Raw genomic sequence first — 72,089 nt, forward strand, 5'->3', positions numbered from 1 at the left:
GGGCCTCCTGCCTTGGCCCTCAAGTCCCCCGATCTTCTTCTGTTCTGGAAAAAATTATTTCGGGGATTTTATTCCGTTTGGACTCCGTTCCAAAATCAGATCTGAAAAGAGTCAAAAACAGAGAAAAACGGGAACTGGCACTTGGCACTCAATTAATAAGTTAGTCCCAAAAAAGATAAAAAAGGTATATAAAACATCCAAAATTGTCAAGATAACAACATGAAACCATCAAAATTATAGATACGATTGAGACGTTTTAAGCATCCCCAAGCTTAACTCCTGCTCGTCCTCGAGTAGGGAAGTGATAAAGAATGAATTTTTGATGCTTTCATGCTACCTAGCATAGATGTCCTTTGTAACTCCTCTCATGTGACGTGAATGTTCAGATCCATTAGATTCAAAACAATAGTTTGCTATTGACGTGGAGACAATAATACTTCAAGCAAACTAGCAAGGTAATCATGAACTTTCAAAATAACAAGGCCAAAAGAAAGTTATCCCTACAAAATCATATAGTCTGGCTATGCTCTATCATCCTTGCACAACGAATTTAAATCATGCACAACCTCGGTATTGGCCAAGTAATTGTTTTCACACCTTTACTTTCTCAAACCTTTTCAACTCTCACGCAATACATGAGCGTGAGCCATGGTTTTAGCACTATAAGTGGAATGGAGTGTGGTGGAGGTTGCAAGGCAAACAAGGAGAAGGTGGTCACATTGACTAGGCATATCAACGAGCTATGGAGATGCTCATCAATAGATATCAACGTGAATGAGTAGGGATTGCCATACAAATGATGCACTAGAGCTAAGAGTATGTGAAAGCTCTTTCAAGAAAACTAGTGGGTGTGCATCCAACTTGCTTGCTCACGAAGACCTAAGGCAATTTTGAGGAAGCCTATCATTGGAATATACAAGCCAAGTTACATAATGAAAATTTCCCACTAGCTATATGGTGGTGACAAAACGAGAGACTCTCAATCATGAAGATCATGGTGCTTTAATAAGCACAAGTGTGGAAAGATAGTAGCACTGTCCCTTCTCTCTTTTTCTCTCATTTTTTTGGTGGGCTCTTTGGCCTCTTTTTTATATACATACATACATATATATATATATATATATATATATATATATATTGTGGGCATCTTTGGCCTCTTTTATTTCCTCACATGGGACAATGCTCCATCAATGATGATCATCACACTTACAACTCAAAACTTAGAGCAATGATGACTCTATAAGGAATGCCTTCGGTAGTGTACCGTTACAATGATCTAGCATGGCATAGACATCAATGGAAACATCATGCTAGCTATCTTATGATCATGCAATGGCAATGTAGAAGTTGTGGCACATGTCATGGCGGTAGTTGCATGGCAATATATCTCGGAATGGCTTTGAAAAAGCCATAGTAGGTAGGTATGGTGGCTGTTTTGAGGGAGGCTAATGGTGGGTTTTATACACCGGCGAAAGTTGCACGACACTAAAGAAGATAGTGATGGTGGAAGGTGAAAGTGCATCTGAACCATGCACTCAACATTAGTCATGAAGAACTCATATACTTGTTGCAAAAGTTTTAGTAGTAATCAAAACAAAGCATTCAACGCATACTCCTAGGGGAAGGGTTGGTAGGTATAAACCATCGCGCGATCCCGACCGCTACACAAAGGATGACAATCAATAGACTAATCATGCTCAGACTTCATCACATAGCGGTTCACCATACGTGCAAGCTACGAGAATCACTAACTTCAACACAAGTATTTCTAGATCCACAACACCTTACTTGTATAACTTCAATATTACCACAACCACAACTCAAAATTAATTGAGATGAATCAAAGTTCTCTAACTACTCAATGCACATGAAGGTGGAAGTTTTCATATCCCTTTGGATAACTACCCCTTTTGAGACTAATTTCAAAGCATAGATCAACTACCATGCCACGCGCTTCTGTGCTCTAAAAGATAGAAGTGAAACACATAGAGCAAAATCAACTAGCTCAAAAGATATAAGTGAAACACATGTGAGCTGAATTGTCTAACCAAAGGATATAAGTGAAGCTCGACAAAATCACGGTGAGTGCATGTCTCTATCTCTAGGTGTGCAGCAAGCAAGATTGTGACACAACAAAAATAAAAGACTCCTATGATACAAGACGCTCCAAGCAAAACACATAACATGTGGTGAATAAAAATATAGCCCCAAGTAACGTTACCGATGGATTGAAGACGAAAGAGGGGATGCCTTCCCGGGGCATCCCCAAGCTTAGGCTTTTTAGGAATCCTTGAATCAACTTGGGGTGCCTTGGGCATCCCCAAGCTTGAGCTCTTGACACTCTTTAACTCTTTATCCATAAGAACTTCACCCAAAACTTGAAAACTTCACAACACGAAACTTAAACAGAAACTCGTGATATCATTAGTATAAGAAAGCAAACCACCACTTCCTTAGGTACTGTAGCAAACTTAAATTCTACTTATATTGATGTTGGGTTACTGTATTTTCAATCTTCCAAGGCTAATACCCCCCGATACTATCCATAGTTTCATCAAAATAAGCAACCAACTCAACAAAAACAGAATTTGTTAACAGCAAACCAGTCTGTAGCAATCTCTATACTTCGTATACTTCTAGTACTTGAAATATTCTGAACAATTATGACAGTCTGCAGAATTTGCGTAGAAAGCAGGAGCAAAAAGAATCAACTCAAAAGCTCTTACAGAAAAAAAATGAAAATTCTTTTCATGAGCAGAAAGTTTCTGTCTTTTCCAGCATGACCAAACGATCATCCCCAAGACTAATCATAACGGTTTTGCTTGGCACAAACGCAAAATAAACACAAAAACACAATCATAACAGAATTATGAAAGTGTGAAAAACACAAAACATAAAGAAAAAGGATAGATTCGTTGGGTTGCCTCCCAACAAGCGCTATTTTTTAACGCCCTTAGCTAGGCATAAGGTGATGGAATCACGTATAGTCATCTTTGGTGCTCAAACCATAAGTAGCCCTCATCATAGATTCATAAGGAAATCTTATTTTCTTTCTAGGAAAATGCTCCATGCCCTTCTTTAAAGGAAATTGAAATCTAATATTCCCTTCCTTCATATCGATGATAGCACCAATAGTCCTTAGGAAAGGTCTACCAAGAATAATGGGACATGAAGGATTGCAATCTTTGTCAAGTACAATGAAATCCACGGGTACATAGTTCTTATTTGCAACAATAAGAACATCATTGATCCTTCCCATGGGTTTCTTGATAGTAGAATCCGCAAGATGCAAATTAAGAGAACACTCTTCAATCTCATGAAAACCAAGAATATCACATAAAGACTTTGGAATCGCGGAAACACTAGCACCCTAATCACACAAAGCATTGCATTCATAGTTTTTTATTTTGATTTTGATAGTAGGTTACCACTCATCATGAAGTTTTCTAGGTATAGAGACTTCTAATTCGAGTTTCTCTTCAAGAGATTTCATCATAGCATCTACGATATGTGCGGTAAAGGCTTTCCTTTGGCTATAAGCATGTGGAGAGTTTGCACGGATTTCGTCAAGGAAATGCATTCGAACAAGGAGCAACTATCATAATTGAATTCCTTGAAATCCAAAGTGGGAGTTTCATTACTACCCAATATTTTGATTTCTTCTACTCCACTCTCCACACCTTTATCATCAAGATAGGTGAACTCCGAATCATTGGGGAGTTTTTCAACCAAAGTGGATTCATATCCAGCCCCTTCATCAATAGGTTTGACACGCGATAACAAAGATTCAAGAGGAGTCACACCAAGCACTTTAAGATCTTCATGATTTGCATCACTAGAACGCACCCTTTTAAACCATTCATGCTTAGCGCGAATTTGGGCGGTTCTTTCTTTGCTCTCATTCATGGAGACACGCATAGCTTTTAAAGTTTCATCCAAGTTAACCTTAGGAGGAGCACATCCAACTTTCTAAGCATCAATATCACAAGACATCCTATCAACGCTCTTACCCAAATCGTCTATTTTGAGTAGTTTTTCCTCTATGGACGCATTGAAAATCTTTTGAGAGTTGATGAACTCTTTGATATTACTCTCTAAATCAGAGGGTAATTTGTTGTGATTTCCATAAGTGTTGTTGTAGGAATTGCCATAATTGTTAGAGGAGTTACTAGGAAAAGGCCTAGGAACATAGTTTCCTCTAAAAGCATTGTTGTTGCCAAAATTGTTCCTACCAACAAAATTAGCGTCCAAACTAGCGTTGCTACTCTCAATCAAGGAAGATAGTGGCATGTCATTAGGATCTAAAGGAGAATTTCTACTAGCAACCAAATTCATCAACTCGTCCATCTTAGCACTAAGCGAGTTAATTTCTTCTATAGCGTGTATCTTTTTGCTAGCAGGCGAACTTTCAGTGTGCCAATGAGAGTAGTTGGTCATGATATTGTCTAGGAGTTTTGTAGCTTCTCCTAACGTGATTTCCATGAACGTTCCACCTGAGGCGGAGTCCAAGATATTGCGAGAAGCAAAATTCAAACCAGCGTAAAAGATTTGTATAATCATCCACAAACTCAAGCCATGAGCGGGACAATTTCTAATCATTAACTTCATCCTCTCCCAAGATTGTGCAACGTGTTCATGATCAAGTTGCTTGAAATTCATGATATCGTTACAGAGAGAGATGATCTTAGCCGGCGGAAAATACTTGGATATGTAAGCATCTTTGCACTTATTCCAAGAATCGATACTATTTTTAGTCAAGAAGAAAACCAAGTTTTCGCACGATCTTGCAAAGAGAACGGAAAAAGCTTCAATTTAACAACATCATTATCCACATCTTTCTTCTTTTGCATATCGCAAAGTTCAATGAAAGTATTGAGATGGGATGCGGCATCTTCACTAGGAAGGCCAGAAAATTGCTCTTTCATAACAAGATTCAGCAAGGCAGCGTTGATTTCATATGATTCCACACTAGTGGCGGGAGCAATCGGAGTACTATAAAATCATTATTATTAGTATTCGAGAAGTCGCAAACTTTGGTGTTTTCAGCCATGATGACTTCAACAAACACACAAGAACACAAGCAAGCAAGAAAACCGGCAAAGGAAAACGGCAAAAGGCAAATGAAAACGGCAAAGGAGAAAGGCAAATGAAAACGGCAAATGTCAAGTGGGGGAGAGGAAAATGAGAGGCAACTGGCAAAAAAGGTAAATGCAAGAGATGAGTTTGTGACACTTACTTGGATAGATCTTGACTTGATCTCTCCCCGGCAACGGCGCCAGAAATACTTCTGCTACGGCAACAAAAGACCTTACCTGGCAACGGTGCCAGGAATCCTTCTGCTACGGGCTACGCCTATAGGGACTTCCTTGGCAAATATGTGAAGGATTCCCCCGCGGCCTTGGAGGCTTGCGTTGGTGTTCCCTTGAAGAGGAAAGGGTGATGTAGCACAGCGGCGGTAAGTATTTCCCTCAGTTTGAGAACCAAGGTATCAATCCAGTAGGAGGATCGCGTCAAGTCACAAGTACCTGCACAAACACAAAGAGCTTGCACCCAACGCTATGAAGGGGTTGTCAATCCCTTATAGATTGTTTGCAAAGTGAGAACTAAAAGCAAAAAGGAAACAAAGCAAAGTAAAAGTAAAAGTGGAGACGATAGTTGTGAATAGACCCGGGGGCCGTAGTGTTCACTAGTGGCTTCTCTCATGAAAGCAAGTAGACGGTGGGTGAACGAATTACTGTCGAGCAATTTATAGAACCGCGCAAAGTCATGACGTTATCTATGGCAATGATCATATCTACAGGCATCACGTCCAAAACAAGTAGACCGATACTTTCTGCATCTACTACTATTACTCCACACGTCGACCGCTATCCAGCATGCATCTAGTGTATTGAGTTCATAAGAACAGAGTAACGCCTTAAGCAAGATAACATGATGTAGATGGACAATCTCAAATCTGTGATGAAAGCCCATCTTGTTACCCTTGATGGCAACAACACAATGTGTGTCTTGCTGCCCCTTCTGTCACTGGGAAAGGTCACCGCATGGTATGAACCCAAAACCAAGCACTTCTCCCATTGCAAGAATCATAGATCTAGTTGGCCAAACAAAACCCAAGACTCGGAGAAACTTACAAGGATATCTAATCATGCATATAAGAAATCAGCAAAGACTCAAATATAATTCATAGATAATCTGATCACAAATCCACAATTCATCGGATCTCGACAAACACACCGCCAAAGAGGATTACATCGGATAGATCTCCATGAAGATCATGGAGAACTTTGTATTGAAGATCCAAGAGAGAGAAGAAGCCATCTAGCTACTAACTACGGACCCGTAGGTCTGAAGTGGACTACTCACGAGTCATTGGAGAGGCAATGATGTTGATGTAGAAGCCCTCCAACTCCAAAGTCCCCTCCGACAGGGCACTAGGAAGGGTCTCCAGATGAGATCTCGCGGAAACGGAAGCTTGCGGCGGCGGAAAAGTGGTTTCGTGGACGCCCTGATTTTTCTATGATTTTAGAGAATTTATAGGCCAAAGAGCTAGGGCAGGGGAGCGCCAGGGAAGCCACAAGCCTGGTCACCGCGGGCCCCCCTGGCCGCGGCTTTAGGGCTTGTGGGCTCCCTATGGGCCTCCTGCCTTGGCCCTCAAGTCCCCCAATCTTCTTCTGTTCTGGAAAAATTTATTTCGGGGATTTTATTCCGTTTGGACTCCGTTCCAAAATCAGATCTGAAAAGAGTCAAAAACACAGAAAAAACAGGAACTAGCACTTGGCACTGAATTAATAAGTTAGTCCCAAAAAATATAAAAAGGTATATAAAACATCCAAAGTTGACAAGATAACAGCATGAAACCATCAAAAATTATAGATACGTTTGAGACGTATCAACGGTGCACGCTCGTTGTCTCCGAGTTGCAGAAACCCTAGATATTGGACATATGGTTCCGTTTCCTTGTCACTTCGCGAGGATTCGTGATTGGTTGCCGGCGGCAAGCCTTGCTCCGGCGAGGAAACCGGCCGAGAGAACGAGACGGTGGTGCACGAGGGGCGCGCTAAGGGTCGAGAGGGAGAACCGCGGTGGACCGAGGCAGGACCCACCACCATGATTCGGGTAGCAATGACGGATGTGTGACACGTGGGGGAACATCTGATCCTCCATCCCCACGGTGGCGCCGGTATAAAATTCCCCCCTCCCCTGAGGCTTAACCTAGAGGAGTCATTCTCCCATTTCTGGGCGGCGGAAAAAACCCTTGATCTAAAATTCCTGAGTCCTTTGGCTGGTGGAAGGGGAAGGTTGGTGGTGACCAGAGATCCTTCGCGATGGTGATAGCTTCCCCTCCCACGATGGGGGACGTGGGGAGCGGCTTCCGGGGGGACCGGCGGGAGGAACCTGGTCGTGGTGCTCGCGGACCTGCTTGCATGCTAGGATGAGGCGGAGGCTGCGGAGGAGACCGAAGCAAGTTCTCTTGGAAGAGAGATGACGACAACCGCAACAATTCATCCACGTCCAACGTCGCCTATGGATCTGATGATACCTCCCACTGGGATAGGGCGACGACGGGGAAACAGACTTCGGAGGGTGGGGTCTGGATCCCAAAGAACCAGGGTTCGTCTTATTCTGCTGGTGGGGTCGGGCGTCAGATATCCCCTCCTCCCCTACGCACCCTGGGGAAACAAAACATCAACCAGGTGATTCCTTCCAATAAACTCGAGTCCTGTCCTATTTGCAAATCCCATGATCATGCTCCTATCTGTTGTCTGCAAGCGTACTATGATAGATGTAGTAAGCTTGGTCATCTTGCTTCTGTTTACCATGAATTTCTTCCTTGGGAGTGTATTGCATCTATGTGTGCATTCCAATATAAGGGGAAGGGATTCTACTTTATTCATGATTCATGTACTGCAAATCAAATGAAGGAGATGTCTAATAATATTGTAGTTACCATCGTTGAGGGGGAGACATCCACGTGGCAAATGGAACTTGATCTGAATGATTACCTAGCCACTGGGTTGCGTTGCTCGGCACATGCTATTGGCCCTGGGGTCTTTGTGGTGAGATTTCCCAACCCCCGTGCAGTAGCAAAGATCTGTTATGTGGGAATAATTGTACTTAAAACAAGTGGGGTTGTGATTCATGTGTCCAAGTGGTCTTCGGCTGTTGGCTCCAAGGGGGTTATGGAGGTTGCTTGGGTGAAAATTAGTAATATTCCTCTTGACAAAAGAAGTGAAAGAAACCTTGCATTTGTTGCCTCCTTGGTTGGGGTTGCTCTAGAAATTGATGCGGCCACCTTGCATCGACCGACCTCTGCTCGGGTGAAGATTGGGTGTAGAAGCATTGATGCGATTCTTTCGGTTGCTGAATCTTTTTTGGGTGGCCACTTTTATGATTTTTACTATGAGGTGGATCAGGTGCTGGTGAGGGATCCTAACAGAGAGAAAAACAATGCTAATGTTGTGCTGAACACTGATAAGAAAATGCGTGAGGGTGGTGATAATGATATGAACATGAATCCTAAGCTAGATGGATCATCTAGTGGCCTTGGGGGGAGGATTCCTTCAACCAATCGGATTGGGGATAAATGATGACACACAAGTATAGGGGATCAATCGTAGTCCTTCCGATAAGTAAGAGTGTCGAACCCAATGAGGAGCAGAAGGATCTGACAAGTGGTTTTCAGCAAGGAAATATCTGCAAGCATTGAAATTGTCGGTAACAAGTGATTGTGTGGTGAGACGATTCGTAGGAAGCAACAAGTAACAAAAGTAGCAATGGTGCAGCAAAGTGGCCCAATCCCTTTTGTAGAAAGGGACAATCCTGGACAAAGTCTTATAGGAGGAAAAACGCTCCCGAGGACACACGGGAATTTCTGTCATGCTAGTTTCATCATGTTCATATGATTCACGTTCGTTACTTTGATAGTTTGATATGTGGGTGGACCGGCGCTTGGGTACTGCCATTACTTGGACAAGCATCCCACTTATGATTAACCCCTCTCGCAAGCATCTGCAACTACGAAAGAAGAATTAAGACAAAGTCTAACCATAGCATTAAACTAGTGGATCCAAATTAGCCCCTTACGAAGTAACGCATAAACTAGGGTTTAAGCTTTTGTCACTCTAGCAACCCATCATCTACTTACTACTTCCCAATGCCTTCCTCTAGGCCCAAATAATGGTGAAGTGTTATGTAGTCGACGTTCACATAACACCACTAGAGGAAAAACAACATACAACATATCAAATTACTGAACGAATACCAAATTCACATGACTATTATTAGCATGACTTATCCCATGTCCTTAGGAACAAAAGTAACTACTCACAAAGCATAATCATATTCATGACCAGAGAGGTAATGAGTACCATCAAGGATTTGAACATAAACTCTTCCACCAAATAATCCAACTAGCATCAACTACAAAGAGTAATCAACACTACTAGCAACCTTACAAGTACCAATCGGAGTCGCGAGACGGAGATTGGTTACAAGTGATGAACTAGGGTTTGAAGCTGAGATGGTGCTGATGAAGATGTTGATGGTGACGAGTCCCCTCCGATGAGAGGAGTGTTGGTGATGACGATGGCGACGATTTCCCCCTCCGGGAGGGAAGTTTCCCCGGCAGGATCGTCCTGTCGGAGCTCTAGATTGGCTCTGCTCAAGTTCCGCCTCGTGGCGGCAGCGAAACCACGAAAAATCTCCTCCTTGATTTTTTTCTGGACGAAACCCTTCATATAGCAAAAGAGGGGGCAAGTGGGCCTGCAGGGTGCCCACAAGCCCTCATGGCGCAGCCTGGGGGTGGTCGCGCCGTGCAGACTTGTGGCCACCTGCACGCGCCCCTCTGGCACTTCTTCGGCCCAGTATTTTTGATAAATCGGAAAAAAATCCTCGTTGATTTTTACGGCGTTTGGAGTTGCGCAGAATTGGTATCTCAACTTTGCTCCACTTTGAGGCGAGAATTCAAGTTGCCCGCATTCTCCCTCTTCATGTAAACCTTGCAAAATAAGAGAGAAAAGGCATAAGAATTGTACCATGAAGTGAAATAACAGCCAAAGAAGCGATAAATATCAACATGAAAACATGATGCAAAATGGAAGTATCAACTCCCCCAAGCTTAGGCCTCGCTTGTCCTCAAGCGAAAGCCGAGCTCAATAAATATGTCCACATGTTTAGGGAGAGAGGTGTCGACAAAACAAGATACGAACATGCATGCATCATGATCAAAATCAGAAGAGCAATACCAACATATAATATCTCATGCTAAAGTGATAATTCCTTCACAAAGTAAAGCATGGATCAAGAATCTTACCGAGAAGTAACAACCGATAGCCTTTAGTCATTGAAGCAATTGCAATTTATCACAACATCAGAAGGAGTCAAATAAGAGCTTGTAAAGCAAATCCACATACTCAATCATTCTTTCGTTCTCTACAATTGCTACAACTCATGTGGTACTCATGAGATCAAAGTTTCAGCTGGACACAGAGAAAGATAGGAGCTTATAGTTTTGCCTCCCAACTGCTTACCTCAAGGGTAATGTCAACAATAATAATTCAAGAATACTTACCTCCAAGTTGACATATGAATATAGATCTTTCCCAAGCATATGACGTTAGCCAAGATAAAGGCGAAATAGGGAATTGGTGAAGATCACCATGACTCTTTCAAGGGCAAAAAGTAAAGGTACAAGATAGGCCCTTCGCAGAGGGAAGCAGAGGTTGTCATGCACTTTTGAGGTTTGGATGCGTGTCCTCTTAGTGCGGAGGAACGTCACTTTATATTGCCTCCTGTGATAAAGAACTTTATTATGCAGTCTGTCGCTTTTATGTCTTCCTCATCACAGGTTCGTATAAAGCTTATTTTCCACACACTAATAGATCATACATATTAGAGAGAAATTTTTATTGCTTGCACCGATGACAACTTACTTGAGGGATCTTATTCAATCTATAGGTGGGTATGGTGGACTCACATGGCAAAACTGGGTTGATGGTTATGGATGCACAAGTAGTATCTCTACTTGGTGCGGGAGGTTTGGCTAATATGGGGTGGAAGCAATCGTCACATGCTAAGGGATCTATAAACATATAACATTGTTCGGAACCAAGCAAACACAATTCATTATGTTGTCTTCCTTGTCCAACATCTACTTCTAGGCATGCAATAGTTTAGTGAGTGTTCACAATCATAGATGGTGTCAGAGATGATATATTTATATGTGAACCTCTCCTTCCTTATCACTTCCTATTCATTGCAACAATGACCAAGGTCTACGTTTGCCTACCCTCAACAAGTTTCAATCCTCATTCTTTTTATATGTGAAGCCATCACTTCCCATAAGATCATTACATGATCTTTCATGCTTTTGTTCTATTCTCACTCTTTTGATCATGGCAAGAGGCAGAGCCCTTCAACTAAGACACTCTTTATTATATGGCTCACGAGCAATAATACATCGGGGGCGACACAAAGCAAAACTCAAAACTAAAACACTAAGACTTTTAAACTACTAGAGAAAAAGAAAACTGAAAAGGAAAACTAGAACGAAGGTAAAGGCAAAAGATGTGATGGTGATACGATACCGGGGCAACTCCCCCAAGCTTGGCAAAAGCCAAGGGGATTGCCCATACCAATGCTCAGTTGTCTTCCTTTGGTGATTGTGGAGGAGTTGTTGAAGAGGTCTTGAGTTTGTTTAATTTCCACTTGAGCATAAAATTCTGCTCCCTCAGATCATAATTTTCCTCTTCAAGCTTCAACACCCTTTTGCATAATTCCTGCTTACTCTCCTGCAAGAAACGAGAAGGGATAAACAAGGTCTTAGGCTTCTTCCTTGAGTCAGGGAGGCTCGACTTCTTGAGCTCCACATGAGTGTGTCCAGGTTGAGGTAGAGGAGCCTCCTCTTCATCGGAACTTGTTTGTTCCTTCCCCTTCGGATCATAATATTCTTCCTCATCAGTTGTCCAGCCATGAGGATCCAAGTCCCCATAGACCTGTGGGTTAGCGAGGTAATCAGCCACATAGCTCTCCCACCCTGAATCCCGAGAAGACATCTTGACCTAGATCCGCGGCAGAAAACAGGCTCGAAATGAAAAACAGAGGAAATCTGCATGATGCAAGGGTCAGACCAAATGGAAGTATATATAATGATTTTTTCCAGACCAGAAGGAGTACCCTGGACGAAAACGGAGTCCGGGAGGCGCACGAGGTGTCCACAAGCCCTCACGGTGCGGCCAGGGGGTGGGCCCGCGCCTTGCAGGCTTGTCGCCTCCTCGCGCACTTTCCGGACTACTTCCATTTTTTGTATTTTTTCAAATATTCCAAAACGGAGAAAATTTCCTACTGGAAAAGTTTTGGACTCTGTTTTCTTACTGAATCACATACACCTTCGTTTACGGAGTGTGAAACGGGCTGATAAATATCCCTTAGGTATTCTTCCGAAGTTACGGTATTGATAATATTGCTTTCAACATTTATGGGAGTACCTGAGATATAATGCTTGATTCTCTGCCCATTTACCACTCTCGGACAATTACCTTCCGTGTTGTTGAGCTTGATAGCACCGGAACGATATACTTCCTCAATAACATAGGGACCTTCCCATTTAGAGAGAAGCTTGCCTGCAAAGAATCTTAAACGAGAGTTATATAGCAAGACATAATCACCTACATTGAACTCACGCTTTTGTATCCTCTTATCATGCCACCTCTTAACCTTCTCTTTGAACAGCTTGGCATTCTCATATGCCTGAGCTCTCCACTCATAAAGCGAGCTAATATCAAATAACCTCTTCTCGTCGGCAAGTTTGAAATCAAAGTTGAGCTCTTTGATTGCCCAATAAGCTTTATGCTCTAGCTCAAGAGGTAAGTGACATGCTTTCCCATACACCATTTTGTACGGAGACATGCCCATGGGATTCTTATAGGCAGTTCTATAGGCCCACAGTGCATCATCGAGCTTCTTAGACCAATTCTTTCTAGGCCTGTTGACAGTCTTTTGCAGAATCAGTTTAATCTCTCTATTGTTTAGCTCTACTTGACCACTGGACTGAGGGTGATAGGGAGACGCAATTCTATGGTTGACATCGTACTTAGCAAGCGTTTTACGGAAAGCACCATGAATGAAGTGTGAACCACCGTCGGTCATTAGATATCTAGGGACTCCAAATCTTGGGAAGATAACTTCTTTCAGCATCTTGATAGAGGTATTGTGATCAGCACAACTAGTGGGGATAGCTTCTACCCACTTAGTGACGTAATCAACAACAACTAGGATATGAGTATACCCGTTGGATTTTGGAAAAGGTCCCATATAATGAAAGCCCCAAACATCAAATGGTTCAATGACAAGTGAATAGTTCATAGGCATTTCCTGACGTTTGCTAATATTACCTATTCTTTGACATTTGTCACAAGACAAGACAAACTTACGGGCATCCTTGAAGAGAATGGGCCAATAGAAACCTGATTGCAATATCTTGTGTGCAGTTCTATCTCCCGCATGGTGTCCTCCGTAGGCCTCGGGTGACACTTCTGTAGGATCTATCCCTGTTCATGTTCACGTACACAAGGTCTAATAAAACCATCTACTCCTTCCTTATAAAGGTGAGGATCATCCCAAAAGTAATGTCTCAAGTCAAAGAAGAATTTCTTCTTTTGCTGGTATGTCAAACTAGGTGGTATATATTTGGCAACGATATAGTTTGCATAATCAGCATATCACGATGCACTACGTGAAGCATTGATGACATTCAGTTGCTCATTGGGAAAGTTATCATCAATAGGTTGTGGGTCATCAAGAACGTTCTCCAACCTAGACAAGTTATCTGCTACGGGGTTATCAACACCCTTTCTGCCGACAACGTGCAAATCAAATTCTTGTAGCAAGAGAACCCATCTGATAAGTCTAGGTTTAGCGTCCTTCTTCTCCATGAGTTACTTAATAGCAGCATGATCAGTGTGAATAGTGACTTTGGAGTCAACTATGTAAGACCTGAACTTTTCACATGCAAACACGACTGCTAAAAATTCCTTCTCCGTAGTGGCATAGTTTCTGTGGGACTGTCTAGAGTTTTACTAGCGTAGTGAATAACATTCAACTTCTTATCAACTCGTTGCCCTAGAACAGCATCAACAACATAATCACTAGCACCACACATGATTTCAAAAGGTAAGTTCCAATCAGGTGGTTGAACAATAGGTGCAGTTATCAAAGCCCTCTTACGTATTTCGAAGGCTTCCTCACAATCATCGTCAAAGACAAAAGGAATATCCTTTTGCAAGAGATTGGTAAGAGGCCTAGAAATCTTAGAGAAGTCTTTAATGAACCTTCTATAGAAACCAGCATGACCAAGGAAACTTCTTATCCCTTTGATATCTGTGGGGTATGACATTTTCTCGATTGCATCAACCTTAGCCTTATCGACTTCAATACCTCTTTCAGAAATTTTATGTCCTAAGACGATGCCTTCATTCACCATAAAGTGGCACTTCTCCCAATTCAAGACAAGATTGGTGTCTTTACATCTCTGCAAGACTCGATCAAGGTTGTTGAGGCAATCATCAAAGGAAGACCCGTAAACGGAGAAGTCATCCATGAAAACCTCAACAATCTTTTTCACAAAAGTCAGAGAATATAGCCATCATACATCTTTGAAAGGTGGCAGGTGCATTACATAAGCCAAAAGGCATATGTCTATAAGCAAAGGTACCGAAAGGGCAGGTGAAAGTGGTTTTCTCCTGATCAGATTGTGCAACTGGTATTTGGGAAAACCAGAATATCCGTCTAGAAAGCAGAAGTGTGTGTGTTTGGACTGCCTTTCTAGCATTTGGTCGATAAAAGGCAAAGGGTAATGATCTTCCCTAGTGGATTTATTCAATTTCCTAAAATTGATCACCATCCTATAGCCAGTAATAATCCTCGGTGGGATCAATTCCTCCTTATCATTAGGGACAACGGTAATGCCTCCCTTCTTAGGAACGCAATGCACCGGACTCACCCAATCGCTTTGAGCTACAGGATAAATGATACATGTTTCCAGGAGCTTTAGTATTTCTTTTCTCACTACTTCCTTCATCTTAGGATTTAATCTCCTTTGATGATCAGCAACTGATTTGAAGTCAGGATGAGTTTTAATCTTGTGCTGGCATAGGGTAGGACTAATGCCCTTAAGATCATCAAGAGTATATCCAATAGCAGCACGGTGCTTCCTCAGAGTTTTTAGCAACTTCTTTTCTTCATGCTTTGAGAGGCTAGCACTAATAATGACAGGATATATCTCCTTTTCATCAAGATAGGCATACTTAAGAGTATCAGGCAACTGTTTAAGCTCGAATACAGGATCACCCTTTGGTGGGGGTGGATCCCCAAGCAGTTCAACAGGCAAGTTATTCTTAAGGATAGGATATTGTTCTAAGACAACTCTATCTATCTCATCCCTTTCATCCATATGCATATCAATTTCATGCTCAAGCAAGTATTTCTCTAAGGGATCAGTAGGAGGCACGGCAATAGAGGCTAAGGCAATAGTTTCATCCTTACTAGGAAACTCCTTTTCATGAGGTTGTCTACCAAACTTAGAGAAATTGAACTCATGTGACACACCTTCAAAGCCAACAGTGACAGTTTGCTTCCCACAATCAATATGAGCATTGACGGTATTGAGAAAAGGTCGCCAAATGTGAGGGGACAAAAGCTATCTTGTGCAGTAGCAAGAACGAGGAAATCAGCAGGATACTTCATTTTACCACACAAGACTTCAACATTCCTAACAATTCCCACAGGGCAGATAGTATCTCTATTGGCAAGTTGGATAGTGACATCAATAGGTTCTATCTCAACAGGTGCAATCTCATCTTTGATTTCATCGTATAAGAATTGAGGTATTGCACTAACACTAGCACCCACGTCACATAAGCCATGATAACAATGATATCTTATATTAACAGAAACCACAAGCATGCCAACAATAGGCCTATGTTTGTCTCTAACGTGAGGTTTAGCAATTCTAGCAGCATCTTCACACAAGTGAATATTATGTCCCTCAACATGGTCGGACAGAAGATCTTTGATAATAGCAATGCTAGGTTCAACTCTAATTTGCTGAGGGGGTGTAGGTGTTCTAATATAGCCTTTACGTATCACAGTTGAAGATTTAGAATGATCCTTTATCCTAACAGGGAAAGGTGGTTTCTCAATGTAAGCACTGGGAACAACAGGATCATTATAGGCAATGACTTTCTCTTCAACTGGATTGGGTTTAACTACAATGACTTCTAAAGGAGGATGATATTTAAACCACTTCTCTTTGGGGAGATCAATATGAGCAGTAAAAGATTCACACAATGAAGCTACTATCTCAGAGTCAAGTCCATACTTAGCGCTAAAATCACTAAAGGTATTTGTTTCAACAAAGGATTTAACGCAATCAAACATGAAATTCATACCTGACTCCTTACCTTCTTCAAGCTCCCAATCTTCAGAGTTGCATTTAATTCTCTCAAATAAATTCCATTTGAAGTCAATATCTCTCTTCATAAAAGAACCGGTACAAGAAGTGTCAAGCATGGTGCGATCATCATGAGAAAGCCGAGCATAGAAGTTCTGAATGATAATATCTCTCGATAGATCATGATTTGGGCATGAATATAGCATTGATTTAAGCCTCCCCCAAGCTTGATCGATGCTTTCTCTGTCACGAGGCAAAAAATTGTAAATATAATTCCGATCACGATGTACTAAATGCATAGGATAAAACTTTTGATGAAATTCCAATTTCAACCGATTGTAGTCCCATGATCCAGTATCATCACATAGCCTATACTATGTCAACGCCTTATCCTTCAAATATAAAGGAAAGACCTTCTTCTTGACCTCATCCTCGGGCACACATGCAAGATTAAATAAACCACAAACTTCATCTACATAGATTAGATGCAAGTCTGGATGTGATGTTCCATCTCCTGTAAAAGGATTAGCCAGCAGTTTCCCAAGCATACCCGAAGGACATTCAAAGAAAATATTTTCAGTAGGTGCAGCAGGTTGAGGAGCAACCATTCGTGCTTCCGTTCGAGGTGAAGATACCCCGAACAAGCCCCTCAAAGGATTAGTATCCATAGTGACAAGTGACAATAAATTTCAGCACACTATATGAATGTTTCCTTACCAAGTTCCACTTACCAAAGGTGCTTCACTCCCCGGCAACGCCGCCAGAAAAGAGTCTTGATGACCCACAAATATAGGGGATCAATCGTAGTCCTTTCGATAAGTAAGAGTGTCGAACCCAACGAGGAGCAGAAGGATCTGACAAGTGGTTTTCAGCAAGGAAATATCTGCAAGCACTGAAATTGTCGGTAACAAGTGATTGTGTGGTGAGACGATTCTAAGCAAGCAACAAGTAACAAAATTAGGAAAGGTGCAACAAAGTGTCCCAAACCCTTTTGTAGCAAGGGACAAGCCTGGACGAAGTCTTATAGGAGGAAAACGCTCCCGAGGACACACGGGAATTTCTGTCATGCTAGTTTCATCATGTTCATATGATTCACGTTCGTTACTTTGATAGTTTGATATGTGGGTGGACCTGCGCTTGGGTACTGCCCTTACTTGGACAAGCATCCCACTTATGATTAAGCCCTCTCGCAAGCAACCGCAACTACGAAAGAAGAATTCAGACAAAGTCTAACCATAGCATTAAACTAGTGGATCCAAATCAGCCCCTTACGAAGTAACGCATAAACTAGGGTTTAAGCTTCTATCACTCTAGCAACCCATCATCTACTTACTACTTCCCAATGCCTTCCTCTAGGCCCAAATAATGGTGAAGTGTTATGTAGTCGACGTTCACATAACACCACTAGAGGAAAAACAACATACAACATATCAAATTACTGAACGAATACCAAATTCACATGACTACTATTAGCATGACTTATCCCATGTCCTCAGGAACAAAAGTAACTACTCACAAAGCATAATCATATTCATGACCAGAGAGGTAATGAGTAGCATCAAGGATCTGAACATAAACTCTTCCACCAAATAATCCAACTAGCATCAACTACAAAGAGTAATCAACACTACTAGCAACCTTACAAGTACCAATCGGAGTCGCGAGACGGAGATTGGTTACAAGTGATGAACTATGGTTTGGAGATGAGATGCTGCTGATGAAGATGTTGATGGTGACGAGTCCCCTTCGATGAGAGGAGTGTTGGTAATGACGATGGCGATGATTTCCCCCTCCGGGAGGGAAGTTTCCCCGGCAGGATCGTCCTGCCGGAGCTCTAGATTGGTTATGCTCAAGTTCCGCCTCGTGGCGGCGGCGAAACCACGAAAAAGCTCCTCCTTGATTTTTTTTCTGGACGAAACCCTTCATATAGCAAAAGAGGGGGGCAAGTGGGCCTGCAGGGTGCCCACAAGCCCTCATGGCGCGGCCTGGGGGTGGTCGCGTCGTGCAGGCTTGTGGCCACCTGCACGCCCCCCCTCTGGCACTTCTTCATCCCAGTATTTTTGATAAATCGGGATAAAAATCCTCGTTGATTTTTACGGCGTTTGGAGTTGCACAGCATAGGTATCTCAACTTTGCTCCACTTTCAGGCCAGAATTCCAGTTGCCGGCATTCTCCCTCTTCATGTAAACCTTGCAAAATTAGAGAGAAAAGGCATAAGAATTGTACCATGAAGCGAAATAACAGCCAAAGAAGCGATAAATATCAACATGAAAACATGATGCAAAATGGACGTACAATAAACAAGATCAGATGCAGGAGTCCCAGGAGAGCATGGAGTTAGATGTCTCCTTGCATACTACCCTGCTGATTGACTCGATGGTTGTGGATTATATGGAGCATGAGAAACAAGTAACTCAAAAAATGATGAAAGGCAATATTGATAAGAGCATGTCTCCTGATAACCATAAAAAATCCTTTGCTGATGTGGTGTGGGAATCTCCTCACGGGGTAGGAACTGGTGTTGCTCGAGAGGGTGTTGGGATTAGGGTTGCGGTCTACAAAGTTGAATCTCCTGATTCATCTTTGGGCATTGATGTGATCCCTTCTCCTCCCTTGGCTACCAAGAAAATCTGCGATTTAGTCTTTGCAATGTGCAGAGCAAGATGGATAACATTGAGGAGAAAGCCGTGGCTGCTGCGAAAATGAGGGATATTGAAGGTACTACTCACATGTCCAATTCTTTTGATGGTTTATCGAATCCTCAGATGATATTAGTTGTGGTTAAGATGGGGCTTCATACACCTGATGCTAATTTTGCTAATATAGATGTGATTAGAGAACTTGAGAAATTTAAAAATAATAACTCTAATGTTGAAAAAGCTGAAAATGTTGAGCACGAGAGGGATGCTGATAATATGGTTCTTATTAATGTCAATGGCGAGCCGACTCCTTTGATCTTGAATTGGGGAGAGGAAAACAATTTTGAAGATGGGGAGTTCACGGTGATTAAATCTAGAAAGAAGAAAAAAAGAAAAAAAATCATGATGATACCTTGGTCGGTTACACGAAGTCAAAAAAGTTATGTATCCTTGAAGAAAGATGAGTGTGTTGATGACGAGATGATGTATATACTTCTCGCACCTCGTTGGTTACCCAGCAGCAAGTTTTCCCTCACACGGGAACTGTAAGGTTTATCGAACCAGGAGGACTCCTAGGACCAACAAGTAGTTGTGCTCCACCCTGGCTCTAGCAGAAGACGTGAACCTACACACACACACAAATAACTTTGCTCCCAACGAGTACAGAGAGGTTGTCAATCTCTCCGGCCTTGTAGTTTGCAAAGGATCAAAACACAAGCGGGAAGGTAATAGTGATTGCAACGGAAAACTAAATGAAAGCGGTAAATGATGGAGGTGTAAATGATGATGGTGATATGGACCATAGTCACATGATGTTCGCTAGTGATGTCTTTCTCCCAAAAGACGATAAACAACTATGCTTGGGTAAACAAATCACAGTTGGGCAAATGAAAGAATTATGAACGCACCGCAATGCTAATTATGCTACTTGATAGTTAGAGGTTCAATAGTAATGGGCAGTACGCCAAGACAAGTAGACCATTTATTCATTGGCATCTACTTACTAATCATCCACCTTGAGATATCTATCCAGAACATCTCGCCGGTATTAAATTGCGAGCCCCACCCAAAGTGTAAACTCAAAGCAACGAACAACTGCATTAACGAACTATGCGTAAGGTAAACAATCCTTGCAATTGTGATCACAAGCACCGTTGTTTTCTTCCTGGTGGCAACAACACATCCCCTAGTCTCATGTTTCTGTCACTCAAGCTAGACATCGAGGGGCATGAACCCACAATCATGCATAACGCTCCCTCTTGGAGTTACAATCTACTACTCGGCCGAAGCAATAAATAGCAACGGAGAACATGCATGAATCACTAAGGAACATAATGTAAAAGGATAATCAAATATATAACTCATAACAATCTGAACATAATCTCATAATCCATCGGATCCCAACAAACCGAGCATAGCAATAGCAAGAGAATTACATAGATGCCTTGATCATGTAGGGAAGCTCACAAGGACTAACCATTGAAGCACAAGATTGGAGAGAAGACATCACATAGCTACTGGTCATGGACTCATGGTCCAAGGAGACTACTCCTGGCATGTCCGGGAAGCGTCCATGGCATGGAGAAGCTCTCGGAGGTCAATCCGCCCTCCGGCAGGGTGCCGGGAAGAGGTCTCCTCACACTCCCGATCTCGAAAGCGCTGCGGCGGCGGAACGATGGAGAAATTCGCAATTCTGGAAGTTGTGGAAGGGTTTCCTCTCGGGACTCTAAATAGAGGCCAAAGGAGGGCATCGGAGGAGGTGGGGCCCACCCATGCAGCCTCCTGGCGCGTCCTAGGGCCTGGCCGCGCTAGCAGGTTGCCTCGACAGCACCTAGCCCCCCTCTAGCCCATCCTCGGTGATGCAGAAGCTTCTGTTTCTGTGATTTTTATATATTTTTCCTAGAATTTCCGGGCTTCGTAAAATTGGGTAAAAGCCCGTGCAAAATAGACATCAGCAGACAGAAACTGGCACTGGGTGCACTGAGTTAGTAGGCTAGTCCAAATATGTGTAAAATGATATAAAAGTGTAGCAAAACATATAACAGTGTCACCCAAAAGATCATGGAACAAGCAGAAATTATAGATACGTTTTGGATGTATCACGTGCCCCTACTGTGCTTCCTGGTAGGGCTACCAAGGAAAGAAGAAAACCTTCCATTATCAAATTAATGGTATATTCTCGAATAGCAGGGGAGCAGGTAGGAGAGGAATGGCTACCCATTTCTCTCATATTATCAAAGACCATTCCCTTGACTTCATAGGCATCCAATAAACTAAAAAGAAAGATTCCCCTCCTAGGTTCTTGCATAAAGTGGACTCCTCTGACAATTTTGTTTGGAATCATCAACCTTCTGTGGGTAGGTCTGGTGGTATCCTTTGTGGCATTAGAAAAGAAACACTTGAGATAGTATCCTGGTTGATAAGGAACTTCCTTGTCCAAACCATAGTCTTTGATATTAATAATAAATGTGTATGGGCACTTGTAGTGGTATACGGGGCAGCTCACGATGAACATAAAGATGAATTCTTAGATGGGATGCTTGATACGTGTAGAAATCTTAATATTCCTTATATCATAGGGGTGACTTTAACATCATTTGGGGGTGGATGAGAAAAATAGAAACCCTAGTAACTCGTGGTTCATTGACAAATTTAACAAGGTTATTAACTCCTTAAGCCTTCGGGAGATTCACATGGGAGGTGGTAAATATACTTGGACTAATAAGCAGAATCAACCTATTCTGGAGAAGTTGGATAGGGTGCTTATGAGCTTCGATTGGGAGGATATGTACCCTTTGGTTTTGGTGCGTAAACTTGTTAGAGATGTGTGTGATCATAACCCCCTCCTGTTGTCTTCCCATGCCATCAAACATGGGACTCCTATTGTTTGTGAATTTAGGTTCGAGCTTTGTTGGTTAAAAAATGAAGAATTTTACACTAAGGCAAAACGTATCTGGGAACAGCTTGTTGGTGCTGATGATCCTATTGATGTTCTTAATATCAAACTTAAGCGCATTAAGAAATATTTCAAAGGGTGGGGGTCTAATGCTTTTGGGCATGATAGGAAGAGGAAGGCTAATATTAAAAAAGAGTTAGAAGAGATTGAGAGGATGGAAGAAGTTGGCCCTTTAGACCCTGATCTCCCCTAATAATAAAGCGCGCAGCGCTTCTGTCGTCCGTCGTCGGTCGTTTTGCAGAAAAGCCCTCGCAGTTTTAGGTAATCAACCCGCAGTCCAGTTTTAAGCCACAGCGAACCGTTTTCTGTCATTTTGCAGAAACGTCCTCATAGTTTTTGATAATCAACCGTAGTCCTCCCGAGCTCCTCCATGGCGACCAGCCGCTCGATGCTCGAGACCTCACAGCACGCCGCCGGCCCCTCGCATGCATCTTGCCGGGGAACCACCATCCGCAGTCGAGCCACCCCGCGCCGGCCACCGGCCTGCAGCCAACTCCACTCGCCGGCCCCAAGCGCCGCCTGTACCGCGCCGCCCTCTGCCTCGATCTCCGTCGCCGCCGCCCCGATCCGGTCCGGGGGAGACCATCTCCGCCGCCAACCTGCCACCGGAGCCTCGCCGCCCTCGCCCCTTGCGCCGGTAGAGGATCTGAATGCAGTCAGTTCGTCAAAGTGCGTCTGTTGGTTGTCCTGTCGGTCTCTGTAGTGCCGATAGCAACCAACCAATGGCGCTAACTGCAGCTGCCACCCACGCCTCCCGCGCGCTCCCACGGCGGCGCCACCGCCGCGCTCCAGCTCCGTCCACCCGCCTCCCCCCTCCCCTCTCCACGCCGCCACCGCCACCGTCACCGCCGCCGCGTCCGTCGACCCTCGACCGCGTGCTCTCGGACCTGGAGGCCCAGCGGCGCCTCCTCACGCCATCCCTCCTCGCGCCCCTCCTCGCCGCGCTCCCGCTCCACCCGGCCCCGCGCCGCCGCCTCGCGGCCCTCCGCGGCCTCCTGCCGGTCTCCCTCCTCCGCCGCCACCCGGACCTCGCGTTGCGCCTCCTCCACATCCACGCCTCCCTCGGCCTCCTCGCGTACGCGCACCACATCTTCGACCACCTCCTCCCCGCGCGCACCCGCCGGGAGCGCGCGTTCCCGTGGAACTGCCTCGTTGCCGGATACGCCAGCGTCGGCCGCCACGACGACGCGCTCGCGCTCTACCTCCAGATGGACGAGGAGGGCGCGCCGCGCGACGGGTTCACCTTCGAGAGCGCGCTCCGGGCCTGCTCCGGCGCCTGGTCCGCCGAGCTCGGTCGGGCCGTGCACCGCGACGCCCTCACAGCCGGCCTCGCCGCCGATGTCTCCGTGTGCGACGCCCTCATGGAGATGTACGCCCAGTGCGGCGACATGGAGATGGCGTGCCAGGTGTTCGACGCAATGCCGGAGAGGGACGCCGTCTCATGGAACGTCTTGCTTGGTGGCTTGCTGGGGCACGGTGGCCTCTCTGCTCAGGCAACGGAGGCCTGGAGGAGGATGCTCGGAGAAGGGCACAAGCCCGACTCCGTCGTGCTGTCGGCGATGCTCTGGCATCACCCTGGTGATGGCAAACAGGGACGGGAGGTTCATGCCTGGGTGATCCGTCATTGGCTCGAGACGGAGTTATCAGTGGAAAACGCTCTGATTGGAATGTACTCCAGAAAGAATGAGCTAGGCCATGCCCTGTCGGTGTTCGAGTCGATGCCGGTCAGGGACCTGGCCTCATGGAATGCTATACTATCTGCCCACAGCCAAGACTTCAGAGTTCTAATGATGTTTCGCCGTATGGTGGACTTCGGAGCACGGTCGGACGAGACCACCTTCATGGCGGTGCTCTCGGCGTGCGACAATCTAGGATTGGTGGAGGGCGGCATGAGGCTGTTCTCTGAGATGGAGAACAAGTACAGAATTCAGCCTAATGTACAGCACCGCACCTCTCTGGTGAACATGCTAGGCAAAGCAGGGATGGTCAGAGAGGCATACGAGTTCATGTCGAAGCGGGCATGTCTCGGCAACGAGCCAACAGTCTTGAGGGCTTTGCTGCATGCTAGCTCAGTACATGGCAACATCAGGATAGGAGAAATCTCCGCGGAAAAGCTGTTCGACCTGGAGCCTGAAAATGCACATGATTTTGTGACTCTGATGAAGATGTACGAAAACACGGGTAGGTTGGAGGACCTCGAGAAGGTGAAGAAGATGATGAGGGATAAAGGGCTTTAACGTTTGGCCTGTTGGATCATCACTGATCACAACCTCTGTATAGAGCTCCAGCATCTTCTTTCCTGGTGATTTCTTACCAGTTTGGCCCTGCATATCTTTACCTAATCTTTATCTTTACCTATTAATAAAGCACCTATTGCTTCTGTGGTACGTCATTAAAATTGCCTTTAAAATTATCTAATATTACCCACCAATGCCATCTATAAGTTATAAAAAACGTTTTGCACGAAATCCTCGCATGGGCCGGCCCAAGCATAGGGGCCCCCTATACTACGCTCTGCTCACTGGAAAATAAACATCACACCCATTTGGGCCAGCCCATGGGCGGGGGCCTAATTTTTTATTTGTTTATTATTATTTATCTTTTCCTTTTTATTTTTTCTAATTCAAGTAAAGCAAAAAAAACTTTGGCAATTCATATATTTACATAAATGCTTGATAAAACATAAAATATTTGTGAACTAAAAAATTGTTCAGGATTTTTGTAAAAATGTTTGCATATTAAAAAAATCGTAATTTTGAAGAAAACATTCGTGAATCAAAAAACAACCATTTTGTCCTAAAAATTTAAGGACGTAATATGATCAGCATCCTTGAAGATTATAATTATTTTTCTCCCGTTGCAACGCACGGGCTCTTTTACTAGTATATATGAAAAAAGAACACTCCTGTATGCTGAATTCAATGATATTTTAATCAAAGAAGAGCTTTTCTAGCTCGAGCACTCTAATGAACGATGGTTACTCAAACGAGACCAGAATACTACCTTTTTCCATCGGATTGCAAATGGTAGGAAAAGAAAAAAAATATGATTAATTCGTTCACCAACGGGGATGTTCTGATTGAGGGCACCCCCAACCTCCTGGCCCATGCTACTAGCTATTATAAAGAATTATTTGGCCCAGCAAGGGGGAACATGTTTCACTTATTGCCCGGCACATTGTCTACTGAGGAAAAGCTTAGTGTTGAGGATAATAATCTGCTCACTCGTGAATTCACTGAGGAGGAGGTGAAAAAAGTCTTGTTTCCTATGGATAGCAATAGAGCTCCTGGCCCTGATAATATCCCGGCAGAGTTTCATACCCTTGATGTGGCCCGGTTGAACTATGGAGTGATCACTTTGATTCCGAAGCTAAATGGGGCTAAAAAATCCAACAATATAGACCAATATGTTTGATGCGATGTCCTTATAAGTTGATTAGTAAGGTACTAAATGATAGAGTTGTTATCTACACAAATATCCTGATCAGCAGACATCAAAATGCCTTCATTAAACATAGGAACATTATGGATGGCATCCTAACTCTGTATGAAGTTTTACACCATACGTAGCACGGGAAAAAAAGTTGGTATAGTCCTAAAACTGGACTTTAAGAAAGCATATGACAAAATTAACTGGGACTTCCTGTTCGAATGTCACCGAAACTGGGGTTTTGGTGATACTTGGCGTGGTTCGGTTAACAAGATCCTTTATAATGGAACGGTGAGCATCAAACTTAACAATGAAAAGGGACCCTACTTTCAGAGCCACAAAGGGGTGCGCCAGGGAGACCCCTTTTCTCCTCTCCTGTTCAATCTTGCAGTCAAGACGTTATCGAAGATGATTTTAAATGCTCAAAAGGAGCACCTTCTAACCGTCCTTGCTCCCAACCTGATTGAGGATGGAGTAGCTATCCTTCAATATGCATATGACACTGTCATTTGTTTCGAGCATGATTACAATGCAGCGGTTAATCTGAAGTTTCTTCTTTATATGTTTGAACTTATGTTTGGACTCAAGATCAACTTTGCTAAATGTGAAATCCTTTGCATCGGGGGTGATGATGATACCTTGAAAGTTTAAGCAGACTTATTCAATTGCCAGATTGGGCATTTTCCTATGAAATATCTGGGGGTCCCGGTCAGTTATACCAATCTTAGAAACCTGGATTGGTCCTTTGTGGATGAAAGGTTTTTGATATGTTGTGAGACCTGGATAGGCAATGTTGCATCCTCGGGGGGTAGACTCATCCTGATGAACTCTTCTCTCACTAGTATTGTGTACTATTATATGTCCATGTTTTTGCTTCCTAAGATGGTGATTTATAAGCTGGATAAACACCGAAAAAAGTTCTTCTGGCGAGAATATGAGGGGCGCAAGAGATACCATTTGGTGATATGGGAACGTATCTGAAGATCCAAGAAGAAAGGGGGCTTGGGAGTGAAAGACCTCCACAAGCAGAACGTCAGTCTTCTTACTAAATGGTGGTGGAAACTAGAAATCCAGAATGGATTGTGGCAAGAGGTGATCAAAGCTAAATACTTTACAAAAGATGATGTGGCTTTGGTGAAGAGAAAATTTGCGGATTCGCCAATATGGAAGGCCATTATGAAGGTGAAACCTTATTATATGGCTGGTAGGGGAGTCTTACTAAACTCTGGCAACATAGCGAGACTTCGGCTTGATCCCATTCGCGGTAATACGCCGCCGAAAGACACATATGTAGACCTATTTAACATTTGTAACCCCCAAAATATCACAGTGGCTCGGTTCAGAGCTGGAGTGGATGCTGATTTCTTCAGGAGATAACTACACCATTCCCTTTTATGTCGATGGGAGGGAGTTTAACAAAATTGTGGAGGGATGGACTACCTCTGATGTCTCGGATCAAATTATTTGGACCTTGGGAAATAGGAAGATATTCTCTACTAAATCAGTTTACGAATATCTGGAAAAAAATGTAGCAGGTTGTGATTATAGATGGATCTGGAAGTTAAAATTCAGATCTTCCTCTGGCAACTTTTTCAGGATGTCATTCTTACGCGTGATGTGATGAAAAAAAATGGGCTGGAAATCCTAAATGCTCGTTCTATAAAGAGCGGGAGACTTTGCAACATTTATGTTTTACTTGTCATGTTGCCAGGGTGGTGTGGAGAACGATTGGATGTATGTTTGGCACTAGTCTGGGTCCAAATAATATCTGGCAATATTTTTCGTGGTGTTTTCTGTTTCTTCCTGATGGGGTCAGGTTCTACACCTTTGACCTGGCTGCAGTTTGCTAGGCAATCTGGAATTGTTGTAATCGTGCTACTTTCGAAAATAAGAAGCTGAGATCCCCTTTGATGTGGTTTACACTACTTGTAGTTATCTTACTTAATGGGCAGGTTTGTTGGTTGAGGCTGATCGGGAAGCGATGGAGCATGGAGGAAAGATGCTGAAGAGCAATGCATCTAGCATGATGCGGATCTGTGCTGCCCCCAAGGGTGCCAACTGATGATGGAATGCCACAAGTTATGTCTTTGCTCTTAAATGGTTTAGGCCCCTGCGTGGGTGACTCGTCGATTCTTTGGTGAATCTGATTGTATCCTGGGGTGATTTAGACTTATCTCCTGCTTTTCCTTATCTGTTAGGTTGACTGATGCGTTTTATGGTGTTTTGGAGTTTTTGTCCTGCGGTAGGCTGTTCGATGACGAGTGCCTATGATAGATTAACCAGAAATTCTTTGAACTCGCTCCCCTTTCTAGTTTTTCTTTGTTGGTCCGAAATTTGTATTTCCATTATGTTTGATAATGGAAAGGGGTTCGTCCGGTTCAAAAAAAAACAAGATTTTTTCGATGAGATGAGGGCGAGATGCAGCAAACATATTTGGTTATGCCGCCCTCCGATAAATGTGGAAGGAAGATGGTTCTAATTTCATCAAGGACATGAATTTGATAAAAATAGTTGTCAAAAATTGTCAGACATTTGAGTCGAATGTGGCAAACAAATTTAAATAGGGTGAAAGCCGTCATAAAATCGCCAGGGTATACACTCAACTTCATTACATCTACCAAGGTTAGACTGACAAGCAATCTAGCTTATATTGGTCGTGCAAATACGCCGGGCGACGTTGCGAAAAAGATCCTCACATGACCGCCGGGTGGAGGCGTGGAAGCCTCCGTATTATTGCTCGTACACATGTATACCGATCAAAAGAGTAACATGTACGGTACGTACGTAACACTACGTACACATGGTGATGCAAGGGAAAAGTACAAACTGAAGTGTAGGGAATACGTTTTTTCTTGCACCTCGCTCTCTCTAGTGCCCGGGGCCTCTAGGGCTCGGCCCCGCCGTGAGCTGCGCCATCCATGTCGTGATCAGCGACCTCGCCCTCTCGTGAAGCGTCGTCGACGTCGCATGGACAGTTGCGCTGTACTGCTCCTCCGGCGTCAGCCCCAGCCGCCTCGCGGCGTCGACGGAGGTCAGGACGGTTGACGACATAGCCACCAGGAGCAGGAATACGACGATGATCATCTTTCTCGGCGACATCTCCGCCGTGGAGCGGACGCCGTGAGGAGCTTGAAGACGCGCACGGCTACGTACTTACGTACGCAGGGCTAGCTACTAGACAGTTCGTGCCAAGTAGTGTACGCGTGTACTTGTTGTAGTAGGTGGTGGGACTCCGCCGGTTGAATTAGGTCTATATATAAGCCCGCTGCACAGGCCTATAGCTTGCACACGTACGAGAAGAGAGACGAGAGGGAATTAGTTTGTCTGTTGTGCATGCGGTCAAGAACTCTCCTGCTGCCCCGCGGCGTGCTTTTAATTGCGTGCATGCGACGAATCTTTGAACCGTGAGTTTGCCTTCAATTGCGGAAAGCAAAACGAGGCAGATCGCTCGAGTTTTCATGCTTGCATGCGGGGACAGTATGCATTGAGCTAGGTAGGGCTCTACTAGTAAGTTCGTTGTGTAGGTAGGTAGGTTCGTGCGGGTCCAGTGTATGTGGGACAAAGTTCACGTGGCAGGTGCACGTTAAACTGTACTTGAACTCTATACAAGACTATATGACACACGCATGTCCAAGATGTAGTCAAAACTCAGTTATGTTAGACCTAGATGTATTAGCTGAGCTTCAAGGAGTAGACTACATACTCTAAAGACCCAGAGGGTGCTTGGATCCAAGGGACTAAAACTAATCTGTCTAAAACTAGTCTATTTAAGAGGCTAAAGTTTCAAGCATCCCTGACTAAATAGAGACTAAAACTAGTCTTGAGACTAAAATCTTTTAGTCAGGGATACCCCTACTAAAATGTGCATTAGTCCTCTCTCTTCTCATTTAACTCCTGAAGCAAGTTCTGGATTGGAGGATTTGAAGGATAATAAATGCTCATTAACTCGATTTTAGTCTCTTTAGTATCTGAATCCAAACATGGATGAGGCTAGCAAATTTTAGTCTCATTACTTTTAGTCATGAGACTAAAACGTATCCAAGCACCCTCCCAATTCGTGTCTGCAAATCTTCTTGTTTGTCGTTTGGTTCCTCCAACCATTTTTTTTTTCGATTTTTTTTCCAGCTAATGAATGGCTTCACTCAAGCTTTGATTGATCTAACCCTCACATGGACATGCACTCACATTGTAAAACTTACCCGGCCGTTGGCCGTTGCATTCAGAGCTCTCGGAAATGTAGGCGTCCGGTGGCCGGAAGTTTCGTCTGGACGCATGAGCATATGGCTTGTTTACTTCCCCAACGCCCACCGTCGTGGGCGCTCATGGTTTCCGGGCCATGCAGCGGCCGGCGCCAAGCACAAGAGCCCGTGATCTCGCGCCTCCTGCCGCAGCTACGACATGGAGTACCGGAGTTAACTGACCTACGTGCGCACTGTATCACATGCAAAGATGGCCTTGATCACGAGCCGTCCGTTGACCCTATGCATTTCTAAACGATCCAGCTACTAGATCTCGGTCGGTGATGTGCTAGTTCGATGAACTAGCCAGTACAATGTCTATTCCTTCTAAAACTATTGTGTTTCCCCCATGACTGCGTCTGAATGCAGGTGTCGAACTATGCTGAGACATCCCTCGAAAAGAAAATGCATGTACCGAGTCATCATGTTGCTCTTTTGTACTTTTTCTGTACCTAAATAATTGTAGTTGAAGAAAACTAGACTAGTTTTTTTTAACTATAATTATTTAGATACAGAGGGAGTGACTATATAAGCATGGGGTTCTCCATGAGTCCCAATTATTCAAAGAACAAAGAAAAAATAGTCCGTTATCTACCTTCACGCTAAAAATCGTTAACACGTTGTTTTGTAATTGAAACACCTCCCCAGAAGCAGCATATTACAAGATGAGTTCAAATGATCCTGTATCAAAGAGGGGCTACACAAGAGATGAAGAAAAACAACACACACTAGGACTAGTCCAAGAAATCTCATAAGCACTTGCTTGACGAGAAGATCCCATTACAACATTTACTGTGACAAAAAAAAGATCCCATCACAACATAAGGACACCGACCACCATGTGGAACCAACAAGGCATCACAGAAGGAGAGACAGCCAATCAAAGATCACCTCCGCCCTAATCGAAGGGCCTTGTTCAGCAGAGACCGAACTATGACATTGCACCATCGGTATGATCAAAAGGCAAGGCGCATCCGGGACAACATACCCCGTCACCACCTGCGTCACAGGTCAAAAGATCGCGCCTGTCTAGACAATGTCGTGTCACAAATGTACCATAAGCGGAAGTCGAAGGGTGTTTCACAGTAGAGACATGCCATAGTGCGCTCTTGCATGGGAACACCCTCAATGCAGGCAAGGGCCACCATCATAGTGAAAGGCTACAATTGGACCCCACCTGGGTTTGCTGTACTGGAAGGGCAGGCTAGCCAAGAGACATCATACAAGCAACATACAAGGCTTTGCCATGGATGCAACGCTTAGGATCAAGTAACACGCAAGGAGAAGTTACCACCAGAGTTGCCATGACACATTCTGCAATGGGAGCACCAGCTGTATGAATGGTTACCAAATGTTTTTTCTACCTCTTGAGTAGAGGTGGAGGAATTGTTAGGAGACAATGTGCTAAGACTATGATAATTCCTTTTGATTATGCTTTGCATACAATCCTTAGCTTAGGCTTTGTACTTGCAAATCATGTCTTGTACATCCTCGAAAGTGAAAGAACCGACCACCCTCCTCATATTCTTGTTGTTCGCAATCTTACTCATAAGGCGGCATGCCTTTACAAGAGTCCTTGTTTCTTATGCCAATTGAAATATCAAGATGACGGACTATAGAGGGTGAATATCTCTCTATAAAACATTGTCTCTATAAGGTATTTGACAAAATTTCATGTTCTACGCTCATTGCATAGAACAATAGCCAACTTTTATTCTCTGCAAACGGGCCCGTGATGGGTTGCCCAAACAAAGAGTGCTTGAAGCCCACGTAGAGTACTAGTAAGTTTTACTGTGGTGCTTTTTCATTGTTTTTTTCTTCTTAATTCTTTGATATTTTGTTTCTCTTTCTATTGTTATTCATCCAGATTTTTGTACATTTTTTCCATACAAAAATCTTTTCCTTTTAAAAAATTATGAATTATTTTTAAAATTTCAAACATTCTTTATACTCCTACTAGTGAATACTTATAAATTTATTAACATATTTTAAAAATCGCAATCATTTTTTAATTCATGACATTCTTTAAATTGATGGGGATTTAAAAAAATCATGAATAGTTAGAAATCCTGACCATTTTAGAATTCAAGAACATTTTTCATATTTCATGAATTCTTTAATTTACAGACATTTTTTCTAATTCCTGAACATTTTCTAAATTTGAGGCATTTTTTTGGAATCTATGTTTCACATGGGAAAATGGATAGAAATATGGGGGAACAGAAAAAAAACACTTGGTAGAACCCGCACGTTGCGCGTATACTTGGCCGACCCATGACACTTCACATGTATGGTTTAGCCGAAAAGAAATTGGGAGCACGAGACAAATGCAGATGCTCACATACACCCCTATGAGCACTCTCGAAAGGTTGAGAGAATTTATCATAACTGCCTCGCTAACGATGTAATGTTACCTCCCATTTGAAAAATATTTTACCTTTTTTAAGATATATAGATGTCAAACCTAAGATTTGATCCTTGGGGTGGGGTTATAATATACTTTTAACCATATAATTATAGGTTGGTTCTCCACTTTAGTGACAGCTTGTCTCTTAGAATCTACTAGCAAAAGGGCCCGTGCGTTGCAACGGGAGAAAAATAATTATAATCTTCAAGGATGCTGATCATATTATGTCCTTAAAATTTTAAGACATTTCTTGAAATGCATGAACATTTTTTAAATTAGCAAACATTTTTTTCAATTGCACTCAAAAAATAATACACAAACTTTTTCCTCAAAATCATGGACTTTTATTGTTTTCACCAACATTGTTCTCAAAATTATGAACATTTTTCTGAATATGGGAATACTTTTACAAATATCCCGAGCATTTTTTGAATTCACAAACATTTTATGTTTTCTTCAAAATTCTATTTCAAAATTCTCAGTTTTATAAGTTGCAAAAGTTTTTCAAAAGTCGATATTATTTAAATTTTAAAAAATGGAACAGAAAATGAAAATAAAAAATGAGACTATAAACAGAGGCACGAACTGTTTTTAAGATTTTTACACGGACTTTTGTTTAAAATTATTGACTTTTTTCATTTCACAGATATTTTCTAAAAATTTAAACATTTTTTTGTATGTGCAAACATTTTTCAAAACTCCTGAGTAGTTTTTGAATTCTCAAAAAAAAAATTTATTTCAAAATGCTCAGTTTCTTAAATTTAAGAAAATTTATTTGAAGTTCTAAATTATTTAAAGTAGAAAAAAGGAACTGAAAAGTAAAATAAAAAAACTAAACTAAAAGAACAGGCGGCCACGCATGGGCTGGCCCAAATAGGTGTGCTGCATCTTTTTCCGATGCCCAGAGCGTAATATAGGAGGTGCCTACATGGGCCGGCCCAGTCCGGAGATAACGTTTTCTATGACTTATAAGTGGCAATTGTGGGTAATTTTCATCAACTTTATGGGCAATGTTAATGACGGACGACAGAAACACTAATTGCTTTATTAATAGGTTAAGAAAATAGGAGGTCTCGAGATTTGATATGATGTTTTTATTGAGTGATTTGACAGGTGGTTAAAGGGAGCTCCTATTCAACACGCTGGGCGCTGGGGGGAAAGGTGCAGCACACACCCCTGGCTCCCCCACGATCGAATTTGGGTTGGCCAAGGTGCGAGCAGGGCTCCCCTCATTTATTTTATTTCTTTTTTGCTTCATTAAGAAAAGTAGGATCTCAAAAGAAGTTTAGAATTACTAATATACTCACTAACGCAAAACAAATGTTCACATGATTTTGCTAAAAAATGAGCATTTTAAATGTAATTTAACACCTTTTGTATAATTTGAGAAAAAAATTAAATTCACTAAGAAATTTTAAAATTTGATGGGAAAACTTTGACTTCAAACACAATTTTTGAATTTTATGAAAAAATAAAAATTCATTAATTTTATTAAAATAATATTGAACACTTTCTGAATTCAGTGGACAAATCTTTAATTCAATGAACAAATTTTGAATTAAAAAAATATTCACTACAATTCACAAAACTGGCCGAACCAATTTTGGGTAACATTCCAGGTTTTCAAAAAATGTTCTTAAAATTTGGAAAGAGATAAAACAAAAAACAAAATGTAAAAATAGGAAAAACGAAAATGAAAAACATAAAGGGAAAAAAAGGAAAAGAAGAAAACGATATGAAAAAAAAAACGAAAGAAAAACCATAAAACAAAATCTGGTTTGGGAAGACCGGAAATGAGCTAGTTGGGCCAGAACATGTACGCAACAGCGGAGTCGGGGTGGGTACACGCGCGGTCACTACCAGGCGACCTTGCTACGACGCTCTCTCTGATGTCATGATGGAGCAGAGAGATTTCATCATCCGGGAGTACGCGTAGATGTTTATCCGCACAAGTGACAACTGGAAGATGTTGCATCCTGTGATGAGTTGATGGTTGGAGGCTGACAGTTATGGTGTCCTCCTCCTACGTCATAGTCGTGCGAGGGTGTTAGTTCTAGTGTTTGATGACGTGTCCGGGGACACGTTCCCTGGTAGGATTCGTTCAACGGTAATGATTTTTGCTTCACGTAAACTATCCGTAAAGCTGCTGATCAGCGATGAAGCCGTGATGAGTTCAGATGAAAAGGTGATCTATCTTCTTTTTCTTAGTGAAGAGGGACATGCACTCGTTTTTGTGTAGAATTATTTCATCTTTTTTGTCATATAATATTGGTATTTACATGATTTGTAACTGAATCTTTATTTTATTAATGAAACACCTATTACCATGAAAAAAATAGGTTAGTTAAACCTTGACCGGTATAAAAACGTAGAAGGATTTGACGAACGTTATGGGCTAGTTGGACTATAACCGACTCTGCCAGCAGACCCAAGCCTGCCAAATGAGGTCAGTTATAGTTGACTGAAAGCCCAATAGATGGGGTAGTACTTCTCAAGAACCACCGCGAAGGCGAAGCCCATTCTCCCGTCACGTCACGCAAATCCAATCCACGAAGATGGGCCTGAGCTTCTCGAAGCGCGTGGACGCGGCGCTCCGGCGGGCGCCGGCGTTCGTCGTCGCCTGCGACGCCGCCCTCGACCGCTGCCTCTCCGACGCCCAGCACGCCTTCTCTGACGTCCGCCCCTACCAGCTCAGGCCAGTTGCCGCTTAAACAAGACTATGAGCTTCACCACTGAATTCCCCCAGTTCATGACGAAACATTGTCTCTAGAAGATATTTTACAAAATTTCAAGTTCTACGCTCATTGCATAGAACAATAGCCAACTTTTATTCTCGCACATGATGGATTCCCCAATCAAGAGTGCTTGAACCCCACGTAGAGTACTGGTAACTTTTTCTCTGTAGTTTTCTCATTGTTTTTTGCTTTTTAATTCTTTAATATTTTGTTTCTCTTTGATTGTTATTTATCCAGTTTTCTGTACATTTTTCCTTAAAAATATTTTCCTTTTAAAAATTTATGAATTAGTTTTAGAATTTCAACATTCTTAACACTCCTAATAGTGAATATTTGTAAATTTGTTAACATCTTTTAAAAACACAATCAATTTTTAATTCATGACATTCTTTAAATTGATGGAGATTAAAAAAAATCATGAATAGTTTTAGATCATGACCATTTTAGAATTCAAGAACATTTTTTATATTTCATGGATTATTTAATTTGCGGAAATAATCTAATTCCTGAACATTTTCAAATTTCGAGGTATTTTTTTTGGAATTTATGTTCCACGTTAAAAGAAATAGTCCACGAATGCACGGGAAAATGAATAGAAAAATAGGGGGCAAGAGGAATTGTTTTTGGTAGAATCCGCATGTTGCGCGTATACTTGGCCGGCCCATGACACTTCACATCTGTGGTTTATTGGAAAAAATTAAGAGCACAAGACAAATGCAAATGATCACATACACCCATATGAGCACTCTCGAAAGGTTGAGAGAAGTTATAATAACCGCCTCGCTAACGATGGAATATTACCTCCTAGTAGCAAAAGAGCCCGTCCGTTGCAACGGGAGAACAAATTCCTCGTTTGCACCAAGCGACTCATTCATGTTGCCACTTCTATCTTCCATCTTCTCCTTTCAATATTACCGGGGTTTGTGGTTTAATATGGCATTGTTCTTTAATTTCACCCCTTTTCTTTCATTTCTCCATGAGAATCTTCACCTTTCGATCTTACCGAATTTTGTGATTTATGCCACTGTCCTTTAATTTCGCCTTTCAAAATATCATACACTGTACATTTGACTACCTAGGATGATCCTGCTAGGGATACACCTCGGGAGTTGAAACATACCTTCCACATATTTGATAATTTCAAAATTCGATAATGACTGTTTGACCTCAATGAACATGTATGTCTAAGTTTAGCAGTAACAAAAATATACTGAATTAAACCATGCAAGTCAATTTTACTACTTGACAACATTCAAGAAACGCGATGACAATCCAGTAATACTTCCGCGCATAAACTGGACGACTTTCCATGCCTCCTTATATTAGATGAAGAAATACAATGGAGTAAAGTAAGCAACTCACGAAGGAGGAAAGTAAGGACGCCGAAACGGATGTCCAAACCCACGAGCCACGAGAGGGCACAACCGTGTTGGGGACATCAGGTTGCAGACGCTTACATGTATAGGAGTCCCTGCTTCCAGTGTTGCAGGTACTTGAACACTGGAAAAATACCATCACTCACTTTAGATATAGCTGGCACCCGACGACTGATTAGGCACCGATGCAAACGAAAATCCTAGTCCCGTCTAGGAACACGGCCAGGAAAAGTAACAAATCACCCCGGAAGATAAAGCTGGTGCTTGACATGGCGTATGGCATATGTATATTCACCTCCCATGTTCGTCAGAGACATGTCTCCATAATTTTCCTTGTCTGAAAATATATGAGGTGATCATCAATTCTCAAAGAGGAAAAGTGAAACTACACATCATGAGAGGAGAGAAAAAACTAAACTTCCCTAAAAAATGAACACCCAATATTACGTCAAGACAGGAGTACTGCCCCAATTCCTTCATTTGATTTTCATAATTCTCCATAATTTTCCTTGATTCGTCGTGGACTCTTTTACCACTCCGATCCATATTAATTGTCGCTTATCTAGTAGGAAGTTGGTATATGCATCAGAGGGACCAAGGGAGTACTTCTTAGTATTAAAATTTTCTAACTCTGACTTAGCATATTCATATAAAAAAGTAAGGGTCGATCAAGAACACACTGTTCTAGATTCCACTTCACACTTACTTTCAGTTGTCGAGCATTAGGCAGTAATTGTTCCAGAGACCAAGTCGGTATGCTGCACAAGTAAGGGTCGATCAAGAACACACTGTTCTAGATTCCACTTCACACTTACTTTCAGTTGTCTAGCATTAGGCAGTAATTGTTCCAGAGACCAAGTCGGTATGCTGCACAAGTAAACAAGAGGACACAATGATCATCATGACAATAGTGACAACACAATAGAAAAAAATAAGAGCACATGCTTGTAAACGTCAAGTAGTTGTTGATGTGTGGCATCCAAAAACAGCGATAGCCATGGAGGAGGATCTTATGTGTTCTACGACAAAGAAGAAAAACCCCAGCAATCTGAAACCCAGCCCACTGGCTACAAAATGCCTACAATCTCTCAGCCATAGAACGGTGAAAGCGTGCATTTGTGAAGATCAAAACAAATTGCAGCCAACGGAATGGTTAGAAGCATATGATGGAATGAGTGAATCACCTGGCTGGGAGAGCGCAAGATTACTTCCCCAATTCCGGTTCTGCTTCAGATTGACTTCCTCTTGATCACGGCTTTCGCTTTATCTGCCTCCCTGATTTCCTGCCAATTTTCGTTTAATGGCTTGCCGATGCTGGCAAACTTGGCACCAATGGACCCCAATGCCTGTAGGGTTGTGCCTGCAGCAATGGGAAGCCCGGCACCGTCAGCTGTAGAAACCTCAGATGGCCTTCTGAGAGTCCACCCACCTTCTATAACAGCAAAGATATTGTCACATCCATGAGCTAAACAGGTTTAATATCGGACAAATAAGTGAAATTAAGAAGAGCGCTGCTGCAGCGCTACAACGGTAGGCTGCAAGAGCATCACAGTTATTTTTCATACTACCAAATAAACCAAAAAATCTTTAAAAGAAAGTTGAACAGCAGGGTGAAGCAGTTCCATACCTTTAACTCAGAGTCATCTACTCCAACATAAACAAGTTTTCGTTGTCTTTCTTCCTTTTTCCCAAACGTAAAATTTGTAAAATCTTCAACCTGTGGGATGACAGGACATAAGCATTGCCGCCGAAAAAATTGAGGAAAATTTGAATAGGCTGAATAATAGATCCCCTAACGTCCTGAGTTTGTGTGGCAAAAAAGAGAACAATTTGCCTATTCTGCATAACAATTCCAGGATCTTTCATTAGAAAACAGATTTTAGTATTGGTGATGGCTATAGAAAAACAAACAACATTTATAGAATAACAAACTGTAATTAGTTCCCGCTTAATTTGATTTAGAGAATAACAAACGACATTTATATCCACTGGAGTTTATATGTATCATCTGAGTTTTTCGTGAAGCCTGATAAGCAAATATAGTGACTATGGGTAATATGAAGAAATATGTTTCACTTGCTCCATCAAAAATGGGAATAGAAAATTACAAAACTTGCATGAAGAGACCTACTACTCGGCCAATCAGTACCAAATTTTCCAGATCCCAGGAATGGCTATACATCATCAGTCACGCCAACCTGATGATGGTTCAAAAAACGCAAGCATGCAAATCTTAGTGATAGCTACGAGATTAGAAAATAAATTCAAATAGAACCGATGAACTTGTAGCATCATCAAGTGGGGATTATAAAGAACAATTCGCTCATGTAAGATCATTGAAACTAGTATAAGGCAAATTCTTACAATAGATGGCCATTCCAAAGTTTATATGGATAAAAGTGGACATGCCTTGCATTGGGACTTACATCATCACAAGCGCCCTAGTCGTCATCGGGACATAAAACCTTCTCCCGCCTGCTCGGTCGCCATGGGCAAGAAGCCAACAAGGGCTAGCGTTGGCGATGCTTCATGAACAGAGAGATGTTCCCCTGCAATAGAGAAGAGAGGGAGCTTCAGGAACAAAGCACCAACTCGAAAAGTCCAAATCAAAAACCAGAGAGAGAGAGGGAGAGAGAAGTGCTGGAGAAGGCACCTTTTCCATGGCGCTGACACAGGCAGTATGAATCTGACTATGTTTACTTCTTACTGGAAAGCCACTTAAATCGTGCTCTGTGTTTCGGTTTACAAATTTCTGACGATTATGTATGGCTTAATGTTTATACCTGTCGATTTCAAGGGTCTTCTGAACATATCGGTTCTTGATCTTGCATATGCATGCATCTATTGAAGATAAATAAGGCTAATTAGTCTGCCCCTGCTCAAACTTCAGTTATTCTATCTAATTTCTAGTCAGCCTGCTTTCAACCAGCTATGGACTGTTGAGCAACTTGGGTATATAACATATCTTTCTCTGAGGTACGTCCTTTCAAGAGAAACATGCACGGTTTGGCTGACCTCACAAAGCGTGACACCAAACTAAGAATTAATGAATTCATCACAGTGCTCCTGTTTGGCTGGCCTCCTGTACTTATTGCCATTTTCTGTAAAGCAAGTGTAGCAAAAGCATACTGATAAAAAAGAAGGTTCATCACTTTTGGCAACACATGCACTTTAGTTTCCCATTGGAGTAGGCAGCCAAAAATATGTTTTGAAACTGAAATGGAACTAATAGCAAATAAGACCATAGTCGCAATTCACAGTGTGTGTGTCTTCTAGTAAGTGCAATCTCAGCTATCATTCAGCAAGGCTAACTGTTGTTAGCATTGCAACAACTGTCAGACAGGTTATCCAACATATTAGAGATATATGGCTGTTCAACCAAAATATCATACTGAACAACAGAAGTTCAGTGGTAAGTTACAGATCCCAAACGCATACTCTTGAGTATTTTGTCAAATGTCATCTACAATAGGAGACAAGGAAATGTTTTTAGAAAATATACTTGAGGGTCATCAGAACTTCCAAATAGTCAATCGGAGGTATGCTCCAAGAATGTAATAGCACCACCAAGATTCTTCTCATTCACACTCATCTGATATCACTTCCTCCTATAGCACCACCAAGATTCTTCTCATTCACACTCATCTGATATCACTTCCTCCTATATATAAATGTTATCAACTAACATTGTATCTTTAGTTTAGATCACTTAACAGACAATAATTTTCCATTTGCATGCCTTTAGGATACAATTGCATGCGATTGTTTTAGTATCAGCAGGCAGTCATGTATAAGTATTGCAGAAAATGCAACCCTGAACTCCAAATGTTCATATGTCATGAATTAGAGAAGGTCAAGTGTTCCAACCTTCACTAACAAGTCCAAGGGTCTCATACTGGATTGATGAATCTGGGGTGCACGACTTCAGATCCTCATCTTTGGTTTTCTGACTGCTACCTTTGATCTTTTCATGCAAAACAAATTTATATTTCACCCATACACACTCCATGATAGTACCGGGATCGTTGCTGGAGGGGTAGTACTCTCTGAAAGCCTGTGACACAAAGAGGCAAAACCAAGGAGTTATGCACTGAGGTAACTGCAAGGTCCAGCTACTGCACTTCTGTGAGAAAGCATGATCTTACGCAATACATATTTTTCCATGATCAATAAGGATACATGTTACCTAGGCCATCGTCGGTTGCCGTTGCCGCTGCACCGTCATGCTCATTATCCTCCCCGCATTGAGCACCTCCTGGACTGGGTGAACAATAAATGAGATGGCAAGCGACTCCGATCTAGATCGAGGTCGTCGTATGCGAGGAAGGTCGCTCCAGGTCTCCGTAGACAGGGAAGGTCGATTGGATGACGACGACGACTGGATGAAATTGTCGAGGAGGAGATGCCGCCGATGGCTCCGTTGAGAAGGCAAGTGGATCGGGGACATGTCCCTCTGGATGGAGAATGGAACCGGGGCAGGTGTTGACGATCAGAAAGCTAGATCCCATGGGTGAGAGGAGAGAAGGGGGCCCCGTCAAAGGCTTGCGCCAACGCGACCGCGGCGCCCCACGCGCCGGAGCCGAACGCGAAGTTGTCATCGCCGACGACGAAGTTGGCCTCGTTGGGCCCGACCACCTCCTCAAACGAGGGGGCGTCGGGGCGGCTCCAATCGACGGCCCCGTCGGAGGCCTGCGGCAGCGCGACCGCGGCACCCCCCGCGCTGGAGCCGAACGCGAAGGTGTCATCGCCGGCGACGAAGTCGACCTCGTTGGGCCCGACCACCTCCTCCAACGCGGGGGCGACAAGGCGGCCAGATGGAGGCGGCCTCTTTCCTCCCGCGCGAGCATGGCCGGCGGCGGCCTCCCTCCCCCCGCGCGAGCACGGCCGGCGGCGGATCATGAAACGGCTTCCCTGCCTGGCCGGGTGGGAAGAAGAGAGGGGAGATCGTGGGCATCACGAGATGGAGGGGATCGGGATCGAGGAGGTTGGGAGAAAACGGGGTCATGGTCTGTGGATGCGGCTCTTTTGTTTTTTTTCTAGTATCCAACCGAGGAAATGAGAAGGGTTAGCAGGAGCGGGATCGCTAGACTGGGAGGTACAGGTTTTATCGTGGGTTAACCGGTTTGGTTTAAGGAGGGATAAAAAAAATCGATTGGTTTAAGGAGGGATAGAAAAAATAAATCAGTGAAACTCTGGTGGTAGAGACGGGGGATCGCACGAGGTCGAACCATCACGACGACGGCAGATCCCCTTTAATAATAGAGATTGAAAAATATTTGACCTTTTTTAGATAGATAGATCTCAAACCTAAGGTTTGATCCTTGGGATGCGGTTATAATGTACTTCTAACCATATTATTATAGGTTAGTTCTCCAGTTTAGTAACAGCTTGTCTCTTGGAATCTAAAATAGAAGGTCTCGAGATTTTGATATGATGTTTTTTTATTGAATAATTTGACACGGTGGTTAAAGGGAGCTCATATTCAGCGCGCTGGGCGCTGGGGGAAAGGTGCAGCACGCACCCCTGGCTCCCCCCACGATCGAACTTGGGTTGGCCCAGGTGCGAGTAGGGCTCCCCTGTTTTTTTTATTCCTTAAAAAATAGGATCTTGAAAGAAGCTTAGAATTTCAAATATAATCACTAATACGAAAAAAGATAATATAATTTTTCTAAAAAATGAACATTTGTAAAGAAATTTAACATTTTGGGTATAATATGAGCAAAATTTAAATTCACTAAACATTTTCTAAATTTGATGGGAAAATTTTGGATTCAAACACATTCTTTCGATTTTAAGAAAATAAATAAAATTCACGAATTTTATTAAAATAACTTTGATTTTTTTAATTTAATGTACAAATCTTCATTTCAGTGGCCAAATTTTGATTTCAAAAACATATTCAGCAAAATTTGAAAAATTGTCTGAACCAATTTTGAAAAACGTTACAGGCTTTCAGGAAATCTTTTTAAAATTTGGAAATAATGAAAACTAAAAACAAAATGTAAAAATAGGAAAAAAGGAAAAAAGAAAAAGAAGATGCGAAAAAAAACAAAGGAAAAAACAGAAAACAAAATCCGGTTTGGGGAGACGGAAATCAGCTAGTTAAGACGGAACATGTGGGCAGCAGCGGAGTCGAGGGTGGGTACGTGCACGGTCGCTACCAGGCGACCTTCTGCGACGTCCTCTTGGATGTCATGATGGAGCAGTGAGGTTTCATCATCCGGGAGTACACATAGATGTTTATACACGCAGGTCACAGCTGGACGATGGTGCATCCTCTGGTGAGTTGTTGGTTGGAGGCTGACAGTTATGGTGTCCTTCTCGGATGTCATAGTCCTGTAGGGGTGTTAGTTCTAGAGTTTGATGGCGTGTAGAAATGTTCCCCGATCGGATTCGTTCAACAGCAATGGTCTTGCTTCAAGTAAACTATATTGAAGGTCTGTAAAGCTGTAAATCAGTGATGGAGTCGCGTCAAGTTCGAGTGAAGAAGTGATGTATCTCCTTTTCCTTGATGAGGAGGGACATGCATTGGTTGTTGTGTAGAATTATTTTATTTTTAGTCCTGTAATGTTTGTATTTACGTGTTTCGTCACTGAATATTTATTTTATTAATGGAACACCTATTGCCATGAAAAAAATAGGTTAGTTTTTTTTTTAAGACAACCTTGTCAAGCTTTATTTAATCTGTCGTAACATTTATAGGGATAAAGGTCAAATCTCCGGCAAAGCCTAACCAAACACCACGGCCAATTCCGAACAAAAATGCGTGCTTAGTAACATTGTAAGTCACAAAATTCGAGCTCCTATACTCGTGGACAAAATTACAAAAAGTAAATTTACTTTTTTTTGAGAGAAAGAAAGTAAAATTACTAGCGTGGAAGGATTTGACCAACGTTATGGGCTAGTTGGAGCCTGCCAATGTTTTGTTTTTTGAGGGATTAGAGCCAGCCGAATGACGGAACCACAGCGAAGCCCATTCTCCCGTCACGTCGCCCAAATCCAATCCACGAAGATGGGCCTGAGCTTCTCGAAGCGCGTGGACGCGGCGCTCCGGCGGGCGCCGGCGTTCGCCGTCGCCTGCGACGCCGCCTTCAACCGCTGCCTCGCCGACGCCCAGCACGCCTTCTCCGGCGTCCGCCCCTACCAGCTCGCGGACGCGTCGGCTCACCTCCACTCGGCCCTGCGGGGCTCCCTCCCTCTCGTCCGCCGCTGGGTGCCCTCGCCGCCGCCGCGTGTCCGCGTAGATTCCGCGCTGCGCGCCGCCGGGCTGGAAGGCGCCGGCGAGCTCTCGCGGGCTCAGTTCGGGGAGTTCGCGGCGGAGCTGTTCAGGGAGGCCGTGCTCGCCGGCGCGGCCGAGGCGGCGCTCGTCCGTGCCCCGGCCGGCGCGGCCGGGGTCCTCGGGGTGGCCATCGTGTCCCGCGCCGGCGCCGGGGCAGCTGGGAAGTTGGTCGCCGCTTACGCCGCCGGCGTCGCCGCTGCTGTTTACCTCAGCTTGGGCTAGGTCTTCTCGAGTCGTAAATCTGCACAATAAACTGCTTCTACTTCTCCGATGTACTCCGTATTCTGTAGAGATGTTTCTTGCGTAGTATGGTCAGTGAAAAGAGAGTGCAACGCATCTGCTGCTGTGTTCTTGTTCCTCGGATGCCTCCAGATTAAGCTGGATATTAAACCGTATCAAGACTGGATGTAACGGATCAACGATGAAGCTCTGAATGTAATCTGATCAGCAGCAATATGCAGTCAACAGTAGGGTGCCACTGTCACTAGCCTGGGCAATGGGCATCATGTCAATCGTATTCAAGAGTAGGTATATATGCGTAATCTGTAGCTAAAACATGTGTAGTTTTGTACGAGCAACCACGGCACAGCATCGTATATCAGTCGGAGAAAGTTGAGAGTTTCATCAGATGTAAGCAAGTGGAGTTCATATAATGTGCCCCCAACTGGCCGCTTGGACTCTGAAGCCGGGAGACGCTCTTGGTTATGCTCTTTTACACTTCTGCATGGAGAGGAGAGCCGAGAGCTCTGTCCAAGCAGAAGCAAACAGCTACGTTCTTTCAACGAAATCTGCCATATCAGAACTTGGCACCACGGGGAACATACAAACCTGTGCGGCTAAACGAGGTGCATCAAAGCATGTGCCATGCTCCACCTGGCAAGACCGCAAGATAAATGATAATCATCTACTCTGGGGGTGTTTCTTTACACGGAATTTTTGGTGTAAAGATTAAAAAAAGTTCCTTTTAATCCCATGTGAAAGAAACAAGATAGATTTTTAGGGACTAAAAGAGAGTATTTGTGACTAAAAGAAGAAGTCCCTATGGAAGGGTTTTTTTGAGACTTTTTTAACATTTTTTCCAACAGTGTCCTACTTTTAACATGTCATTTAATAACTTCTAATATATTATTAGGGCTAACATGGTCTTTTTGCATGTCATTTAATGACTTTTAGTCCCTGTTTAGCCCTGAAAAAAACGAGTAGGGACTAGAATATTTCTAATTGAAACTAAAAAAAAAATCGTAGGACATCTTACTTTTAACATGTTATTTCTAATATTTCTAATATTTGTGACTAAAAGAAGAAGTCCCTATGGAAGGGTCTTTTTGAGACTTTTTTGATATTTTTTTCAACAGTGTCTTACTTTTAACATGTCATTTAATAACTTCTAATATATTATTAGGGCTAACATCGTCTTTTTGCATGTTATTTAATGACTTTTAGTCCCTGTTTAGCCCTGAAAAAAAACGAATAGGGACTAGAATATTTTTAATTGAAACTAAAAAAAATCGTAGGACATCTTAAAGGAACAGGGCCTCATGTATCGTATCGTATGCTAGTACTATCTGCTTGTGTGCACGCCGACTTGCGGAGCCGAGCTGGAGGAATATATGGCCTGTTGTTCCAGCCAATCCGCCGTGCCCGTGCCCGTGCCGCGGTGGTTGTTAGTGCAGTGGCAGTGGACTGCTAGTGCATCGTAGGGCCGCCGCGCATCACATGGGCGTAGTAATTCCTTCACTCCCTCCCTCCACTTGTGACACCGATAGCCTTGTCGCTCGCCTCCCCTCTCCTCCTCTTCTACCACCGCCTCCACATGCCACGGCTCCCCCGCTGTCTCCACCGTCTGCAACAGCCGTCTCGCCAAGCCTCTGTCTGCCGCCCTCGCTAATTATTAAATCATCAGACGGCCTCGACGGATACGCTAACACGCTTTTGTTTAGTGGGCGCTTTCGTACGTCCTCCTACTGATTGATGCTAGCACGACGGTATCTGTTGCTTCTCTCCCTGGTGTGCTGCGCGCCATCATTTGGTGATTCCCTCTGTCTCCCCACGATTGCTCTACTCTCCAAATAGATGCGGCGGTAAACTGCTGCAATGCCGCCGGGCTTGGGGCGTGTGGCCTTGCACGGGCTTGACTAATTTGCACGGTTGAGGTAAGAATCTTGGGTGACCTACGAGGGAGGCCACTGCCCAAGTACCCAAGGAAGGAAGCAGTGTGAAGTCTGAAAACTGACAAAGTGATGGCCTCCTTCCCTTTTCAGCTTCCGATCTCCTTTTATTCACATTGGTAGATCAGAACAAACGTGCCTTTCTGCGGGCTTTCAGCTTGCTCCACTCACTACGCATGCATGGTTCTCATCTCTGCATTTACGAAGGAAAATAAAATTAAATCTTTGCCATGCCTACTTCTGGAGAATTATCAAGTTCCGACCCAGCATCCCGGTTTTATTCAGTCGGTAGATTTTTTTTCTGCCAATCACGGAAACCTAGCATGTGCGGCATACCTTTTGATCACATTCTTTTTGCCATTTTCCATGTGCGGTATCACGGCTGGTCGTGTAGGTGGTGCCGATCGAGTTGAAGAGAAAAAGGCTTTTGCTTATATTATGAGCCTCTTATACTACTGCGTTATTTAATTGTTTTGTACTGTACCTTCCTTACGATATCAGCCACGATCCAATCATTTGATCAATGCACTGGCAGCACTAACTTCTCTCTCCTAAAAGAATAAGCACCGACAAAATCAATTGAGTCAGAGCCCAAACCGACGGAAACTTTGTTTCAACCATTCCAAATACCTGTACACGGACCTGTTCCAAGCAGGCCATTTTTTTTTTAAAAAAAAAAGCAACTAGTGGACGGTTAAGCAAGATAAACATAATAACAGTTACAACGTATTCCATGGACGCTAAAAGCGTCTTATAAAATGTTACAGAGGGAGGAACGTGCAAAGAGCTGATTGCTCGTCGGTGATGCCAAGTTGCAATCCTCCAAACTTTTAGAAAGTTTCCCTTTAGAACTTCACCGTTCACCTTCAGTGCTGATATTGTCATGACCTGCTCGTGAATGAGCTAAAAACTTACCATAATGGCGCGTGATGTAGCCGTCGATGGAGAGAGAACAATTCGGAACAAAATAAATCAGTGTACGAATCCAGAGATCAAGCTAGAAACCGTGTTTTTGTCCAGAAACAGGGACTCGAAGCTAGTCGTGGGAACGACATCGACGCGATTGACACGAGTTAAGCGAGTGAAAGCGGCTTAGCACCCGAAGCACACCTCGCCGTACAGATTTTATTGTTCCACATACCATTACTTTTGAAAATAGCCTGTGGAAGAGAATGTATGCACGATAGGTAGGTGGCACGTCAAATAACTTTTGAAAAATGCGTCCAGCTGATGGATATATAACTATAGTTAGTGGATCACAAAGTTTTTTTTTCTGAAATGTGGGTCACTAAGTTAAGACACATACACACAATAAAAGCATCTACAGCATGCGGTTACAAATATAACCACTCAAACGCTCGTGGAGAGTGACAGGACACCCCTCAAATCAGTTGAGCTACATCCGGACATCTCATACTACATTCTTAAATTCATAAAAAAATATGCAAACTAAAAAGCCTATGTAGTATGTAGAAACCTAGCTACTACTCCTTATTGGAGATTTCAACGATCTCCATGCCTTTCGAAGAATACATGGACGACAATCACAGCTCCGCCCCCTCAGGCGGATACATGGGTGGTAGCCGCAAGCTTCGCCTCCTCCGGCTTCCTCCGCCAGAATCTCCGCATCAAACTCGTCGAAGAGCGCGCCGGCCTTCGCCTGCCTTTGCCGGATGACCGTGTGGTTGACCGACACCTCGGCCTTATCCTGGATAGACTGCAGGATGGCATGTTGCTCCGTCATCTCCTCGACTTGGGCGACGACGAACTTCGCGTCCGCGTTGGCCATGTTGAGGCCCAACAGCTCCTCCTCCTCCTCCTCACGCTCCGACGAGTTCGGAGGCAGACCCGCAGCGATGCAGGCGGCACGCTTCGCCTGGGCTTCTGCCTCGATATGCATCCGACGCGTACGTGGTGATCCTACGGCAGACCATATCGACGTCGAAGAGCGTGGGAGAGGACGCAGACGGGCTCGAGTGGGGCAGAGTGCAGGGAAGGTGGATGTCCTAGGGCTGGGGACGCCAATCGACTTAAATAGCCGGATTTAGCATCGGGCGGCGAGCCGGAGTGACACCATGCGGCTTTCACACCGCGGCGACGGTCGACCCACCCATCAGACCGTCAGGTTTTCGGACGAGTCCGCATGGGTCCCCATCGTTAGGCGGGCATGGTCGATGCGTCTGAACGCCCCTATACCCGCCCCATATTTAGGCCGGATATAAGAGGTGATGGTCAGTCCGGGCGTTTAAGGCCCGTTTGAGGGCACCGGCTAGGTCAACTGTTCATGACTGTGCGTCTTGTCCGAACGTTCGAAATGGACATGAGGTATCCAGATGTAAATGCTCTTAGAAGATGATGTGTCGATTCCTTTGTTGGCTAGTTTTACTTGAAATCCTAGTCATCTTTCTAAGTCTCTCATCTACTCCCTGTGTACCTAAATCTCTACTTCTAAAGACTCAGTCCGTAGGTTGTCGTTGGTTTTAGTTCGCTCCATTCAACCAACGAAGGCCACATGTTTTCGTTCGCTCCGCCCCCACCCCTCGATATCACCTTACATGATACAAACCCATTGACCCCACACTTCCTCAATGCACAATAAAAAGTAATCAAGGGAATCAAAGCCTTTCCAAACCGAGTCAGTCCATAATAAAAAATAATAAAGGAATTATTTCCTTCCATAAAGAACATCAATCAATCTACTTGGTTTTTCCATGTCACACCTCCTAAAAGAGCAGTTTGTATGTCGTTGGTGTTGGGGCATAGTTTATGCCTAAGTAATTTTGGTGATTGATGACAGTACCGTACAAGACTAATCGTGTGTGTTAAGGTTTCAGATAGCACACGTCAACGGCACAAGACGACACGTCTCTTCTCTCATGGAACGGAAGCACAGCGCTCTCTACGATTCTCTTTATTTGAGTCATAGGAAAGCCGTACTATTAAGAGGGGATCCGTAGTGGAAAGGTTTGGGTGGAATCTATCTTTACACACGCACACTTCACATTCTCCCTTTCCTTATCTTTGGAGCGGCCCTCGCCTATTCGTTTTGAGCATCTCTGCAAAATGGTCCCCAGCGGTAGTACCGCTGGACTGCTAGCGGTAGTGCCGCTGCAGCCAGCGGTAGTACCGCTAGCTGGCGGTAGTACCGCCCCTGGTCAGCGGCAGTACCGCTCCAGGTGCTTTGTTCCACCTACCTAGCGGTAGTTCGTGGACGGACCCTTTTGCGAAGACTTTCTCGGCGGTAGTAGTGTTTGTGCACTACCAAGGGGCCAGCGGTAGTACCGCTGGTGTCAGCGGTAGTATCGCTGGAGGCCCAGCGGTAGTACCGCTGCATCCAGCGGTAGTACCGCCAGGCAGCGGTAGTACCGCTCCTGTTCAGCGGTAGTACCGCTGGAGCTCAGGCAGAGAGTGGGAAAACGGTATGAATTTTCCCCCCACTATATAAAGGGTTCTTCTAGCTGAGGAACCCTATCTCTTACCTCTCTAAGCTCCATTGTTGCTCCCCAAGCTCAAAAGTGCCCGATCTCTCTCCCTAGCCAATCAAACTTGTTGATTCTTTAGGGATTGGTTGAGAAGGCCTAGATCCACACTTCCACCAAGAGAAAAGTTGATTCCCCCACCAATCCCTTGCGGATCTTGTTACTCTTGGGTGTTTGAGCATCCTAGACGGTTGAGGTCACCTCGAAGCCATATTCCATTGTGGTGAAGCTTCGTGGTTTAGTTGGGAGCCTCCAAGCTTTGTGTGGAGTTGCCCCAACCTTGTTTGTAAAGGTTCGTTCGCCGCCTTCAAGGGCACCTATAGTGGAATCACGGTACCTTGCATCGTGCGAGGGCGTGAGGAGAATACGGTGGCCTTAGTGGCTTTTTGGGGAGCATTGTGCCTCCACACCGCTCCAACGGAGACGTACTTCCTGTCAAAGGGAAGGAACTTCGGTAACACATCCTCGTCTCCATCGGTTCCACTTGTGGTTATCTCTACCCTTTACTTTGTATTTTCTTATGCTTGTGACTATATCTTACTTGTCTTAATAGCTCTCGTTGTTAGCTTCTATAGGGTTCACCTCATTGTCATATTATTTGTGAACCCGTATAGTGTTTACCTTAACTTGTTAAGATTAATTAAAAAGTGGTCGTTGTCTATTCACCCCCCCTCTAGCCAACCATATCGATCCTTTCAATTGGTATCAGAGCCACATCTCTTTATTAAGGGTTTAACCACCCGAAGAGTATGGAAGGCGGAGAGGAAGTTAACCGTGGGCAACTCGAGGACATGGACTTGACTTCGGTCACAAGGGACGACTTGAATACGGCTATGGCAGCCCTCAAGACGTCCTTGACGAGCGAAGTCAAAACCATGCTTAAAGAATTAATTGATGGTCTTAAAAGTTCACCCGAACTGGCTTTAGTGGTTAAACCCACCATTTCCGATTCGGAGGCCAACTCCTCTAAGGAAGCGGCTAAATGTATGCGACCTGCTTCACCTCACGAAAAGGATGGGACTGGAACATATGCTTCTGTTCCACCTCCCATGGCATATGGAGGACCCGTCCTCGCACCTCGTCTTAATCCTGTTGGTCCTCCTCCTAAACTTGTGAAAGGTGACTTTGCTAACTGGGTATTTTCTATTAAGTCTCATTTGAATCACAGCTCAACAAACTTGTGGAGAATTATCGAGCAAGGATATTATCCCCATGACCCAAGCAACCTCACTCCAAGAGAAGATGCAGACAATCAATATAATCACTCTGCGTTGTTTATTCTCCAGTCTGCTGTGCCACCTGAAGATCTTCCCCACTTACGTCCCTTCACATTGCCAAGGATTGTTGGGAGCATATTATGGTGCTGTATAAGGGAAGCTCAAGTATTCAACGATCCAACTATGAAGTGATACTTGATAAGGCCGATGAGTTTGTGATGAAGGAAGAAGAGGACCCTCGTGATCTCTATCGAAGGGTGACTGCTATTGCTGTGGCACTAAAGGACCATGGGAGTAAGGATGTGGATGATACATGGGTCAAGCGCAAGTTTCTCAAAGCCATCATGCCTTTCAATAAAGCCATGTCATCCGTCATTCATCAGCGGCCAGACTTCCACTCCTTGTCTTCCAGTGAAGTGTTGGATGAGTTCATTGCAATGTCAATCATGAACGAAACAACCGACAATGCACTTGCTCGTGTTCGATCAAAGACAACTTCACTGAACCTTGCGTTGAAAGCAAGAGCAATGCTTGAAGAAGAAGAAGAAGATGAGGAAGAGGAGAGCTGCCCTGAAGACACAAAGTATGCCTATCATGAGCAAATGGCTCTTGCATCAAGGCAATTCTGGGGAAATAAAAGGAACTCAAGACCCACCTTCAACAAGAACAACTCGAGTGGATTCAAACCCAAACAACGAGTAAGGACATGTTATAACTGTGGCAACGTGAGTCACTTCGTGGCAGAATGTCCCTATGAGAAAAGGGAAGACAATGGAGGCAAGCTCATTCGCAAAGACAAAACCAAATCATTTCCTATCAAGAACAACTTTGTGAAGAAACCTCACCCAAAAGGGATGGTGGCCCTGGAGGAGTATCCTTCCGATGATGATGATGATGATGATACAGTGGCAACGGCGACTGTTGCTATTGCCACTACCTCTTCCCAGAAGGTGTCTCTCTTCAACGCCCCCAACGAGAACCACATCACCAAGTGCCTCATGGCAAAAGGTACCAATCAGGTAACTCCCATCATTAAGACCAACATTGCTTCTGCTCCTTCATTGTTAAATTGTGTTGAAGATAGTGATGTTGGAGAACTTAATGAGCATGATATTGATAAGTTTCTGTGCACTATTAAGGGAGAACCAAAGAAGCACTTTGTTGCTCTCTTGGAACAACTAGGTGAGGCCACTGACCTCATTGAGTCTCATGAGGAGACCATCTCCGAGCTTCAGGGACATAGTCGTGACTATGCCGATGAAATTGCCGAATTATCTAGTGCTCTAGAAGAAGAGCGCACTCTTCGTTTGGCTCTTGAGGAGTCATATAACGATGACTACGCTAAAATGCAAAAGAAACTAGATCACGATGTTGTTCTTACTCGCATGCTTAAATCTGAAAAGTATGCTCTTGAGGTTGGCCGTGACAGACTCAAAGAAGAATTTGACATACTTGCAAGGCTCACAAAGCCTTAAAAGGTGTTCATTTCTCTCTAAAAGAGTCTCATGATCAACTCCAGGCAAAGCTTACCAAGGAGATCTCTAATTGATAATACTTGTGCAACTAACCCCTGTTGTGAGCATGTTCATCTTGTGGAGGAAAATGCCAAGTTAAAGGAGAAACTTGAGAAGGGCCTTGTGGCATGCAGACAAGGTGAGAAGAGTCTGAACGATCTCTTGAGCACTCAAAAGGGTGTTGTAGGAAAGGAAGGACTTGGACTTACCTCCAAGTCAAAAGGTAAAAGGAAGAACAAGAACAAACGATCTCTCACCCTCATGGACATCTTTGTCAAAGAGGGTGAGGGGACTCAGAAGGTGAACAGGAACAAGGTGGACTATGGGAACCCCAAGAAGGGCAAAACCTCTCCTACTAACACAGCCGGCAAACTCAACTCTTCTTATGTTTTATGTTGTGCTAGTGATGGGCATGTTTATGCCAGATTTGTTGGTTCCTATGATGAAGATATTGAATGGGCTATCTGGGTTCCTAAGACCCTTGTCACTAACATGAAAGGACCCATTAAAAAATGGGTACCTAAAACCAAGCCTTGATTTATTGCAGGAGTTTGCTTCCGGTGGGGTGTCATGGTTGCTCGATAATGGAGCAACAAATCATATGACCGGAAGCAAGGACTTAGTGGTGGATGTGCATCCTTCTCCATCTATGCCCACCCATGTCCAATTCGCCGATGCATCCTCGTCAAAGGTATTGGGATTTGGTAAGGTGGTCGCCTCTCAAGATTTATCTATTGAGAAGATCATGCTTGTTGAGTCACTTGCCTACAATTTACTTTCGGTTCGTCAACTTGCAATCATGGGTTTTTCCACATTCTTTAATATTGACACTGTGGTCCTCCTAAGGAGCAAGACTCTTAAAGTAGCCTATGTTGGACATGTCGAAAATGGTCTCTATGTGGTGAACTTCTCAAAGCGACCCACTAAGACTGCGACATGTTTAATGGCTAAAGTTGACGTAGGCTGGCTTTGGCATCGCCGTTTAGCTCATGTCAATATGAGATCTTCGCAAAGTCTTCTAACAGGGGACCATGTTCGTGGACTAACAAATGTGAGCTTTGCTAAAGATCGTGTTTGCAGTGCTTGCATTGAAGGAAAGATTCATGAAACTGCTCATCGTCCAACGACTCTTATCTACACTAAGAGGCCATTGAAACTTCTCCATATGGATCTGTTTGGTCCTCCAACATTTGATAGTCTTGGAGGCAGAAAATATTGCTTCGTGATTGTTGACGACTACTCAAGATATACCTGGGTATATTTCTTTAAAAGGAAGAGTGAAACTCAACAAACGGTCATCAACTTTGCTAATGAAGCGCAACGTCAACATGAAGTAAAGATCTTGATGATTAGGAGTGACAACGACACCGAGTTCAAGAACTACACCCTAGATGAGTTTCTAGGTGATGAGGGAATAGAGCACCAATATTCTGCACCATATACCCCTCAGCAAAACGGCGTGGCAGAAAGGAAGAACCGGACCTTGATAGACGCTGCAAGAACAATGATGGCATAATTCAAATCTCCATACAACTTCTGGGCAGAAGCCATCAACACAGCATGTCATGCGTCCAATCGGCTCTACATCCGCAAAGGCTTGAACAAGACTCCGTATGAGATTCTAACTGGAAACAAACCCAATCTCAAGTACTTCCGGGTATTCGGTTGTAAGTGTTTCATTCTCAAAAAGGGAGCTCGGTTAGCTAAATTTGATTCTAGAGCACATGAGGGTATCTTTGTTGGTTATGCTACAAACTCTCATGCTTACCGTGTCCTCAACAAGTCCACCGGACTAATTGAGGAGACGTGTAACGTAGAGTTTGACGAAAATAATGGCTCCCAAGTGGAGCAAAGTGGTCTTTGTGATATAGGTGATGAAATTCCTCCCGAAGCCATAAGAAGAATGGGGATTGGTCAAATACTCCCCATTGAGGAACCCCTTGTGGCCGAAGGAGAAGGACAATGCTCTACTCAAGTGGAGCCATCACCCCCACAAGCCCCACACGCTTTCGATGAACAAAGAGAAGACTCTCAACAAGTTGATCAAGCTCTCGGTCAAGATCAATTGCCTAACAATGGTGATGTGCCCCATGATATTCAAGCACTACCCCAAGACCCCGAACCTACTCATGATCAAGATCAAGTGCAACCCCGAGATCGAGAACAAGTAGAAGCACAAGATCAAGATCAAGAGCAACCACTAATACAAGATCAAACTAGTGAACCTGCTCAAGTCGAAGGACAAGATGATCAGGAGACTGTCTCACAATTCCCGTCTGGAGCTCCAACAACCGGCTCAAGACGCAAGGGCAAACAAAAGAAACAAGTCGATGCTCCCCCATTATCTAATGAAGAACTCTTGGAGCGTCGAGCAGCCAAGAATGCGAACAAGCTGAGAGTCAAGTCACATCTTATGAAGAATGTCCTTGGCAGTTTAAAAAGGGGAGTATCCACCCGTCAACAGCTTTGGAATTATTGTGAGCATCACGCGTTTGTCTCGTATTGTGAACCTCAACAGGTATAGGAAGCGCTCGATGATGAGGATTGGCTTATGGCCATGCACGAAGAACTTAACAACTTCGAGCGCAACCAAGTCTGGGATTTAGTGCCTCGGCCAACGGAGGAACATAATGTCATCGGGACCAAATGGATATTCAAGAACAAGCAAGATGCAAATGGAATTGTGATTCGAAACAAGGCAAGATTGGTGGCTCAAGGCTACTCCCAAGTCGAGGGTATCGACTACGGTGAAACCTTTGCCCCTGTTGCTCGTCTAGAATCTATTCGCATGTTACTTGCATTTGCTTCTCATCATAACTTCAAATTACAGCAAATGGATGTGAAAAGTGCATTTCTTAATGGTCCTTTGAATGAGTTAGTATATGTCAAACAACCCCCGGGGTTCGAACATCCCAAGCTCCCCAATCATGTGTACAAACTCAATAAGGCACTCTATGGCCTTAAACAAGCCCCACGCGCGTGGTATGAGTACCTTACTGAGTTGTTACAAGATCGTGGGTTTGAAATTGGGAAGATTGATCCCACTCTTTTTACTAAGAGGGTTAAAGGGGATTTGTTCATATGCCAACTATATGTTGATGATATTATCTTTGGCTCTCCTAACATTTCATTCAATGAAGAATTTGCTGCACTAATGACTGAGAAGTTTGAGATGTCCATGATGGGAGAGTTGAAGTTCTTCCTCGGGTTCGAGATTAAACAAGGTCTAGAAGGGACATTCATCAAACAAGCCAAGTACACTCAAGACATGCTCAAACGGTTCGAGCTCGAAGATGTCAAACCGGTCAAGTTCCCCATGCCAACCAGATGCAAGCTTGACAGTGATCCCAATGGTAAAGCAGTGGATCAAAAGGTATACCGCTCCATGATTGGATCCCTCCTTTACCTCTGTGCATCTAGATCGGATATTATGTTGAGTGTAGGGATATGTGCACGGTTTCAATCCGCACCAAAAGAAAGTCATTACATGGCTATCAAACGAATCTTTCGATATTTGGCTCATACCCCAAACTTTGGCCTCTGGTATCCCAAAGGAGCAAACTTCAGTCTAGTTGGCTATTCTGACTCAGATTGGGCTGGAGATTGTGTGGAGAGGAAGTCAACGTCTGGAGGATGCCAATTCCTTGGTCGCTCTTTGGTAAGTTGGTCTTCAAAGAAGCAGAACTGCGTCTCCTTATCATCCACCGAGGCTGAGTATGTGGCGGCTGCAAGTTGTTGTGCACAATTGCTATGGATGAGGCAAACTTTAAAGGATTATGGTGTCACTTGTGACAAAGTGCCTCTTCTATGTGACAATCAAAGCGCCATCAAGATTTCCCTCAACCCAGTGCAACATAGAAAAACCAAACATATTGATATTCGTCATCACTTCATTCGTGAACATATCAAGCTAGGTGATATTGAGGTTCACTTCATCCACACTGAAGAGCAACTTGCAGATATTTTCACTAAGCCTCTAGATGAAGCAAGGTTCCGGGAGTTAAGGCATGAGCTAAATATCATTGATTCAAGTAATGTGGATTGATACTAGGCATATTGCACCTCTCTTTGCATTCCATCTTGGTCTAGATGTAGGCATGGACATAGGGGGAGTGTTGTTCTCTCAATGAACTCTCCCTCCCCCCATTATGCGTAAATCAATCTAGTCTTTCACTTTAGCCATTGTCAAATGGCACTTGTGCTTCAAAGACGAGCATTGGTCATGAACCCAAGGATAATTCTTCGCGGTGTCATACCATTGTCTCAAACATAGGTGGCCTCGGCCACCGCCCCTCCATCCTCTCTTGCGTATAAAAGAGAGGATATACAATGACAAGTCAGTACATTTTGTTGGATGCCATCTCTTTTTACTCACTTGTCATGTGCCCAAGTTCACCCTTTTTCCTTAGCCGTGTTGAAACATCTATAACGGTACTACCGCCAGGGTAGCGGTACTACCGCCAGGACCCCAGCGGTACTACCGCCAGGGGTAGCGGTACTACCGCCAGGATTCAAAATCTAACACGACCGGCTAGAAAATTTCTAGGGTTTCAAGGGGGAGCGGTACTACCGCCAGGACCCCAGCGGTACTACCGCTGCACCCCAGTGGTACTACCGCTGGCTCGTACCCCTTGGGCTATATAAAGGGAGGGGGAGCCCGATTTTCTCATCTGTTTCTTCTTCCTCGCGGCTCCTCCCTCCCCTAACCCGAAAACTCCCTGATTGGATCTCACTTCGTGGAGCTCCTTCTCCCCGTTGGCGTGGAAGGGTTGCTTCATCTCTTCTTCCTCCTCCAAGAGCCATGAATCCCGGTAAAGCTCCTCCCTTCTTCTATTTGGTTGTTGTTCGTGTTCTAGGGTTAGGAGCATTGGGGATTGGATTCATATTTTTGATCCTATGGCTAGTTCTTGGATGGCATGAAGGAAATATTTGAGGGGAGTATAGGTCCGATGGTTTGTTGATTAGTTTGTTGCCATGCCCTAGGATTTACTCGTCTTAGATCTAGCACTTGAACTTTTGGATTAGATCTAAAACGTGCTCTCTCTTGCCTAGGCATGTATTTATCTCCTGTTACTAAGTGTTCCTCATGACTGTAGGGCTGGGGTGTACGTCTTAGTGTTCATATTCAGCCCATGTCCTCGAAAACGATTTTTATATGTCAGATCTGAAAGTCAAACCCCCAGCGGTACTACCGCCAGGAGTAGCGGTACTACCGCTATGACCCCCAGCGGTACTACCGCCAGGGGTAGCGGTACTACCGCTAGGCCCCAGCGGTACTACCGCCAAGGGTGGCGGTACTACTGCCATGAGCGTTCACTATGTATTTTTCTGTTTGCTTTCGCTTAGCAATGCGTGTTTACTTGTTTTGCGTTTTCAAGATTCATTGCCTTGACTCTTCTTGTCGCCTCTTTTTTTCTATGTGGTCTGTGTCACAGGTGGCTCTTCTCGCCGTTCGAACCCCCACGGGACACGCAGTCCAAACAGTATCGCAACCCAGAGGCGCCCGAGGGGTCTGCCACCTCTGGTCTACCTCCCAAGAAGAAGTCCTTCAAGAAGGTCGCTCACAAGGACAAGAGGGTCAATATCCGAACAATGTCCCCCAAGGACTTTCTGCAATTCCGCACCAAGAACCACTATCTCAAGGAGAGGGATGTGATCGAGGGTGTTGACCATGTCTGGGCAAGGGACCAGTGCAGGATCTATCGGGATGTTATTGCTCATTTCAAGAAGAACTATGTCTCTGTTCAGTGGATTGATCTGGCACATCTTCAGCGGAACATGGACTACTTTGGTGATGCCCTCTCTCTGGTTGACAAACTGGGCATCAAAGACATCATCAGCTTCAAGACGGACTTTGATCCCACTGCAGTTGCTCAGTTTTATGTCACCGTCCATTTCTCTCCTGATGCACAGCGTTCCATGGTGTGGATGACTGGGTCCAAGAAGATGACCAGTTCCTGGACTGAGTTCATGCAGTTCCTTCACATTGACTTTCAGGGTGCTGACACTCCTCTTGGGCTGCGTCCTCATGCTGCAGCCCCCACCGATAGGGCCTCCGCAAAGGACAGACTGCAGACACTGTATCTGAGGAAGGGGGTGCTTCCCAAGCACCTGGACATCATGCATCGGATCTTTCGCAACACCCTCTTCCCTCGGAGTGGTAACTTTGATGAGGTCCATGGCTCCTTGGCTGAGATGCTGTTACTTTGTGAGGAGGCTATGTCTCAGGAGTCTGCTCAGCTGGATATTTCTGATGTGATGTTCACAGAGCTCTGGAACTGCATCATCATGCGTAAGGTTCCTATCTACGGGCCTTACCTGTTCGCATACATTAGCCATAAGTGGCAAGAGGCTTTTCCGGAGGAGCTGCTCTACGCTCAGTCTGATTACATTGTGCATAACCCGATCAGGCTTCGCGTCAAGGACAAGTGGGCCAACCCATCTACATCCTCTCAGCACATGGATACTGATACAGAGACTGCTGCTGACAGAGGAACCGCCTCTCAGTCCTGCTCGTCTGCCATGCCATCTTGGGCTATCAAACTGCAGGACAAGATGAAGACACTTTTTTGTATGCAGGCCAAGGGTCAGTACCAGACACACGTGGCTCAGAAGCAGAGCCGCCAGAGGCATAAGCGTGTTCTCAGGACCTTGGATGTGGACATCTCCAGCGGCTCAGAGGACGACATCACTCCTGAGGCTACTTGGATGCAGGCTCAAGGGTACCAGTGGTCTGGTGATGAGGCGGAAGAGGAGGAGCAGACCGACCAGGAGGGGACAGACGAGTCTGGTGATCCTGAAGACGAGGAGTAGTTACCTGTGGCATTAGGTGTGCCCCTTTTTGGTGTCTTGTGCCAAAAGGGGAGGGGAGTCTAGGATTTGCTTTCATATTCGAACTTTGCATTGCTTTGCTTTATTTCGTATGGTTTGCTTCGAACTTGGTTTGCTTGGTTTGCTTCTAGGTTGCTATCTTTTGTGAGACATGATCGTATGTGAGATTTATTTCCATCATATGCTGTGAGTCATATGACCCGTATTGTCATATATCTCTATCTTTTTGTTCTCATATTATTCTCTGTGCAAATCCGGTATTGTCATCAATCCACCAAAAAGGGGGAGATTGTTGGGGCATAGTTTATGCCTAAGTAATTTTGGTGATTGATGACAGTACCGTACAGGACTAACCGTGTGTGTTAAGGTTTCAGATAGCACACGTCAACGGCACAAGACAACACGTCTCTTCTCTCGTGGAACGGAAGCACGACGCTCTCTACGATTCTCTTTATTTGAGTCATAGGAAAGCCATACTATTAAGAGGGGATCCGTAGTGGAAAGGTTTGGATGGAATCTATATTTACACACGCACACTTCACATTCTCCCTTTCCTTATCTTTGGAGCGGCCCTCGCCTATTTGTTTTGAGCATCTCTGCAAAATGGTCCCCAGCGGTAGTACCGCTGGTTCCAGCGGTAGTACCGCTGGACTGCTATCGGTAGTGCCGCTGCAGCCAGCGGTAGTACCGCTAGCTGGGGGTAGTACCGCCCCTGGTCAGCGGTAGTACCGCTCCAGGTGCTTTGTTCCACCTACCTAGCGGTAGTTCGTGGACGGACCCTTTTGCGAAGACTTTCTCGGCGGTAGTAGTGTTTGTGCACTACCAAGGGGCCAGCGGTAGTACCGCTGGTGTCAGCGGTAGTACCGCTCGAGGCCCAGCGGTAGTACCGCTGCATCCAGCGGTAGTACCGCTCCTGTTCAGCGGTAGTACCGCTGGAGCTCGGGCAGAGAGTGGGAAAACGGTATGAATTCCCCCCCCACTATATATAGGGTTCTTATAGCTGAGGAACCCTATCTCTTACCTCTCTAAGCTCCATTGTTGCTCCCCAAGCTCAAAAGTGCCCGATCTCTCTCCCTAGCCAATCAAACTTGTTGATTCTTTAGGGATTGGTTGAGAAGGCCTAGATCCACACTTCCACCAAGAGAAAAGTTGATTCCCCCACCAATCCCTTGCGGATCTTGTTACTCTTGGGTGTTTGAGCATCCTAGACGGTTGAGGTCACCTCGAAGCAATATTCCATTGTGGTGAAGCTTCGTGGTTTAGTTGGGAGCCTCCAAGCTTTGTGTGGAGTTGCCCCACCCTTGTTTGTAAAGGTTCGGTCGCCGCCTTCAAGGGCACCTATAGTGGAATCACGGTACCTTGCATCGTGCGAGGGCGTGAGGAGAATACGGTGGCCTTAGTGGCTTTTTGGGGAGCATTGTGCCTCCACACCGCTCCAACGGAGACGTACTTCCTGTCAAAGGGAAGGAACTTTGGTAACACATCCTCGTCTCCATCGGTTCCACTTGTGGTTATCTCTACCCTTTACTTTGTATTTGCTTATGCTTGTGACTATATCTTACTTGTCTTAATAGCTCTCGTTGTTAGCTTCTATAGGGTTCACCTCATTGTCATATTATTTGTGAACCCGTATAGTGTTTACCTTAACTTGTTAAGATTAATTAAAAAGTGGTCGTTGTCTATTCACCCCCCCTCTAGCCAACCATATCGATCCTTTCAGTTGGTACCCAGCCATTAATGCAAACTGACCAATGAATCATTTGGGAATCAAGTCATTAATGCTATTAATAGGTAGAAAATTAATTACACATGTAACTAATTGAATCTGTTTAAAAAATCGCACCAAATCAATTAGGAAATCGAGGTATTAATGCAAAAACAGTAAAGAAACTAAGGAGCGAATCAATCTAAAAATCAATCCATTAACGCACATAATAGGCAAACTATTAATTACACATGCAATTAACTAACTCTATTTCAATAAAGATATTCAGGCATCAAATGAAGTCATCAATGCAATTAATAGGAATACAATTAATTAGACATTATATTAAGGGCCAATTATATCCCCCCCTAATTTTGGTCCGACCTCATCTTTACACCTAATTAAAAACAGTGCTCAACTTTGCCCCTCTTCCGTTAAGTGCACTTATAGAAATTCCCTTCCATACATTTTCCGTTTAGTCAAAGGCCTTTGACCGTTTCATTTTTCTATACACGCACTTAACGGTCAAGGGCCTTTGACTGGACGGAAAATGAACGGAAGGGTATTTGTATAAGCGCACTGAACAGAAGAAGGGTATAGTTTAGCATTGTTTTTATTTGGCGGTAAAGATGAGGTCGGGACAAAATTACGGGTAAATATGTAAATGTCCCAAGATAATATCATCCACATATATTTGGCACACAAATAGTTCACCATTAACACTTTTAGTGAATAAGGTTGCGTCAATTTTATCAATCTAAAAACCCTTTTCAATAAGAAACTTCGTTAGGCATTTGTACCAAGCTCTAGGGGCTAGTTTAAGACCATATAAAGCTTTATGAAGTTTGTAAACATGATTAGGTTTCTTAGGATTCACAAAGATGGGAGGTTGTTTCACATAACATTCCTTTTCAATTTCACCATTTAGAAAAGCACTTTTGATATCCATTTGGTAAAGAGTAATATCATGGTGACTGGCATAAGTGAGAAGAATGTGAATGGCTTCAAGTCTAGCAACGGGGGCATAAGTCTCACCGTAGTCCATACCTTCAACTTGCGTATATGCTTGGGCTACGAGACGTGCCTTGTTGCGTATAACTTGACCATCTTCATCTTGCTTATTTGGAAACACCCATTTTGTACATATGATGTTGTGCTCGTCCTTGGGCTTTTCAACAAGTGTCCACACTTCATTCCTCTCGAAGTTGTGTAGCTCTTCGTGCATGGCATTCACCCAATCCGGGTCTTGAAGTGCTTATTCTACCTTCATAGGCTCAATGTTAGAGATAAATGGGTAACACTCACAAAAGTTAGCTAAACGAGATTTAGAGCGAGTGATTCTCGCGGTTTGTATGTCGCCGATGATTTGATTCAGCGGATGATCTTTGTCCACTCTTGCTCGAACTCGTGAAAGCTTCTTCTTGTTAGATGGTGGAGCTTCCTCATCATCATCTTCTTGTTCATTGTCGTTGACGGTTTCATCACCTTGAGGTGGTGGTGAGGAAGGTTGAGGTGGATCCTCACGATGCACTTCTTCCTCTTCTTCATCATGCCGTGTACTGCTTGTGGATACCTCCATGTCGTTTTGTGGTTCGCCTTGATGCGAAGTAGGAGCTTCCACTTGAGTTTATGAAGTACTTTACTTCACCTCCATGTGACGATATTTCCAATAGGTAGATCTTGGATGTCTTCCGAAGGTTCCTTATCATCTACATCATTTGGCAATTGTTTGACTTGTGAACCATTATATTCATCAAACTTCACATCTATCGTCTATTCAACTTTTTGAGTGAAGCAATTGTAGACACGGTAAGTCTGAGAATTTGATCTGTAACCAAGCAGGAAACCTTCATGAGATTTAGGAGCAAATTTAGAGAGACGATGTTTATCAAGAATGTAGCACTTAGAGCCGGATACTCGAAAATATGCAACTTGTTTTTTTACCGGTGAGTAGCTGAAAGTGCGTTATACTGACTAGAGGGGGGGGGTGAATAGGAGATTTTTAGAATTTCATCACTGAGGAAATTACTTTTGAGGAAATTCCTCACTGATGACTAACTTACAGCGGAAACAGTAAAGGATCAGAAGTGCAAAGTTTCACAACAGCAGTTTTTCAGAGTGAAGAATGTGAAAACAGATTGCACAGTGAGCAGGCACGCAGAATACAGATGTGGATTAACTGACGTGAAGAATTTGGGGTTGAGGAAATTCAGAGAAAGTCTTCAGCAAATTCTTCAAACAGTTGCAGTGAAAGTCATCAACACATAATACGAGAAAAGTAAGGAGTTGAGGAATTAGAACCCGTTTCTCAGTGAAGACAATCGTTGATGACCCAGTTCCAACTGCTGTGACAGTCGTACATCTGGTTTGGAGCGACTTGGTATTGAAACCAAAGGACACACAGTCCTGGGACACACAGTCCCTACCGTATTCTCCTTGAGCTAAGGACACATAGTCCTCGCCCAACACTCGTGGTAAGTCTTCAGGCCAGACTTGCAAACCCTCACAAACTTGGTCACCCGGCGATCCACAATTGACTGCTGGAAAGCTCTAGACCTTGACGCCTAACCGTATGGAGGATGCACAGTCCTCAAATGTAAAAGGCTTCAGTCCCACACAGGAACAACTTCTTTAGTGATGCTCAATCACTAGGTTTGGTTTGTGGTTTCGGTGTATGGTGTATTTCCTCACTGATGAATTACTCTTGAAGACTCTGAGGAATTGGGTTGCTCTTATGACAAGTGTCAGTTTCTAACGGAGCAGCCAACCAGCTAATGGTTGTGGGGGGTGGCTATTTATAGCCTGGGAGCATCCAGACATGATTTGACACTAATGCCCTTAACAATATGATCGTTGGAGTGGATAAGACCAATGACTTGGCGTGGCTATCGAAACGGTCGGGATCCTCAACTGTGAGAGTCCTCATGTCACTCGTATTCCTCACTTGAGGCTTTTGGTAGGATTTAGGCTTGGGTTGAGTATCATGAGGAAATTCATTCCATAGTGTAACTTCGACCCCCTTTAACTGTACGGTGTTCCTATTACTCAAATGCGAAGAAAATAAAACAGAAAGTGTTAATCTTCCTGCTTCAAATTCTTCAGAGTGATTTTCTTCAGGACACACCGGACTTCTCAATATCAGTATCTTCATGAGAAATATCAATTTCATCGCAGATTCCTCGCGATTCATTTCTTCAGCTTCAGACCAATTTCTTCAACTAAAGACATACATTTTTAGGGGTCGATATTCTTCAAATATCTCAAACTCCTCAATGACTTATAGATCCCGTGTACACTCACAAACACATTAGATACTTAACCTATAAGTATTCAAACCACCAAAATCACTAAGGGGCACTAGATGCACTTACAATCTCCCCCTTTTTGGTGGTTGATGACAATTAGGTTATGTCTTCAACATGGATCAAAAATATGAAGTGTAAATACTCATTTGAGGAATTTGAAATCAAGATTCAGAGAGACTCCCCCTGAAGATGTGCGTATCTTGAAGATTTTGCTTCTCACAGCAAATGCACATTGATGATTTATATCATGGAGATCTCCCCCTAAGTCTTGTAAATCATGCATACATGTAACATCTCATATGAAGAAAATGAATATGCATGATGACAAATGGTATCTAACGAATTCCAGCATGCGTGCATTAAAACTTGAGGAATAAGCATGCGAAGAAAAACGTTCAAAAGCGTCAGAGTACCATCGGGCTTAAGTTACAACTCATTACATAAAAACTTCAGAAGAGCCAAGAGTTTGTAACTTAAATATAGTTCATAAGCCCCAAAAATATCCCGCTTGAACACTAACTCTCAAGTTTCTCCCCCTTTGTCATCAAGTGACAAAAAGGGACAAACTGAGGACTAACGTCCGTGAAGATTTCACTTCGTGGCAGTTGAGGAAGAGCCATGATGCTTCTTGGGAGTAGTCTTCTTCCTTGGACTGGTAGCAGTGTCGAGCTGTTCTTCATCAGTTTCAGCAGTGCGGAATGAAGAAAAGGAGCTGTCTTCAAGGTCTGGCACTGGAATAGGCCTGAACTTCTTCTTGGGAGGCCACGACCATTCAAAGTCTCGCTCAAAGTCCATTTCTTCAAGCTCAGTCTGAGTCTTCAGATGTGCAAGTGTAGCCCAGGTGCGATCAAAAACCTCATGCAGATAGTGATGGTTGAGCTTCACAGAGTTCTGTGTTTCAGTGAGGGTTTTCACAATGGCACCAAACTGGCGTTTGACCCACTTGTGATTGCGATCCACCTTCTGGTGAAGACTGAGGATGAGCTCTCTTGTATTCATCACGCGAGGAGGAACGGGGCTTGCCGGACGAGTCTCAATATCATCCCATGAGGAATAAGCTTCTGGCTCTCTGAACCGACCATCAAGGGGCCTACTGCCTTCTTCAATCACTGATTTTCCTTTTCCTTCAATGGGCTCGAAAGTCTTCTTGTTGACCCGGATAGGAGGCATATAACCAACATGGTTTTGGCACCCAGCGTGGAAGTTGATGCCTGTCCTTGTCCTGATGAATCTCATGATCCATGGGGCATATATCTTGTGATCAAAAGGACACATAGCATTGTCGGCCAAAGTCCTCAAGAAGAAATCATGGATGTTGATAGGAATACCATGGATAATGTTGAAGAGGATATTCTTCATGAGGCCTACAACATCTTCTTCATCATCATGGCCTTTGATCGGTGCGAGCACACTACAGAGGATTTTGTAAACAGACCTGGGTGTGTACTTGAGCTCGTGGATGAGGAAGGTTGTTCTCGGAGATTTTCCTTCAGCCAAAGGTTTCATGAGGACTTCCATCATCCCATGGGGCAACTCATGCTCACCATAAAGCTTCACAACCTCTTCTGAGGGAATTGGTACACGCAGTTCTCTGAGGAGTTCAGTAGCAGGAGCCTTGTAGTGAGTGTTTTGTGTCATCCAATCAAACACCCAAGTGTTAATGTCTTCAAGGTTGCCGGATATGTGAAGAGTGGCATAAAACTGAAGAATTAGCTCGCTGTTCCAGTCAGAGATGTCGGAGCACGTTGGGAGTAAACCAGCATCATGGCATACACTGAGGACTGGCTCTAAGCACGGTATAGCTTCAAGTTCAACATGAGGAATATGCCTGTGCTGGAATATCTTGTTTCGTCCACAGAGCACAGAGGCATAGTAGTTCATCTGAGTCCTAGTCCAAAACTTCAGATGCCTCATTTGAGGCTTGCCATATGGGTTTTCTCCAATGAAGTACATGCGTTCTTCAAAGAAGTTTTCCTTTTGAAACTTAGGACGCTTGGAGAATGGCTGACGCTGAACTGGCTTAAGATTTTGCTGAGGAATTGGAGGGGAGACAACAATGGCAGTCTCTGGGTTGAGCACGATGAATGCATTGTCTTGGTCAGGTGCATTCTCCTCAGCATTTTCCTCAGGGTGAGGAATTTCAGCGGCTGGTTCTTCAGGCTGAGGGGCTTGCTCTGGCTGTGCATCAGGCTGAGGAATAGCTTCTTCTTGCTCAGTTTGAGGAGTTGGGTCAGCATGTTCCTCATCTTGAGGATTCTGCTCAGAGCGTTGAATTTCATCAGCTTGAGGATTTTCAGTTTGTTCTTCCTCAGCTGGCTTGGTGGCAGATGCAGTTTCATCAGCTGATGCAGCTGATGCTTGAACAGTGTCTTTCTGAGGAATGAGAGGCTGAGGACTTTCGTCTATCTGAATCTCCTCATCAGTGTGTTCCTCAGAGGCGGCATCCTTCATTTCCTCATCTGCCTTTTTCGATGGATCATCAATGATGACCATTTCATAGGAAGGAGCGACATTCAGTGGCACAGGGTCCAGAGGAGCAGTTTCTTCAAGTGCTTTGAGGCGCTTGGCCTCTGTTTCTTCTTCTGCTGAGGAGGCCTTTCTCTTCTTGGCTTCCTTCTCGGCAGCCCTGGTTTTCTTCACGTCTGATGCAGACGGAGTCATCTTCTTCACCGTTGAAGCTTTTGGTGAAGGGGTTTTCTTGACATATTCTTCAGCTGGTATTGAGGAACCAGTTGGAACAGAGTCATCAGCTTGCTTTGGCGAAGCAACTGTGTCAGGGGCAGTCTCATCAGCTACAGCAAATTCATCAGCAGGAGTTTCCATGATGATTTCTTCAATAGCCGGTTCATCCACACGGCTTTCTTGGTGTACTTCCTCAGCTTGAGGAGTTTCCTCATCATGAGGAGATTCATCTGCTGGCTCCTCAATCAGGGGCTGAGAAGTTGGTGCTGGGGGTGCGACCTTCTTATTGTATTCATCAACAGCACTAGTGGCCAGCTTGATGAAATTGCTCTTGAGACTTTTGCGATCTGACAACTTGGAGTACTTGTCAGTCAATTTCTTCGGCTCTGCCTGTGTTGACACCAGTGCATCAGGAGTTAATTTGAGGAGATTCTGCTTGAGGAATTTCTCCTTTTTAATCTTTGCAACTTTGGCCTGCCTGGCCTGCTGTTCTTTCCACTTGGCTTCATTGATGAAAGTGGCCACCATGTGGCTAATGCCAGGGGGAAGTTTCAAATCATCAAGTGGAGTGTTTGGGTCCTCATACCATATGTTGATGTAGTCAAGGAAGACCTTGGGGTCCATGGCCACAGGAATGACACTGCCTGATGCTTGAGCTACTCTTTACTGCTTGTTTCTGATGATGGCTTGCAGGGTTTGATCATCATATTCATCACTGCCCTCTGATGCAGACGGGACGGTGATGATTTTGCTAGGGCTTGGCAGAGTTGCACGTTCAGCAGACACCTGAGTCTTCACAGGAGGTGGTGAAGACTTTGTCTCCGAGCTGGTTGCAGCTGGGAGTGAGGAGCTGGAGCTGGCGGTCATAGGCTTCATGACTTGCTTCTATGGTGGTTTCTCTTGAGGCTTTGGTGGTGGTGCTGAGGATTTTGAAGTTGAGGAGATTGGCACTGAGGGTTTTGGCGCTGATGGTTTTGGTGTTGAAGGTTTTGGTGCTGAGGGTTTTGTGACCGAAGCCTGAGCAGACTTCTCTTGAGGCTTTGGAGCCCTTGGCTTTGACGGCACAGAGTGTGGTTGAGGAATTGCTGAACGAGAGGTCTCAGCGGCAGAGGAAGTAGCAGCAGCTGAGGATTCATTGAATTTCCTCACTGCAGCTTCTGCCTGCTTCTTGAGCTTAGCCAGATGCTTTTCCTTCTCATCTGGATAGTCAACAATGGTCTTGAGGCTTGAGGGATGTGCTACTTGATGATCCTCAAGTGGGGCCCGTCTGCCAGGGGGCTTGAGAGCGAATTCGCATACTTGGCAGTCACAAACCTGTATTCCTTCCATTCCTTTACCCATCGGTGTTCTATCTTCTACAACCGTATTTTTCTCTTGGCCATTGTCTCATTTTCATCAGGCGTGCAATAGTCCAAGTAAATATCCTCAGGGATATCCATAGCTGTGTTTTGCTCAAGTTTCTTTCCTCCCTTCTGTTTTCTGTCATCCTCCATTTTCTTCAGCTGAGGATTTTGCTGATGAGATTGAACTCTTGAGGATTCTGATGAGACTTGAAGATTTTCTTCCAGAAACGCTGCAAATGAGTTAATGTGATGAGAACCGAGAGATTCATCAGCTGACATGTGTGTACCTGTGAACATAGTATAGTTGCGAGGAATTTGGAGAGGTCATATGCATTCTCAGATTTGAGGAAAATGAAAAAGTTTGACAATTTGAGGAATATAACCAGTGGTTGAGGAATTTGCCTAAGCATACTGTTCTTGGGTTCCAGAGTTGTACAGATCCGAGAATTCGCACAATTGAGGAATCTCGTGAAAATCTTAGATGCTTAGCATAGTTCATCAATGATGTGGTGATAGGTAGTGTTTGAGGAATCAAGTGCTTATCGTTTCTTGAGGAAAAACAGGTTTCACATAGAAGATGTAAAATTTTAGATCTAACTTGCTGTAAAAATGGGATTTATTTACCCTGGAAGGTGCGCACGAAGAACACATAAAGGTGTGTGTGGAGAAGCTCTTCGGTCGCGTGTCCAATGCACCCTAACCCGGCGACAGAGGACGTCTACGGCAGCGGCGGACGAAGATGGTCCGACTCCGGCGTGGTTCCGGCGACGGAGAAGTCGAGGCAGTGAAGCTCTTCCTCACCGGCGATGAGACTACCAGCGATGGCGCTAGGGTTCGATGGTGTATGCTGTGGCAGGAGAGCGATGGAGCGAAGAAGAGTATGCCGAGGGGGATAAGGACATATTTATAGCCAAAAGTTACTGTTGGCGCGAAAATTTCGGACCAAACCGCCCCTGCCTCTACGTCTCCGCAGGACACGTGTAGCTCCCGAATAGTGTGGTGGAGATAGTGGAGATCGTGGTTATCCGATCGTGGGAAGTGGGGTTCAGTTACTGTGTATTAAAGAAACAATTTTTGAAGATTTGAGGATTTTCGTTACAAAATCATCAGCTGACACGGACGTAGTGAGGATTTTGAACAAAGTTTCAAGTAGAACGCATATGAAGAATTGAATAGACTGGATGAGTATAGCATAGAGGGAATGTAGGGTCCGATCACATTCACTTAGCAAAAATATCAACTTGAAGAAATAGCAATAAGTGAATGCTGTTGAGGACTTGAAATCACAGTCTATCTAGTCAAATGAAAGTCATCAAGTGTTTTTGAAGATTTTGTGATAAATCATCACACTGAAGAACAACTGTTTTGAAGAAAAACACATTTTGAGGAAATAGAACACTTGAAGAAAATCAACTTGAGGAATTTCACATTGGGCGGTGGCATGACCCACCATATAAGAATGTTGATTACAGACGCCGCGTACAATTGTCGTAGGGCCGTGAGAATCAATTTCTTCGTTGATTTCTTCACATTCAGAGTGACCTTCTTCATTAGTTGAAGAAAATCGATTCATCATGTGCTGCACATCTAAGTCATCAATTTTGCATAAGTGTTAGGATGTGTGCATGTTTTTACAAAACATTTGAAGATTCTAAGATATTTAGCTCACACCGCAACTTGCAAAACCTTTTCTCATCCAAGGGCTTAGTGAAGATATTTGCCAGTTGATCATCAGTCTTCACATGGTCGATGATGATATTGCCCTTGAGGACATGGTCCCGAAGAAAATGATAACGAATCTGGATGTGCTTGGTCTTCGAGTGTTGTACTAGGTTGTATGCAATCTTGATAGCACTCTCATTGTCACAGTAGAGAGGCACATTCTTCGTTGATGCCGTAGTCCTTGAGGGTTTGCTTCATCCATAGTAATTGAGCACAGCAAGAACCAACAGCAATGTACTCAACTTCGGCAGTGGAGAGTGATACGCAGTTCTGCTTCTTTGAGGACCAACAAACTAGTGATCTTCCGAGGAAATGGCATGTGCCAGAAGTTGACTTGCGATCCACACGGTCACCAGCATAGTCATAATCAGAATACCCTACCAGATGAAGATTTGAGCCCTTGGGATACCATAATCCTAGTGTTGGTGTGTGAGCTAAGTATTGAAGAATATGTTTCACAGCCTTATGGTGTGATTCCTTCGGTTTTGCTTGAAAACGTGCACACATGCAAACACTAAGCATTATATCTATCCTAGATGCACATAGATACAATAAATAGCCAATCATAGAACGATATACCTGCTGATCGAAATCTTTACCATTTTCATCAGTGCCGAGGTGGCCGTTGGTAGGCATTGGAGTCTTGGCACCTTTGCATTCATGCATGTCGAATTTCCTCAGAACATCCTTGAGGTATTTCTCCTGTGAAATGAAGATTCCATTGCTTTGTTGACGAATTTGATGACCTAAGAAGAATTTCAGCTCCCCCATCATGGACATCTGATATTCTTCACTCATCTTGTAAGCAAATTCATCACTGTATTGTTTGTCAGTACAGCCAAATATGATATCATCGACATATATTTGACACACAAATAGCTCATTATCATAGGATTTAGTGAAAAGAGTTGGATCGAGTGAACCAGGTTTGAAGCCTTTCTTCATGAGGAATTCCTTCAATGTATCATACCATGCTTGAGGGGCTTGCTTGAGACCATAAAGAGCCTTTTTGAGTCTGAAGACTTTGTCTGGATTCTTTGGATCCTCAAAACCTGGGGGCTGAGCAACATATACTTCTTCCTCAAGCTTACCATTGAGGAATGCACTTTTCACATCCATTTGATATAAGATGATGTTATGATGATTAGCATAAGCAAGTAGTATTCGAATAGCTTCAAGTCTAGCAACAGGTGCAAAAGTTTCATCGAAATCTATCCCTTTAACCTGGGTGTAGCCTTGGGCTACAAGTCGTGCCTTGTTCCTCACCACTTGACCGTCCTCATCTTGCTTGTTTCGGAAAATCCACTTGGTGCCGATGATGTTGTGCTTGCGAGGATCTGGTCATTTGACGAGCTCCCATACGTCATTCAGCTTGAATTGAAGAAGTTCGTCTTGCATAGCTTGGATCCACTCCGGTTCCAGAAAAGCCTCAGCAACTTTTGAGGGTTCTGTGATGGATACAAAGGAGAAATGCCCACAAAAGTTAACTAAGTGTGAAGCTTTTGAGCGAGTGAGAGGACCTGGCGCGTTGATGTCGTTGAGGATTTTGTCAAGTTCTACTTCATTTGCAATCCTCGGATGAGCTGGTTGAGGATTTTGTCTGGGCTGAGGAAGTGGTGCTGGTGCAATTTCCTCAGGAGCATCTTCTTGATTTTCATCAGTGATGGGGATCGTTTCTTCATCAATTTCCTCAGTTGGGACAATGTCTTCAGTAGGCTTGAGCTTTATTGCTTCCTCAGGAGACAGCTTATCTGGATCAGAAGGCAATTGTTCTCTTTGCGAGCCATTAGTTTCATCGAACCGCACATCTACAGTCGCAACAACTTTGTTGTGATAGTTGTTGAAGACTCTGTAAGTGTGCGAGTCCTTTCCATAACCAAGCATAAAACCTTCATGTGCCTTAGGTGCAAATTTTGAGCTATGGTGAGGATCTCTAATCCAGCATTTTGCACCGAAGACTTTGAAATAACTTACATTGGGTTTCTTGTCAGTGAGGAGTTCATATGAGGTTTTCTTGAGGAATTTGTGAAGATATACCCTGTTGATGATATGGCATGCAGTGTTGATTGCTTCAGGCCAAAAGCGATGAGGAGTCTGATATTCTTCAAGCATAGTTCTTGCCATTTCAACCAGAGTCCTGTTCTTCCTTTCGATGACACCATTCTGCCGAGGAGTATAAGGAGCAGCTAATTCGTGAGTAATACCAAGTTCATCAAGATAATCATCAAGACCAGTGTTTTTGAACTCGGTTCCATTATCACTCCTGATATGTTTGATCTTGATGCCAAAGTTCGTCGAGGCCCTTGAAGAAAATCGTTTGAAGATTTCCTGCACTTCAGTTTTATACACTATGATATGCACCCAAGTATATCTGGAATAATCATCAACTATGACGAAGCCATATAAAGATGCTGCATTGGTTAGTGTGGCATAGTGAGTAGGTCCAAATGGATCCATATGAAGCAATTCGAATGGACGTGTAGTGGTCATGATAGTCTTCGAGGGATGCTTGGATCTGGTGATTTTCCCAGATTCACAAGCACCGCAGAGATGATCCTTGAGGAATTTGACTGATTCGATGCCGATGACATGCTTCTTCTTCGCGAGCGTGTGA

At 43.9% G+C, this 72,089-nt stretch overlaps 4 protein-coding genes across 4 annotated transcripts; 2 read left to right on the top strand and 2 right to left on the bottom strand.

Moving 5' to 3' along the window:
- The first annotated feature begins 22,767 nt into the window (after window positions 1–22,767).
- LOC123430467 (pentatricopeptide repeat-containing protein At4g25270, chloroplastic-like) lies at window positions 22,768–24,324 on the top strand. The gene has a single exon (XM_045114339.1). The coding sequence runs from the start codon at window positions 22,768–22,770 to the stop codon at window positions 24,280–24,282; it is 1,515 nt and encodes a 504-aa protein (XP_044970274.1). The 3' UTR covers window positions 24,283–24,324.
- A 3,692-nt stretch (window positions 24,325–28,016) lies between these two features.
- Window positions 28,017–28,686, bottom strand: LOC123430468. The gene has a single exon (XM_045114340.1). The coding sequence runs from the start codon at window positions 28,571–28,573 to the stop codon at window positions 28,343–28,345; it is 231 nt and encodes a 76-aa protein (XP_044970275.1). The 5' UTR covers window positions 28,574–28,686; the 3' UTR covers window positions 28,017–28,342.
- A 12,041-nt stretch (window positions 28,687–40,727) lies between these two features.
- Window positions 40,728–41,214, bottom strand: LOC123428613. The gene has a single exon (XM_045112829.1). It carries the CDS (start codon window positions 41,127–41,129, stop codon window positions 40,728–40,730), a length of 402 nt encoding a protein of 133 aa, XP_044968764.1. The 5' UTR covers window positions 41,130–41,214.
- Window positions 41,215–42,941: 1,727 nt separating this feature from the next.
- On the top strand, window positions 42,942–43,974 carry LOC123430469. The gene has a single exon (XM_045114341.1). The coding sequence runs from the start codon at window positions 43,183–43,185 to the stop codon at window positions 43,729–43,731; it is 549 nt and encodes a 182-aa protein (XP_044970276.1). The 5' UTR covers window positions 42,942–43,182; the 3' UTR covers window positions 43,732–43,974.
- The last annotated feature ends 28,115 nt before the right edge of the window (window positions 43,975–72,089 follow it).

Source organism: Hordeum vulgare, chromosome 2H (assembly GCF_904849725.1).
Source record: "Hordeum vulgare subsp. vulgare chromosome 2H, MorexV3_pseudomolecules_assembly, whole genome shotgun sequence".
Classification (NCBI taxonomy): Eukaryota; Viridiplantae; Streptophyta; class Magnoliopsida; order Poales; family Poaceae; genus Hordeum; species Hordeum vulgare.

Coding starts and splice junctions, on each gene's coding strand:
- LOC123430468 (XM_045114340.1), bottom strand. CDS start 28,573: ATGTCGCCGAGAAAGATGATCATCGTCGTATTCCTGCTCCTGGTGGCT.
- LOC123428613 (XM_045112829.1), bottom strand. CDS start 41,129: ATGATCCGCCGCCGGCCGTGCTCGCGCGGGGGGAGGGAGGCCGCCGCC.
- LOC123430469 (XM_045114341.1), top strand. CDS start 43,183: ATGACGGAACCACAGCGAAGCCCATTCTCCCGTCACGTCGCCCAAATC.
- LOC123430467 (XM_045114339.1), top strand. CDS start 22,768: ATGGCGCTAACTGCAGCTGCCACCCACGCCTCCCGCGCGCTCCCACGG.